General features: G+C 40.2%; 1 protein-coding gene across 1 annotated transcript; it reads left to right on the forward strand.

Annotated features, from left to right (window-relative positions):
• The first annotated feature begins 8,647 nt into the window (after nt 1–8,647).
• On the forward strand, nt 8,648–54,375 carry UFL1 (UFM1 specific ligase 1). The gene is made up of 19 exons (XM_045010924.1): nt 8,648–8,742; nt 9,711–9,856; nt 17,897–17,925; nt 18,697–18,794; nt 19,333–19,447; nt 20,809–20,939; nt 21,657–21,715; nt 29,143–29,289; nt 32,108–32,283; nt 32,959–33,138; nt 36,948–37,068; nt 40,061–40,183; nt 42,770–42,890; nt 43,607–43,773; nt 44,918–45,048; nt 45,216–45,296; nt 48,949–49,034; nt 49,514–49,694; nt 51,069–54,375. Exons 1-19 carry the CDS (start codon nt 8,666–8,668, stop codon nt 51,282–51,284), a joined length of 2,385 nt encoding a protein of 794 aa, XP_044866859.1. The 5' UTR covers nt 8,648–8,665; the 3' UTR covers nt 51,285–54,375.
• Nucleotides 54,376–56,522: the final 2,147 nt, after the last annotated feature.

A 56,522-nucleotide genomic window follows, 5' to 3' on the forward strand; every position in this document is an offset into this window, starting at 1 on the left:
CTGAAGCCTTCTACTGCACCCCAAACTCCTCATCTCCAGCCCCATCCCCAGAGCCTGCACCCCCAGCCGGAGCCCTCACCCCCTCTCACACCCCAACCCGCACCCCAGCCCAGAGCACCATCCTGCACACCAAACCCGTCATCCCTGGCCCCACCCCAGAGCCGCATCTCCAGCTGGAACCCTCACCCGCTCCCGCACCCCAACCTCCTGCCCCACCCCAGAGACTGCAGCCAGAGCCCTCACCCCCCTCTCAAACCCTGCTGCAGCCTGGTGAAAATGAGCAAGTGAGCAAGGGTGGGGGAGAGCAAGCAATGGAGGGAGGGGGGATGGAGTGAGTGTGGGCATGCCTTCAGAAAAGGGGCAGGCAGGGGGCAGGGCAAGGGTGTTCAGTTTTCTGCAAATAGAAACTGCAGCAGTTCCTTGGCTGTTGTAAAATGATGTAGCCCTACTGAAGTTAATAAAGCTACATGCGTTTATATAAGCCAAAGTTTGACCCAGGTTTCTTACATTGTCTTGTTTTAGATGCCTGAATAATCCACAATATATGAATAATTGTTACATTTCATTTAGTATTTTCTTCTGGTGCAGAGTTTTGGCCAACAAATGGACTTGGATATTTCAGTTCTGAAAATTACACTGTACTAGTTATGAAGCAACAGATAGATGTATTACTAGGCTTACAACACAATAAATGGAAAAAAATCCTAAAACTGTCTATTGTGAAGGAAGAGTGAGAGACATATTTGGAGAGAAATTAGGGTTCCTCTGTTGAAACTGGTGACTTGACCGTAGCATGTGTTCTAACATCACTGGTTTTAAATATTAGATTGGTATATAATATTGCATGGCTTGTCTTACTGCATATAAATGAAACCAAAACACATGCACGGGGGGATGTCATATACTAAACACAAATACTGGATTTAGTTGGATGAAAAAACACAAAATATTGGAAGGCCATAAGCTATTTCATCTACTGCTTCATACTAGAGAAAGCAAAAAATGAACCACTGGCACCAGAAGTAATTCTTCTTGGAATTACACTACCGGATTGCGCTAGCTCTTCTCAGGTTTTGTTAATACTTACTGGGGGATCGACGAGCAGCAATCAATGCATCAACTGCAGATTTCTCTCCCATCGACTCCTGTACTCCACCGGATTGAGAAGAGTAGGGGGAGTCGATGGGAGAGGGTCTCCCATCGACATCGCCTAGTGTGGCCCTGCAGCAAGTAGATCTAAGCTATGTCGAATTGAGTTATGCTATTAACGTAATTCAGATTGCATAGCTTAGATCGAATTTCCCCTGTAGTGTAGACAAGACCTTAGTTGACAAATCTGATCTACTTTCTAATCCCTTTTCCAGAGACTGGCATTACAACGCTATGGAAATCCCCAGACCACTGCTGGTCTAAGACTATAAATGACATTTCAACTGCAACACAAATTTAAAATCAAAACCAATGAACTGAAACATCATTTAAAAACTACTGGGGAAAAATATTCTTAGAACAGAAATGTCTGGATTACATTGTGTGTGTGTAACTCAACTTAAAATTATATAAAAAAGAGAACCACACTTTTGTGTCATCTTTACGAGCTGCATGTATTTCTATTTTTTTAATTGCTACCCTAGTCCTTTCTTGATGTTGGATTTTGTGACTTTTACTTCTGAATATACCATTTAAAATAGTTGAGCTATTCCCTTCCATAGAACAAATGTATGTTCATTTCAGCAATAGCATATATATATTGTTTGTAATATTATATGAATGCTTGTGTTTTGTGTGAATAAAGCCTTTATAAATTTTTCAATGCTCTGTTTCATTGCAGCTAGTATCTAAGGGTAAGAAATATTTGATGTTTGCTGTAATGTAGTCAAAGTTGTATCTCACCATGATAGACTGGCCTTGTTTCTTACATAAGTCAAATATTCAGTTGCATGGCACAAGGTGGGTAGTGTTGTATTAGTTTTGATGGAACAGAGGGCCCAAAGAATTAAAGGTGTTAACATGACCTAGTCACTGTCCAACATTAGACAGAGTTAAACAAGGCTTGGGGTTCAATGTACAAAGAACACAGCCTGCTCAGTACCACGGCAAACACACCATTAAAAATCTTTTAAACCTTTTAGTAAAGATACAGAAAAGAAGGAAAAAACAGTAAAAGGATTTGAAATATAAAATGTTAAGTAAGACTTTCATTTTAACAACATCCCTTGTTCCTGCTAGCTTAGGGAGTCTTTAAAAGAAAAAAATTCTACTGTTTGGCAGCCTTTTAGATGATAATATCTGTCCCTTTTGGAAAGACAGAAAAAGTTAGTTAAGAGAGGCTGAAGCTGCTTTTGTTGCTGTTCTTATTAAAGTCCAATCCTGTTTCCTAGACGCCCAAACTAGAAAAACATGCACAAATGCAACTTCTGTCTCTTGTGTTGACTTTCACTTGCAGCCTCACAGATGAGAAAAAATAATCTGAGGCCTGGCAAACTTGTACCAGTGTTGGGCTGTTTAGGGCATTGCTTCTAACTGCTTCTCTGGTCACAGATTGTGTTGCCAACTTTCTAATTGCACTAAACCTTGCCCCACCCCTTCTCTGAGGCCCTGCTCCCCACTCCCTCCAGATCCTCTCCCTCCATTGCTCGCTCTCCCCACCCTCACTTTCACTGGGCTGGGGCAGCGGATTGGGATGCAGGAGAGGGTGCAGGCTCTGGGATGGGTGTGGACCAGTGTTTAGATGTTGCTAGTAATTATTAAAACTGGGAGCACTGCCTGTTGGGAGTCTGAAAGGACAGGAAACAGGAAGGAGGGGGAGGAGCTGAGGAGGCAGAGTGAGAGTTACAGAAGGTGCAGCAGCAGCTTGGTAAAGAGGTTTCCAATTTAAAAATAAAGTCCTGTTGAAGTTTGTTAGTACCTTGCCTGGTTGATACAACATTGGGGCCAGAAATGAGGGGTTCGGGGTAAATAAGGGGGCTCCAGGCTGGGGCAGGGGGTTAGGGTATGGGATGGGGTGTGGAGTGAAGGCTCCGGGAGGGAGTTTGGGTGCGGAAAGGAGTTCCAACCTGGGTTAGGAGGTTGGGCTGCAGGTGGGGGTGTGGGTTCTGGGAGGAAGTTAGAGTGCAGGAGCGGGTTCTGACCTGGGACAGGGGGTTTGGGGTGCAGGCTCTGGCTGGGCAGTGCTTACCTCAGGCAGCTCCTGATTGGCAGTGCAGCAGGGCTAAGGTAGGCTCCTGCCTGCCCTGGCTCCGCACTGCTCCTGGAAGCGGCTGGTATGTCTGGCTCCAGGCAGAGGCACCATCAGGTAGCTCTGCGTGGTGCACACGACACTACCCATGCCTACAGGCACCACCCCCGCAGCTCCCATTGTCGATGGTTCCCACCCAAGGCGAGCTGAGGAGGCGGCGCTCGGGGTTGGGGCAGTGCGCAGAGCTTCCCTGATTGCCCCTGCCCCTAGGGGCCACAAGGACATGCTGGCTGCTTCCGGGAGCTGTGCAGAACCAGGGCAGGTAGGAAGTCTGCCTTAGCCCCCCTGCACCGCCAACCAAACTTTTAACGGCCCGATCAGTGGTGCTGACTGGAGCCGCTACGGTCCCTTTTTAACCAGGCATTCTGGTCAAAAACCAGATGCCTGGCAACCCTAGTCACAGGCTTACAGCAGTGTTGCAAAATATACAGCATTGGCCAGCTAAGCAAGACTCTTATTAGACAGAAGGCAAAAGGAGAGAGATAGGAAAGAGAAGAAAGTGGGGAAAAGATTCTTTGGCAGGTGGGAGATGGGGTTTGACACAGTCTCACATCCCGGATAGGGCTGGGATTTAGCCGGAGCCAGTGTAGGTGGAGGTAGTGATATCATCTAGGTTCCTCTCTCTCTGGCTGCTGTGGTCAGGACATCTCTCAGGATCAGAATAATGAAGGCTTAACTTGGTTACAGTAGATCCCAGGGTCCCAGGAAATGGTGAAGGTGATAGCCATGATGGTAAAGCTTGTTGCAGCAGTTGTTGGCAAACAGCTGTTGCTTCTTCTTGATTTTCCCCCAATGTCTTTTCTTTTAAGACCCCAAAAGAGAGTGATGGTGGAATAGCCCATCCCCTCATTATTTTATCAGTTAGGTCTAATTTTCAACACACCAGTTTGGGTTCATTGATTTCTGGTATCACACTTCTCTTGCTTATGAGGCAAGATCTTAGCACAGTCTTTGAGTTACATCAGTTGACCTTTTGGGGGGACTAATTCAATTTTTGTCTCCCTTTTGCACTTCTTCCCTTCAACATTTGTTGTAAGTTATTGTAACATTTTATGAACTTTCCCTCACTTTTTACAGTTGCACTCACAATTAGAGTAAATTTATAGGCCCAATTATCAGAACAGTAGCTAATCTTTAATTCTCTTCAATTTGTCGTACTAATATGTCAGTAAATTTGACATAAAACTGAGTAAGAGGCTGAAAATGTTCAAAAATATGTCTCTCCTCCCCTTACATATTTTGCATGCTATTCGAAGATAAACAAATGATTATAGTAAACCGCAGGTAGTATATTTCACAGTCTTCCTGGAGGAAGATCAAAGAGGCATAATTCAACATACAGTGTGGGAGTTTACCCATCAAAATGCTTCAATATATTCATTTTTCCAATTCAAATGGAGAAAAACATCATTTGCAAACAGGATAGAATTTGGACTTAAATATTTTGAGATAGAAAGAATAAATAATCCATATTAAATGTAGCTACAAAAATAAGTTAATTGTTTAAAATAATAATAATGATATAAATAGGGTTATACTTTCAATTATAAGTGTCTAAATTGCATGCATAAAACATGTATTTGTGCACAAATCAGATAACTGCACATGGAATTAGCATTTTACCAGGTACAACATACAAATACAATTTCACATTTGTATGTGCTGTTGCAGGGATTGTACAATCATTAAAGCTTTGACCTAGAAAGGTATCATTATTAGAAAAGCCACATTCCCTGCTAAGGAAGGACTGAATCTGTTTTTTTCTATCCACAGGTAGGTAGGTAATCTGCCTAATTAATTGCAGGTTTGCTGTTTAGTAACCAAAGAAGTTATGTAGAAAGGGCTGCCTGAGGTTGAACTAAGTGCTGTCTCATTAGCATTCAGCACAGCTGCTAGCTCATGAACAAAAGAGAAAAGACAGGACATAAGATGAGAAAAGTACAGTGAAAAGAAAAACATATTATTTATAATCGTGCCTTGATGAAGGATAGTGACAAAGAAAGGGACGGCATCCATTCATGACACACTCAGCCAGTGTAGTATGGCTGCATTAGATGGAGGTATTGTGCTCTTAATGCATGTTCCATATCCCAATTAATATTTTTAAAAGCCTACTCAGAGAACACGTAAACACCATTTGTAGCATGCACAGTCAGTACTGCCATCCTTTACATACTACATTGACATTACTGATAAAATGTTTCCTTATCATCCTATGGACTTTTTCTTGCTAATGAATTCATCATCCATTTTACAATGTACTGTGGATACGTCAAGTCACACACAAACATTTCAGCTTATATTTCCTAGCTGTTCAACAGCCAAAAATATTACACACTAGTATTAATAACCCTTGTTCGTAACAGGTTCAATGCTTGGGGCAAGCTATTTTCTTACACTCCATATAACCATAAGCAACTATTGTTACTTCTCATTTCTTGACAAATGAATGGCAGGATGGGTTGAAATTCGTTGAACATAAGTGGTTTTGTGTTTGTTAGCTTTTTTGCATAAATTATTATTTTAGTAGCACCCACATTTTGCTAGACACTGTCCATACACACACAGTCTGTCCTGAACCTCACACTCTTGGTCTGGTTTTCTAACAGTTTGCTCAGTGGAGAATGGGAAACTGGGACATTCTTGTTGGATCATAAATTATCTCAAATAGCCCCTTTGGTTTGTTTGCATCACTATACTGAATTGTTTAAATTATTTTTATGAAGCCCTTTTCAATAAGAATATGAAAAAAAGGGAATTACACTGAGGAATATAAAAACACAGCTAAAGTGTGTGTATGCAGCAAACAGAAGGGAATGTGGAAGAATGCAAACACGTCTGATTTTGGATAGCTTCTGCATGGGTGTGGAAGGCAGAAGTAGCTTCCTCCTATGTAAGGTTGGCCAGAATTATAGTGAATGTTCCCCCGTAAATCCAAGAACTCCTAGTTGTCAAAGAATGGAAAATATGGGGCCATGATCCTGCCTCTTTTTCTATTCAACCAACCATGAAAAGATGTGTACACTGCATCCCTTTAAGGAACACCACAATGGACAATTTTGGATGGAGCATTAGACTATCCCTGATTCCTTCTGTATTGTAACTAGTGCAGCAAGTGTTTTAGCTCTTTACAAGATGTGATTTGTTCAATAGACTGTTATTATTGGCCATTAATTGTATACCTTCTTTTTCAGGTTGGCAGCCAGCAGTTACACTGCACAGTTCTTCAGGGATTGTTCCTATGATAAATAATGCCTCAATACCTCAGAGCAGCAGCAGCAAAATTGATAACATGTTCCTTTAACTCATGCTTGGTTGATGAACTAGAAGAACTTTCAACTCCTATAAGAATAGAATTTAGAGTAGTCACTGTGAACTTTTCTGGGTATTCTAATATGAAACTTTTTAATGTATTTCATGTCACACATACAGTATTGATTCATTTTGACAGCACTAATATCCCCCATCATTTTCTTTCATTGTTCATAATAAAGATGGGGATTTGATGCTCCCAAAGTGAATCAATAGGATACTGTATGTGGATCATATAACACATTACAAACTTGCATTCATCATGAAATATGACTATCAATCCATATTACAATATTAATATATAGAATTTTGAATCAATTACCTCCATTAAACCTGTATAAATCTTCATTTTGAGTGTACATTTTGCCTGAAACAATTGAATAAGGCAAATTTTGTGATATTCATGATTCTGGAATCAGTAAAGCTCAGAATACCAGAGAGAAATGAAATGTGTACCCATTAAACATTATTTATATCCTATGTACCTACTGTATATGTCTCAGTTCCCAAGCAGCCTCTAATAATAGAGTTCAATTCACTGTGGTTCTACTGTGTATATATGAGATAATTAAAGAAATTGTTTACTACTTTTTTTTAACCACAAATGGCTTTATTTGATTTGAATAACACCATGACTTGTACATCAGAAATACCTATGTTTATATGAATAATATTTAGATTTAGAAATTGCCAGGGGACAAACTGTGTATACACAGACTTGTTGTAGCCATGTTGGTCCAGGATATTAGAAAGACAAAGTAGGTGACATAATATCTTTTATTGGACCAATTTCTGTTGGTGAGACAGAGACGCTTTCAAGCTTCACAGAGTTCTTCTTCAGGTCTGGGAAACCTACTGAGAATGTCAGCTACATAAAAGGTGTGCACACACATATACACAAAGAGAAAGACATTTCTTGTTTAAAAAAATTGATCTTTGAGTGCTGACTCAACAGTACAACATGGTATTTAGGCATTTTATTTTTAAAGAAGTACTTAGAAAGCTCCATTTTGTAAGTTTATTTGCTTGCCCTTCCCCTTCCCTTATTTCCTCATTGCTTGGCATTTCTTCTTCTGCCTTTAAAGACAGGGCTTGTTTGTACAGGGAAATTGACCAGCAGAGCTATAGGGACACAAGCTATACTGAAGCAAGTCACTTTCCCATACCTGAAGAAGAGTTCTGTGTAGGTTCAAAAGCTTGCCTCTCTCACCAACAGACGTTTGGTCCAATAAATGATATTACTTCACCCACCTTGTCTCGCTAATATCCTGGACCAACATGGCTACAAGAAGTCTGTGTCACAGCACCAATGCATACTTTTATTCCAGATACAAGGGCAGTTCTGCTGGTCAATTTCTAAATGCAAACACACAGCCCAGTCCCCCATCACCATGCTCTGAAGGGAGAGTACTCTTCCGACTGAGCCCAGACTGCTGCTCTCTCCGCTCAAGCCAAACAAGCGAGCAAATCCCAATCACTCAACCTGAGCCAAGGCTTTTTCTAGACTAGGGGAAAAAGTGGTTTGTTTAAATGGGCTAGGTAAGGCTTGTCTACACCTGAAAGGTAATTCGGATTAAGGTGGGGTGTGAATCTAGCTATTCCTGTATCACTCCAGTTTATTCCATCCTGCACCTGAGAAACCTTCCCCATCACGTGGCGTTTCCTTGCCACTGTCACGTTCCTGTGACAAGTGTCACCCATGGCGGATGGGCGCCAGCCTGCAGGTACCGGGCGGCGTCCGTGGCAGGTCTGCGGCTGGCAGCCGGGCGGAGGCTCCCACCTGCTGCCATGACTTGCCCCAGGCAGGCTGGAAAGGAGCCGGCCCTGGGCTGAGGGCTGGAGGGTTTAGTGGGGTCAGGTCTTTAACAAGGCTCCTGTCCCCTTTCAGGCTCCACGCGCGATCGAAGCCCCGCAAGCCCCGGGCTGGGCGGGCGGAGGGGAGCCCGTCTCCCACTCGGGGGCGGGGGGAGCCGCTGTCCCGGCGCTACTGCTTCCCCTCTCTAGGGGGCGCTGTGGGGAGGCGAACGCGATCTTTGACGCGCCGCAGCGGCATGTCCCTGCGCGCGGCCCGTAGCCCGGCGGCTAGGCTGACGTGTGGCTGCGGCGCGGGCAGCGATGGCGGCCGCTTGGGAGGAGATCCGGAGACTGGCTGCCGACTTCCAGCGGGCGCAGTTCGCCGAGGCGGCGCAGAGGTGAGGGGACTGGGGCACCCCCGCCCCGCCGAGTCCTGGCGACCGAGAGGAGGAGCCCGGGTGCGCGCCCGCCCCCTCCCCCTCCCCCGGGACTCGGCCCGCGGAACCCCCGAGCCCAAGCGCTGGGGGGCTGGACAGCGCCGAGCACCGCCTGTTTGACGGTTGTGGGGAGGTCCGGTGCCCAGGTTATGTGGAGGGGAAGGAGGAGCCCTCCGCCCGGTGCGGGGTGGGGCGGGCAGTGCACACCGCGGCCCGGATCATAACAAGGCTACTGTGGCTGAAATTGCTCTGTGCCCAGTGCGTCCTGGGCCGTCACTGCAGAGTCAGTCAGTGTTTGTTTGGGTCTGGCACCGCACGGGAGAAAACCCATTTTTGAAATAGGAAAGCGGTGATGGTAAAACTACAGAAATGAGCAAGTGAAACTAACTCACATTTTAAAGTTGATGGGGTTTCAAACTGACAGCGCCTCTCTCAGTTCCAGCCTCCTATTTATCCACATCAGCTAAATATTTAATCTTTGTCTTTATCTGTCTTGACAAATAATTGTAATTTGTATAAGTGAGGGCAGTCATTTGCTTAATTGTTTTAATTAATTTCAAAATCAAACTCCAGAGTAACAAATTAAAATCATGGGGCCTCATCCTGCAAAGCTGACAAAGAGCTTAACTTTGCTGATCTGAGTGGTCTCATTGAAATATTGACTATTCATGAGAGCAAGGAAATTGACTTCAATGATACTACTCACATGAATAAAGTTAATCTTTTGTAGGAATGTTTGCAGGTACTAAAACCATATTTTTTAAATGAAAAGATAATTAGGATTTTGTATGAAATTGCCATACTGAAAGTTGTGTGCAGAGAACGGCAAAATAATCTTTCTTTTTAAAATTTGAAAAGCTTCAGTTATTTATCCCAAAATTAGAAGTTCTCATTTAAAATGACTTGATTACTCGTTATAACATCCACAGGCTGTCTGAACGTAACTGCATAGAGATTGTTGCTAAACTGATTGCTGAAAAGCAGCTGGATGTAGTGCATACGCTTGATGGAAAGGAGTATATCACTCCAGCACAGATTAGCAGAGAAATTCAGGATGAGCTTCATGTTTGTGGTGGTAAGAGTTACATTTGTTTTTCTTCACTTCAGTTAAATTAATAGCAAGATCATAGAAAATAATTTGGGGATTCAAAGATTGCCTTTGTCCTTCAATAAACTTATTATGACTTAAATTTGCATTTCCTTGTTGCTTCATTTCCCTGTTGGAATTCTTCTACTCGTGTCTCCCTTCCAAACTCCGGCCACTGGCTTGGTTGTGTACCAGAATTGTCAATGTTACCTTATTTTGTAGTATCAAGACTATAGGACAAGAATGTTACAACGTGCAAAAAGAAATCTTTTAGTCCCCTTAATATTTTGCTAATATTATTGTGTGTGTGTCTATATATAATATATATAATATAAAAGCTAAAATATGTGCTTTGATATTTTTGGGCATTAATATTGTTCATAACTTTTATGTATAGTAAATCAAAATAGATTTTTATAAAGTCAGTAAATGTAGCGCTCTGTGTAATGATTGTTAATGACTCCATCACTATCAGATTAAAAGTGTGAGTAAGACTGAAAAAATTCATTGTACTTTTATAGACACGTACGGCCTGATCTTGTAGTACAAAATAAGCATTTGCATGTGTATGTGGGTGGTTTGGTTTTGTACTAAACATTATTACTTTACGGTCAGAAATTATCTAAACATGACTGGTATATTTAGACAGTTTTCAAAGACAAGTTAAAGAAGGTTGTTGAATCAAGCAAATCACTCAACTAACCAACCATTTTCCTCTGTGGAGGAATAAATGTATGTACAGTTATAATCAGAAAAGTGAATCTAAAACATTCCATGATGAGGTTTGACTTCTCAAATACTCACTTCACAAGTAGATTATTTTTGAAAGGTGTGTATCTGTTAGAAAACTTACAACAATATAAATAACAATTTAAAACCAATATAATTACACAGTGAAAACCTCTAATATAGATGCATTACAACCATGGTAATTGTAATTTAAACCAATTTAAGAACATCTGTATTGGAAGTTTGCACTGGTATAACTAGATTTGATGTTAAATTGACTTAGTTTCATCTGTGCAAATTTTCTAAAATAGATGAGGCCTGAGAACGAGGCCTGCGACCTTAACTCAGAATCTGAATATCATATTTGTTTCTGCCTCTTACAACATCACTAGCAATAAAAATGTCTCAATCAGTTTTGTTGATGTAGAAAGTAGAATAATATCCAGCCTGTTCTTCCATATCTGTATGATATCACAGAGTGAACAGTAAAAGCTTTGCTGTATTAGTATGGTTTAGATGCACAAGGAGCATATACGGCTTAAATTACCCATTTGTCTATAGCAAATGGGTAGTTTAGCCTACAGATTTCTACCAACATAACTCTGTCAGTCAGAGGTGTGAAGAGGCATGATCCCTGCCCAACAGCTGTGTCAACATAAGCCCCTAATGCAGACACAGTTATTCCAGTAAAACTACACTTTTAAACGGTACAGCTTGTTTTTACCTGTGTGGAGTGGTTTTACTATTCTAATACAAAGCTCTGCTTTCCCAGTATAGCTGTGTCCACCCTAGGTGCTCTTTGCTGATATAGTATACTGTATTGGATAAACATTCCTACTATAGACATGGCCTAAATTAGAATATGGAGAAAGCATATGGAACCTCTAATTAATCTAAAGTCTTTCCATTCTGTGTGAAGTTCATATCATCATATGGTTTGGAAAATAAGTTAACACACCTGCCACATTCATGCACCGTAGTTGATTTTTCCTAAGATTACCTTAATGTGTGCTGCATCAGTGTGTTAGCTTGGCAAAAGTTCAAAGTTGTTACCACTTGATAGCAGTTTTCTGGCACATGTGGAAAGGATTGGTGGTTTCAGTTCCATCTCTAGTAGACTGGTGTTCCTCTTCTAGTAGTGTCCCTATGGGTGCTCCACTCTAGGTGCACTTGCATCCCCTGCGCCTTTGACTAGAGATTTCTTCAGCAGTCTCCGTTTGGCCTGTGCATACATGTTGTTCAGCCTTGTGCTCCATCCTCTTGCTATATGGCACTGTGCGGGCTAACCATTCTCAGTCCGTTCTCAAGTTTCATGGCTTTCGACAAAGCCTTAGCTAGTTGTTCATGTTGAGTTTTGGCCATAGGTGCTGGAACTAGGGGTGCTGGGAGTGCTGCCGCACCCCCTGGCTTGAAGTGGTTTCCACTATATACAGGGTTTACAGTTTGATTCTGACATTTGAAGAGGTGGGTATTTTACCCATGAAAGCTTATGCCCAAATAAATCTCTTAGTCTTTAAGGTGCCACTGGGCTCCTTGTTGTTTTTGTGGCTACAGACTAACACGGCTACCCCCTGATAGTTTGATTCAATGGCTCTCAGCACCCTTATACAAATTGTTCCAGCATCTCAGGTTTTGGCTCAGCTGTGTTCTCTTAGCTTTTGTACTTAGTGTGTTAAAGTAATTAGTTAGTTGTATTTTAAAAAAAGGTTTATATATACAAAAAAATTATATAATATATAGCTTTTAGATCATTCCCCCACCCCGAGGATGTTTTGCCCTTTCCAAGGGTATGCTTGGTTCTCCTGGATTCAGGCGTTGCCTGTCATGCTGGGAGGAAATTCCAGTGAGTGATGGACACTCCCGCTGCATCCATTGCCTTAGGGAATCTCATATTTCCCAAAAGTGCAACTTCTGTATGGCATTAAAATCTAGAGCCAGAAAGAACAGGGAGATAAACTTTGACTCCTTAAGATGGAGAACTTGCTGCATCTGGGCTCTGATCCAGATCAGGAGCTCTTCGCCCTTCTCCCCCTTGCATACACCAGTCTCCGAGTAAGTCAGCTGCCTCTTCTGTCTCTGAACCGCACTCCTCAAGGGCATCTAAGAGGAAGACCCAAGATTCCTCTCAAGTCTTCCAGTGACCATGCTTCAAGTTCTCCAGGTAGGAAACCTACATCAAAGAAATCAAATACCTCAGCTCCCTCGGATCCCATCGGTCTCAGACATGATATCCCTGAGGCTGCTGATTTCTCAAGTACCGAGAGCTCCGCTAAGTGAAGAATCCCTAAAATATCGGGCTCTGAGAGACCTTTGATACTAACAGGAGACTGCAGCGACAAGAAGAGCTCTACCATGGTGCTGGAAAAGATTGGTTGGGCTCTGTCTGGATTCCACCCAGAGCGTTTGATACTCACATTACCATCGCTACTGTTACTTCAGCTCAAGCACTGGACATGATACCAACAATGCTGTCAGTACTGTAAGATATCTGGTTTCTCCAAGACCTCAGAGCGCTCGAGACTCCTGATTCACCATTGCTCAACGCCTATGTCTTTTTGGCACCAAGAACTTCCAGATCTCCAGACACCTGCCCGTACTGATGGTGGTACCTCAAGCTCCTTCTGCTCTCTCATCATTACCAAGTGACTTAGAGGAGAAGGATTCTGAGGAAGATTTTTGCCTCAACCTCCCAAATATCTGTTCAAGGCTCTCCACTCCACCCCTATGGGAGCTTTTTCCTAAGGAGCCTGACAAATGTCCACAGCTACCATCCCACCTATGGATTCCACCACTCATGAATATGTACCATCCTCTTGGCCATACTGTAACCCCTGGGTGGCTTATTGCCACCAATTGTCTGGGGCCTAAAGTTCAGCCCTTCATAGAGAGAGACAACCCTCCTTATCCTCCTTTTCCAGGAGACCGGAGACTCAGGAAGAGACCTTTGAGGAACAGGAGACCAGGGCTGATCATGAGGTTTCTCCAACTGCGAACATCTTTCTTCATCCCAGGATGAAGCTGTCATGCCACCTCCACCATCCCTGGCTGGCGATTTTAAGCAGTTTCAGGATGTCATCAAGGGCACTGTGGATTCTTTACAAATACCTCTTGAGGAGATTGAAGCAGTAGTTCTCAACCAGTGATACGTGTACCCCTGGGGGTACACAGAGGTCTTCCAGGGGGTACTCTACTCATTTAGAGATTTGCCTAGTTTTACAAGAGGCTGCATAAAAAGCACTAGCAAAATCAGTGCAAACTAAAATTTCATACAGAGAATGACTTGTTTATTCTACTCTGTATACTGTACGCTGAAATGTAAGTACAATATTTATATTCCAATTGATTTATAATTATATGGTAAAAATGAGAAAGTAAGCAATTTTCCAGTAATTGTGTGCTGTGATACTTTTTGTATTTTTGTCTGGATTTGTGAGCAATTATTTTTTAAGTGAGGTGAAACTTGGGGGCACACAAGACAAATCAGACTCCTCAAATTAGTCTGGAAAGGTTGAGAGTCACTGCATTGAAGAACCACATCAGAAGCTGCTTGACCTCCTCCATATAGCCTTTTCTGCCCGCATTGCCCTGCCAGTCAACAAGGCACTCCTGGATCCTGCAAAGGTCACCTGGCAATCTCTGGCCTCAATTTCTCACATGTGCAAAAGGACAGCCAAAAAATATTTCCCTCTAAGGCAGGGATCGGCGCCCTTTGGCACACGGCCCGCCAGGATAAGCACCCCGGTGGGCCGGGCTGGTTTATTTATCTGCTGCGTCTGCAGGTTCAGCTGATCGTGGCTCCTACAAGCCACATTTCGCCGCTCCAGGCCAATGAGGGCTGCAGGAAGTGGCGGCCAGCACATCCCTCAGCCCGCACTGCTTCCCGCAGCCCCCATTGGCCTGGAGCGGCGAACCGCAGCCAGTGGGAGCTGCGATCGGCCAAACCTGCGGACGCAGCAGGTAAACAAACCGGCTCAACCCACCAGGGTGCTTACCCTGGCAGGCCATGTGCCAAAGGTTGCCGATCCCTGCTCTAAGGAGTCATAATTTTTATTTTCTCACCCCTCTCTTAATTCCTTGGTGGTATGCAGAACTACACTAAATCTACACTCTATGATAAAAATCATAAGCATCAAAATCTGATTCTTCAACTATTTTACAGTTTAGAATCGCCAGCTCCCTGGCCTTACTGGCGAAGTACAACTACACAAATTATACCAAGCTAAACTCCTTTATTGACCATCTGCTGACAGAACACAGAGAGCAGTTCCAGTCAATTATTGCAGAAAGCCAACTCCTCACAGGATATCTCTGCAGGCTTCTCTCAACGCTGCCAGTACTGCTACTTATTCTATTTCTACAGCAATAGTTATGAAGAGGGCCTCCTGGCTTCCCAAAGCAGGTCCAGAATATGATGGAAGACCTTCCTTTTGATGGCACTAAGTTGTTTGCTGGCAATACAGATGAATCCCTGCATATGTTAAAAGTATGCAGAGCCACTTTACAATCTCTGGGGAGCTACACACATGCTCTGAAGAGAAAATTTAGTAGGTCCCCGAAAGCACAGAGATTCCCATCCTGTGCAGTTTCTGAGTTAGCAGAGGCCATACAAACCTCACCACAAGAGGCAGAGGTTTCAGAGGAAACTACCCATCTCCCAGCCTTCAATTTCACAGCCTTCCTCTTCAAAGGATCAATTTTGATGGGATGGTTGAGGTCCTGAGCTGCCATCCTCTTTCTTACCAGCTGTAATGCTTCACATGCCTGCCTCCATTCGGTAACTGCCTTCACCATAACTACGGGCAAGTGGGTTTTAGAGATCATTTACACGGGGTACTCTATCCACTTCGATTCTCTTCTGCTCACCAACCCTCCTTCCCTCTTCAGGGACTCCTCCCACAAGAACCTGCTATGGCAGGAAATAGACTCTCTTCTACACCTGTGTACTATAGAATCAGGTTCCACACAGCTCAGAGGGAAGGGGTTTTATTCCAGGTATTTTCGGGTGTCCGATTAAAAAAAAAAAAGATGGTTGTGTCCGAAACCGATTGCGGTTCGATCAGCTTTGGTATTGGGAGAGGAAAAACCAAGCTGGACCAGAATTAAGTTTAAAGCCAAGTGGCTGCGTTTATTGGGGGGATAGTTACAACGTTGGCCGAGGAGGGGACAATTCTTAGCTGGGATGTTATTAAACAATACAGACACACCCAAAAATCATTAACAATACAAATCTATACTGCTCACTGCCTCACACTGAGTAGGCAGACACACCAATTACACAAGATGGAAATCGGGTTCGTCAGAGCGGTGCCCGGTGCAACACAGAAAAGAGACCCACAGGCCACTGCCTCAACCGCCCTTGCTTTCACACTAAGGGATTTACCCAGAGTGTGGTGCGGCTGCAATTGTGCAGGTTCCACTCACACAGACCACGGGGACAGAAACCCCTTGGTCAGCTAATCCTCAGGTGGAGACAGCACCTAGCACCAAACACTCCAGACAAAGACAGAGCAGTAACTTACACAACTTAAAACAGTCTACAATTAACTATCTACTAAAACCCAGAACAACTATACAAACTAGACAACTGTGCAATTATGAGCTCAATAATTCAACTCTCATATACTGTATACACACTTGGTACCGAGTTAGGAAGGGGGAAGAAGAGAGAGGAAGCTAGGTAAGTAAACTGTCAGAAATTAGAAAGCAAATATCGCACTCCAGGCGCAGCTGACCAGCAGAACAGACACCAGAAGCATGACGAGCTGATAGAATGGATCCAAAACGACACGACACGAGCTAGCTATACCGGGAGGAGACCCTGGCTGAAAGGTTGATCAGGTCCTTCAGCTGACACGCGGATACTCCACACTACGAGCTATACCGGGAGGAGACCCTGGCCAAAAGGTTGATCAGGCCCTTCAGCTGACATGCAGACACTCCACAAAGATTTTGGGGGGAAACCTAGTTTTATTCGAAGGGTCTCACTCACTCGTGTCAGCATCTGATTGGTCCCTGGCTCCTACACCCTCCAGGCTCTGAACTGTTGCCCCCCACGCCAACAGGATCTGCACACGGCACACTGGCATCTCTGCACAAGGCACTAGCCTGACCCCTAGAGGACCAGGCCAAAAAGAGCGGGAAAATGCACACAGCACTAAAATGTTGCACACTGCACCTCAGGGTTGCACACGACACCACTGTGTTGCTGGGCAGAATTAGGTCTCTGCCCTCTCCTGTGGAACAAGAACCTGGTCCAAGATGGAGGCTGCCTTGTCCTTTTAGCAGAACAAGATGGCCGTGGACCGACAATTGGCCATACAGAACCATAACTATGTATAGGGTTACAACAGGTTGGAGACCAATCCTAGATTTAAGACTACTCAACACATTTGTGAAGGCACAAAAATTGAGAATGGTGACACTTGCAGTTATGATGCTATCACTCCTATCATTGTAGTATGTAAAGGCACAACTTGGACTTCTAGCCATACATTTGTTGTAATAATTCACGACACTGCTTCTGATACCATGTTTGGCTCAGCTGTACTTTCTTCTATACTGAACCTGGACTCTGAAGTTCCCTCCTCCTTAAAAGGGAACTGCTTGGTAGTCAGCTAGAGTGGAGCGTTCATGGGGACACTACTCGAAGAAGAAGAAGAAGAAATGGCCATTCACCCTGTGCAGTAACTGGTTCTTTGAGGTGTGTGTTCCCATGTGTTCTCCACTACCCGCTCTCCTTCCCTTCTGTCATGGGGCTTCGGGGAGGTTAGCCTGTGCAATGCTATATAGCAACAGCGTGGGGCACGAGGCTGAGTAACACACAAGTGCAGGCCGAATGGACATTGCTATGAGCAATCTCCTATCAAAAGCGCAGGGAGTGCAAGTGCACCTAGAGTGGAGCACTCATAGGGGGACAGGACACATCTTGAAGAACCACAGTTACTGCACAGGGTGAGTAACAATTTCTTCTTGTTTTGTTGGCATCGTAACTTGACAGTTTCAGCACAGAGGTAAAGGGGAAAGTCTCAACAATTCTTCTACCTTAGAGAGACTGTGTTAACGTTGTCTTTAGGCACAGAGGGTAGGGTGTCATGGGGAATCTTGCACTGTGGCTGCCATTGTGTGGATTTTTTCCTCTGATTAAACAGATTTCAGCTTAAAATACTGTCAATTACACTCCTTGTGATCATTTACAAAAATAAAATAAAGTTCATAGTTGATGGGCTGTGCTGCACTATAAACCTGTTCAAAGCTATTTTATGTACTAAATACTTAAATTATATTTGTATTTTTTCAAAGGTCGAATAAACATTGTTGACTTACAACAGGTAATTTTTTGTTATAAAAAATGCATATACTTTTTGTTTCTATGTTTCTCCATTTATACTGCATCAGTCAGTTTCCAAGTAAGTTACTGTGCTGATATTGAAGTGCTGTATAGCAGCAGTTGCAAAATTGGTGGCACTTCTCACGAACTTTGATTACTTTGTCCATTTGTGTACCACTTCACAAATGTTGTATTCATGCTTACTCTGATTTTGAGATAAATATTACTATAGTCTGTAGTACTGTGACACTCTTTAAAATTGCCCCTAAGAAAAGAAGCAGGGCTTTCTTGATGATTTGAATATCTCTGCTTTCTTAAATTGAGAAGTACAGGTGGATAAGAAGTGTCTGCCTTTGCTAAAATTTAGAGCTATCAGGTCATACAGTGAAATATAATAAATTTTGCATGCCCCTCTGGGTCTTCTCTTCCTTCATTAAGCTCTTGTTTCCACTAACCTCTATCCCCCAGTAATCTTCTGTGACTAATTTTTCCTTCTGTCTCGAGCAAAATTGCTTGAAATCAGAAAACTTTCAGTAAGACAATGAGTGTTTCTGTTCAGAGCTTTACAAAAATCTTAATTTTCTTGGACCCTTTAACGTAGTCGTAATTGCAAGAGATTTTTTTAAAAGCACAAACGCTTCTGTTCCAAGCCCCAGACTTACTTGCATATAAATATGATAGAGCAAATAAAAAGCAGATATCCTTTTCAAAGTGTCTTAATGTCTGAAAATTAATTTGAATTTAAGGGACTGATGGATTTGTTTTTTTCCAGATAATAAATGTAGACCTGGTCCATATTGAAAGCCGAGCTAATGACATTTTTAAATCAGACAGAACTATTCAGCTGGTGCTGGGACAGTTTATAAATGAGTGAGTATCTTCAGGAGAAATGTATACAGTGGTCCAGAGATATGACTTTAGATGTTATAGGAGCAGTATAACTATAGTCTTTTATTATTCATTATGCTTCAGAGCTTATTCTTGGGGCAGAGAATAGACTTTTGTGGACCAGAACCAGTGACGTGCTGAGCACCCTCATCTCCCATAAAAATCCACATTCAGGTCCCTTTGAGAGGAAAAAATGTGTGTGTTTTTATGAGAGGGTTGTGAAGTTAATTCTTACTGTTTCATGTAAGAAAATAAAGGAACAGGTTGCAGACTAGTGGGTTGGTTAGCAGACTTTTAAAAATACAACCTTTTCCCTGTAATAGTTGTATTGAGCAAGATGAATTCCCACAACCCATCTATTTCTATTTTACAGTAAGTTCCAGTGTATTTATGCATACGCTGGAAAAATGTTTACCCTGAACAAATAAATTAATAATGAGGCAGGATAACTATATGTAAAAAGATGCAAGTTGAATTGGGAATGTCACACTAATGTCTTTTCTTCTTGGTTTTACATAAGGAGTTACCTAGACCAATTAGCAGAAGAAATAAACGATAAACTACAGGAAACTGGTCAGGTGACAATATCTGAACTCTGCAAGGCATACGACCTTCCAGGAGACTTCTTGATACAGGTTATTGCATGTTATCTACCCTTTCGTATAGAAACATTGAATTCTGATTTGAAGAAATATTTCCCTGTCTTTATTATCCAGGCAACAAAGATGATAGTTATATGAAGTCTTGGGTAGTGTCTTAAGCAGGTCCGTATTAAATCTGTCAGGTTGGCATTTTAGCAGCTGTGAACTGATTTTAGGTTAAAATTTGCCAGTACAGAATTCCAGTATCTGAACTGAGCTAGGTTTTCTCTCAGCCATTGTGATCCTTTAGGAAAGAGGAATGAACATACTTTAAGAGTGTGATCAAAGGATTTGAAAAACTGCCTTTGGGTGAAAGACTTAAGGGGCTCAGTCTAGTTATCTTATCAAAGAGAAGGTTCAGGGCTGAACTTGATCACAATCTATAAGTACCTACCTGGGGAACAGAAATTTGATAATAGGAGTGCTCTTCAATCTAGAGGAGACAAGTACAACAATATCCATTGGCCGGAAGTTGAAACTAGACAAATTTAGACTATATATTAAGATCCACATTTTTAACTGTAAGAGTAATTCAGCATTGGAACAACTTACCAAGGGTTGTGCAGTAGATCCTCTATCACTGGAAATTTTTAAATTAAGAATGAATCTTTTTCCAACACAGGCCATAGGACTTCCCTTTCAATGAGAAAAGCTCTTTTTCAAAGTCCTCATTGAAAGGGAAGTCCTCTGGCCTGCGTTATGCAGGTAGTCAAACTAGATGATCACAATGGTCGCTTCTGGCTTTACTCATCTTCTAAACATATTGTCCAGAATATATACACATACAGTTTATTTTTTTTTGTCCCAGATAATCTGAATGTTTTAAGTTACTAATTTGAACACCAATTCCAATCTCTTTTTTTCTTTTGTCTGGGGTTTTTTTTTATTTTATTTTTAATTTCTTGCTGTTAACTTCTACTCTGACATCTCGGAAGAGTGGGTCAGGGACTTCCTTTGTCACAGACACAAAGGATTTAACATGAATGTGCAGCCCCAGAAATCCAAAACCAGATGTGTTCGTTCTTCATTCACCTGTAAAGATTGTAATATATGTGGGAGAGTGAATAGTCATTAAATAATTCTGGTCATTGTATGTATTGTTAAGAATGCTACTTTAACCTGGCGATTGCAGTTGGGTCAAAATAACACGACCTCACACACACAATCTCTGTGTCTTTTATAGTACCGTCTCAATATTCTTCAGTAATAATTACCATTTAAAATGCATTCTTATTTCTCAGTACATTGATTATTTAGACAAATTAACTTTCTAATCTACAGTTTAAATAGATTTTCTTCTTTGCTGTGTAACTGTAAACTGTCGTCCCAGCATTTATCATAACTTCTGTTCACAGGCATTGTCCCCCCGTCTGGGTAGGATTATCCGTGGCCAGATAGATCAGGACAACACAGGAGTGATTTTTACAGAGGCATTTGTAGCCCGGCATCAGGCACGCATTCGTGGTCTGTTCAGTGCCATTACTAGGTAAGCCCTAACACAAATATCTATACGTAGAAATGTGTTTTACAGCATTATTTATGCATCTGATTTATTTGTAATGAACAAAAAAGAAAATAAAGGCATATGTATGAGACCTTTTCAATTACAATTCATTTTACAGTGAGAGAGAATTTTGTGTACTTTTTTGGAGCAACATGTAATGTGAGCCCAGTCCTCTGCTGATGTACAAAAGTACTTGAGCAGGAGGAAAGGCTTATTCCTAGAAAAGGGAAAACTAGTTAGCTAAAATGAGCTAAATTACAATGGGAAAATATTTTGAAAAAACTGGCTAAAACTGGTCATGAATTCACTGTGAATTCTTAATTTTCTGGAAAGTGTCCCCCTCATTGACATAATTACAGATTGATACCCAGCAACCACACTTCATTTTTCAGAAATTTATTTATCAGTTCAATAGCCATCTTAATGTTCTGTCAGGAACTTAGTTAGCAGAAGTTTTTGTGTGTGTGTGTATATATATTTACGGTGGTAGTTCTAATACAGTTTTAAACCAGTATGAATTTATAAATTTCATAAATTAAACAACCTGGCAGTAACAGTCTGGCTAATACACTTGATCAGTTTTGCAGAAAATACCTTTCTTGAGGGAAAAGTCCAGAGGTACTTGTTTTGTTTGTAGCTTCTACTTCAATTTGAGAGTCTCCAGGCCTGTTTCATATTTATCCTTTTTATTCTTTATAGGCCTACTCCTGTAACTAACTTGATCACTCGGTATGGATTTCAGGAACAACTGCTTTACTGTGAGTTTCTTTCAAATTTTGTTTCATGTATTTAGATTCTTTATTGTTGGAATTAATCATTTCAAATAAACCTTTTAGTATTTAGTATTGTTTTTGCAATAAATAGCAATAGGTCTCCTTTCCAGTTTAATAAGTAATAGACTTCTTGTGCTGTCCACAGCTCAAAGAAATGTCTCTATATCGACAGCAATGAAAGCTCATTGATGGAATACCTCTAAGGGAGTGGAATGATGCAAGAAGTGCAATATTCATTTTTGTCTTCTATTTCATTATGTGCTCTCAGCTACATATCAATGGAGCACACAAAAGGGACAGATTTCACATAGCTGAATGACTTTAACGGCACAGGATTTTTATTTATTGACTTTATTTTGCGATAGCTGAGGCAGAGCTTTTGTTATGCTCACAACTAGAGGTCTTAATAAGCAGGGAGATAAATCGCACTTTTGTTTTTGTTTTTTCTTTTATTTAAAAAAGAGCCTCACAAAATTACAATCCAGGAAGATTTCCTTTTGTAGTCCTTGATTTGTTCTCACCTCAACTATTGCAACTCTTGGACTATGCAGCTCTCATGTCTCCTCTAATCTATACAAAATGCTCCCTCAAAGATCATCTGTCTTGTCTGTGGACTGACCACATCCTGCCCTCTTCATTTGCGGGCTTCTCATCTCTTCTTATATAAAAGTTAATCTCCTTTTCTTTGCCTTCAGGGCCTCACATGGCTTTGTTCTGTTAATGTTCCTGTCTTCCCTTTCTTCTTTCATTCTACATGGTTAACTGCCCCTTTAGGCTCTCCCACTGACATCTGAGCCTAATTCCCTTATGCCTGCAATCCTCTCGCTGACCCTGACCCCAGGATTCCTCCAACCTCTTTCCTTAAAACCAAACAAACCAAATAACATTAGCCCAGCCACAACAGAAAATGAGCAGCTCTAACTCTAGTGATATCTAGTGATAAACACTAAGGGTACGTCCATACTACCCGCCCGGGTCGGCGAGTAGCGATCGACTTCTCGGAATTCGATATATCGCGTCTCATCTAGACGCGATATATCGAACTCCGAACGCGCTCCTGTCGACTCCGGAACTCCTCCACCGCGAACAGCGGTGGCAGAGTCGACGGGAGAGCCGCAGACTTCAATCCCGCGCCGTCAGGACGGGTAAGTAGTTTGAACTAAGGTAGTTCGAGTTCAGCTACGCTATTCACTATTCGCGTAGCTGAACTTGCGTACCTTAGTTCGAACCCCCCCCCCAGTGTAGACCAGGCCTAAATATACTAAAAAAAAGTGTGTGTGGGGGGGTGTTTATAAATAGCATTAGAAAGGCATGAGCTTAACTTCATTTAGTTATTCTACTTATTCATTGTCTTCCATTTCCTTTTACTTTGAATGCTGTCTTTTTAGGCCCCAGTTCTGCACTGAGAACCTGTAGGCCCAGAGCTTGACCTGTGTAGTTCCCTTTGCAGGATTGAAGCAGGGACTTTCAGTTAGGAAAGGATATGTAGTGGTTAACTTTTCTGTCTCCAACAACATATACCTTTTAATTATTGAAATTGTCATTTTTTCTTATAAACTAATTAAGCTGCCCCTCTGCTCATCTTTAGTGACTGTCCAGATGGAAGTTAAAGTTCTAGTGCCAAAGTCTGCTCAAAATAACACCGGTGTAAATCCCAAATACCTCCATTGATTGTAATGACATTACTCCAGATTTATTACAGAGCAGAATTTGGCCCCCAATTGCCAGCCCTCAGAAAGACTAGGACATTAATATTCTCTCGCTCTCAATAAAATAGGTTTCAATATCTAAAGCTATGTCTGAGCTGTTGTGAAGCTCAAAATAACTGCCAAGTCTAGCTGCATAGTACAGTATTTAATACATTGGTTTGTTCAGTGCGTTGGGGAATCATAACTATGAAAAGCATCATGCAAAGCCATAATCTATTTCAATTCTCTCAGAATTGTCTTCTCTGCTGTAAAATCTTTTGTTGTAGACCAACTGGAACCCAAAAATATTTAGGGCCTCACTTCTAGAATTGGCTACCTAGACTGAATTTATAACATTTGTGGAACATTTCAGGCAGTTTATACATTTTCTCCCCAAGCATCTAACTACATCCTACAAGATAACCATCCAAGATAATTCAGGATTAAATTTCTGTGAATTTCAAGTGTCTTTAAACATTAGTTGATTGCATTTCCCATATGATGTGCAAACCATTATAGATGTCCTAAAAGACCTTCTCCAGTTCACTTCAAGTCAATCTATTTGGCATATTGTCTAGTTCCACAAGTACCGTACACCAAACCCCATGGAGATTTGCACTGCATAGCAGATGGCCCCAAGGACAAATTCTTAAAACAGCTTGTTCTCCTCTAATTCTTAGCATACAGTGTTCCTTTTCCACACTCATCTACATTGGCACTTGACATTGGGGGGTGGGATAGCTCAGTGGTTTGAGCATTGGCCTGCTAAACCCAGGGTTGTGAATTCAATCCTGGAAGGGGGGGGCACTTAGGGATCTGTGGTAAAAATCTGTCTGGGGATTGATCCTGCTTTGAGCAAGGGGGTTGGACTAGATGACCTCCCAAGGTCCCTTCCCACCCTGATATTCTATGAAATCTATATATGATGTCCAGGAATGCATTGTCCAGCTATGCAGAGTTAAACAGGAAAATCTGTTAAACCTTATGTTGCAATAATATTTGTGTCCAATGCAATTTCATTATGTAGTTAAAATTGATTTCAGCAATTGCTCATGTAATGCTTAGCCATTATTATGCAAGACTTTTTAGCCACTGAAGTTTGAATTTTGGTTGTGACAGCCTCCTGCAGATCAACACTGGGGCTAACCAAGTTTGTTGATGCTTCTCTCTTTGTTCAGTGAACAGCTTTTGTTCTTCATGTCGTTCCAATGTTCCTTTCTATACTCTGTTTCTCGGCTTATTTTCATGAATTTCAAAGAGTTTTATTCACTTTGATAATTTCTTATACATTTTAAAAGTAAAAGCTTTTTCTTTAATTTTGTCCATTTTCTGAATATAATTTCAGTTTCACAAATGTTTGAGTACTTGAAAACATTTTCCAAATTAGTATAACTGTAGGCCGTATCAAAGTCTCTTAGATATATAATATATATAATATGATTGGGCTATCGATTAATCTCTTAACTCATGCGATTACCCCCCAAAAATTAATCACCGTTTTAATTGCACTGTTAAACAATAGACTACCAATTGAAATTTATTAAATATTTTGGGTGTTTTTCTACTTTTTCATATATATCTTGTATTTTGTGTTGTAATTGAAATCAAAGTGTGTATTTTGATTACAAATATTTGCACTGTAAAAATAATAAACAAAAGAAATAGTATTTTTCAGTTCACCTCATGCAAGTGCTGTAGTGGAATCTCTATCATGAAAGTGCAATTTACAAATGTAGGGTTTTTTGTTACATAACTGCACTCAAAAATAAAACAATGTAAAACTTCAGAGCTTACAAGTCCACTCAGTCCTGCTTCTTGTTCAGCCAATCACTAAAACAAACAATTTTGTTTACATTTACAGGAGATACTGCTGCTCTCTTCTCACTTTCTGGTGACATAAATAAGAACAGGCATTTGCCTGGTACTTTTGTAGCCAGCATTGCAAGGTATTTACTTGCCAGATATGCAAAACATTCATATGCCCCTTTATGCTTCGGCCACCATTCCAGAGGACATGCTTCCATTAAAAAAATTATGTATTAATTACATTTGGGACTGAACTCCTTGGGGGAGAATTGTATGTTTCCTGTTCTGTTTTACCTGCATTCTGCCATATATTTCATGTTATAGCAGTCTCAGATGATGACCCAGCACATGTTGTTCATTTTAAGAACACTTTCACTGCAGATATGACAAAACGTAAAAAAGGTACCTATGTGAGATTTCTAAAGATAGCTACAGCACTCAGCCCTAGGTTTAAGAATCTGAAGGGCCTTCCAAAATCTCAGAGGGATGAGATAGGGAGCATGCTTTCAGAAGTCTTAAAAGAGCAACACTCCGATGCGGAAACTACATAACCCAAACCACCAAAAAAGAAAATCAACCTTCTGCTGAGGGCATCCGATTCAGATGATGAAAATGAACATGCATTGGTCCTCACTGCTTTGGATGGTGATCAAGCAGAACCCGTCGCCAGCATGGACGCATGTCCTGTGGAATGGAAGTTGAAGCATGAAGGGACATATAAACCTTTAGTGCATCGGGTATGTAAATTACTTGTGGCGCCGGCTACAACAATGCCATGAGAAAGCCTGTTCTCACTTTCAGGTGACATTGTAAACAAGAATAGGGCAGCATTATCTCCTGAAAATGTAAACAAACTTCTTTGAGTGATTGGCTGAACAAGAAGTAGGACTGAGTGGACTTGCAAGCTCTAAAATTTAACATTGTTTTATTTTTGAATGCATTTTTTTTTGTACATAATTGTATATTTGTAAATTTTGCTTTCATGATAAAGAGATTGCACTACAGTACTTGTATTAGATGAATTGAAAAATACTATTTATTTTGTTTTTTACAGCACTGTACGCTTTGTATTCTGTGCTGTAACTGAAATTAATATATTTTAAAATGTAGAAAACATCAAAAAAATTAAATAAATGGTATTCTATTAATGTTTAACATTGTGATTAATCGAGAATTTTTTGTGTTGTTAATCGCAATTATTTTGTTAATAGCTTGACAGCCCTAAATGACTATATATCATAATTAATTATACTTAATTTTATCTATTTTAATAATGTATGGATAATTTGTTTAATTTTATTTACGGTATATAGAGTACCTGTAGTAATATAAACTTTAAAAGCTTGATGTTTTTAAATGTCTTGGCTTCTTTCATTAAAAATCCTTTAGAAATTTCTTTCATGTTTCTAAGTCTGGTGAATAAGTTGTATAAACAAGCTATTAACTAATTCCCCATTTAATAATAATTCCAGCAGATACTGAAATTTTAAATCAAGAAAATAACTATCTTTGATCCTATAATATTGCCATGCCGTTGTTCACCTGAAGATGACATCAGGCTATTTATAATAAGGAATGCTTATATTTTTAAATGTAATATAGTTTCAGTTAAGGAAGTAATAAATTTACAAAGCTTAATAAAAAGCATCAGGTTCTCTCACTTCTGAGCACTATAGCCTAATCGAAAGCCCATTTCAGTCAATGGAAAAACTCCCATTAACATCAGTGGTCTTTGGATAAGACCTTATGGGACATAAACTGGGGGGAGGGATAGCTCAGTGGTTTGAGCATTGGCCTGCTAAACCCAGGGTTGTGAGTTTGTCCCTGCACAGTATGGAAAACAGTTAGTTTTGGCCAGTCTATTTAACAATCTTTGTTTTTTTCTTACTAAAATTTTCCAGTGTTGCTACTAGTTGCTTAGCTTTATTCGTCACAGTCTAGCTGGTTGTGTATATTGTCTTGTCTACACGGAGAAGTTATTTTGGAATATGGTAGGGTGTGAATTTAAAGTGCAGTAGCTACTTCAGAATAATATCCCGCGTGGACACTCGTATTCCAGAATAAGGGTGTCCACATAGGGAGTTATTCCTGAATAGCTATTGCAGGCTAGTTTATGCCGCAATAGCTATTCCAGTCAATTTTGCCAGGTACACAAGCCCTAAATCTCAAGATGCTGTAGTTCCCACTTTGGCAGTGTTTATCACTGCCGTAGAATATTTTATTGTCCCATCCTGACAGATTCAGTTAGCATCACCACACACATCTAGCTTATACTGTTGAGATGGGTTCCAAGCATAGTGGGAGTAGTTGCATGACGACGACTTTCTCAGATGGCAGTTTCTTTAGTGCATCCCTCAACCCTTTTTTCTTTTTCCGTCCTGGGGATGATACACATCCAGGGTTGTGAGTTTGTCCCTGCACAGTATGGAAAACAGTTAGTTTTGGCCAGTCTATTTAACAATCTTTGTTTATCCTTTTTGTGAGGGAAGGGGAAAAGCAATTTATCACCTGTTTGCTCTCCTGTCCATTTCTGTGTTGTAGAACTCCTGTCACAAATTCCCTAGTCATGACAGATTCAGTGGGTTTTTGCCATAGGGAAGGGTCTCTCTATGTTTCTTTCCAGTTGTGTTCCCCTTGCTTTCTGGTCCATTCTTGTTAAACAGTTAATGAAGTAGGAGCTGTATATGTTTTACTCCAGGTATAAACCCATGGCTACTCTGCCCTTTCTTTAAAGAAGAAGAATTCAATACATCCTATAAAACAAAACCTAGGATAAAAAATTCCAGTAGAACAGTGGTTCTCACACTGTGGGTCGGGACCCCAAAGTGGGTCGCAACCTCATTTTAACGGGGTCGCCAGGGCTGGCGTTAGACTTGCCGGGGGCTGAAGCCAAAGCCCAAACTCCACTGCCTGGGGCCAAAGCCAAATCCTGAGGGCTTCAGCCCTGGGTGGCAGGGCTCAGGTTACAGGTCCCCCACCTGGGGCTGAAGCTCTTGAGCTTCAGTTTTGACCCCCCCCAACCCTGGGCTGCGGCAGTGGGGTTTGGGCAGGTTCAGGCTTTACCTACCCCACTTCCTCCCCTCTCCCCCCGCCTCCTTCTGGGTCATGTAGTAATTTTTTTTGTAGGAAGGAATGAACTTTGAGAACCCCTACAGTAGAACCATCAAAAGTAGCAGACCTTGGTTCCTCCTTCATTTATAGATTTTTATATAAGCAATGGCTTGTAAGGGAGCAGTGACAGAACGCAGAAGGATTATGGGACCTGAACTTTCCATGCAGCTTGAATAAATTGAAAATAATGTTTTGTGTTAAGCTGGCCTTAATAATTTAGTACTAGTGGTTGCCAATGTGTCCTTTGCCAGCAGTGTATATTCATATTAGTGGGCTGCTGATTCTCGGGGTCCAGGGGTTAATTGGAACTTTTGAAGATCAGCTGTAGTCACCAACAGGGGTACAGGATTCCATATCTGACTTGTTATAGGTATCCATTCTTGCCATGATTTTAAAATGTTAAGATCACAGTATTGGTTCTGAAAAGTTAACACCCATCCAGTGTGAACGTTAATAAAATCATCATGAATTTTGTTTGCTGGCTAGAGAAGAGCAGCATTATGACCAACTTTCTAGGTATGTTTTTAATAAAAAAAAGTAGTCTGATACTGTTATAGGAGCTTTCTCCCTTGGAACTGTACATTTGGCAGGAAATTATCAGAATTAAAAATTGTGGGAGCTTAGAATTGCTTCACTAAAACAACTACTGGTAGTTTTGTGATTGCTTTCTTTCAGTTAGCAACTGGTAGTAAAAAGAGGGGGGGATACAAGAAGAAAGAATGAAAAAAGGAGGAAAAATAATCCCAAATGTTTGATGATGTATGTATCTTACTGAAACTGTTGCTTCATTTATTTTTATTCTTTCAGCTGTGTTAGAAGAACTTGTTAACACTGGACGTCTAAAAGGCACAGTGGTTGGTGGGAGACAGGATAAGGCTGTGTTTGTTCCAGACATCTATGCCAGAACACAGAGCAACTGGGTGGACTCCTTTTTCAAGCAAAATGGTTACCTAGGTAACTGATCTTTATTCTTTATGAATAAAAGGTCTTTTTGGAAATTGATCTAGGTAACTAAAAGAGACAAGTGAATCCAGTATGTGTGACTGAGGCTTATAAGAATAATTGAAGTGCTACTACTGTAGTTGGTATTTCTTTGGTAAAGGCTTGTTACTGCCTTCCAAAATACATGCATACAGTATATAGCTGCATAATTGCAGTGCCTAAATTTGCAAGCTGTTCTGTGTTTGTGCTTGCCCACATAGAAAGCACAGTTGAGCTAAATAAAGTCCTACATATTACTTTAATGATGAGAGAACAGTTTGAATGTTTGAAATGCCAACGGATACATTTACAGGGTATCTTTATTTATCAGGAGGATAGTTTGACACTTATTCTGTTACTTTATATGTATCATGCTGAAAACATGTGTAGCACAGTGTGCTGGGCCCTTTAAGAGCAGATGTCATAAGCCCAGGGGTGGCTCAGTGTTTTTTGCCACCCCAAGCACGGCAGTCAGGCAGCCTTCGGCGGCATTTCTGTGGGAGGTCCGCCCCGGTCACGTGGATTCGGCGGTGGTTCTGCAGGAGAACCTGCTGCCAAATTACTGCCAAAACCGACCTCCCGCAGAAACGCCGCCGAAGGCTGCCTGACTGCCGCCCTCACAGCTTGCCATCCCAGGCATGCGCTTGCTGTGCTGGTGCTTGGAGCTGCCCCTGCATAAGCCTGACTGATGATGGGGATTTGGAGCTAGACCAACAAAGGTAATTAGGCGCCTAGCTGCTTCTTTATGTGCCTATGTCCAACATTTAGGCACGACTGCTCAGCTGAGGCCTAACTTTGTGTGGTGCCTAAGTTTACATCAGCATGTGCAGAGAGACCTAAGCACTGATGTTGCTCCATAGCTAATGAGCTGCTCAGAGCCCCAGCTTACCCACCCCCCCTCACTTTCACCACCTCATCTGCAGAGCCCTCTCTGGTAGGCACTCTCAGCATGGCTACTTGTTCCAATGCTGCACAAAAGACATGCCCACTATTCCCATGCTTAGAGCACTCACCTGGGATGTGGGGGACCCAAGTTTGAATCTCTACCTGATTTGGAGCAGAGACTTGAATTCATGTTTCCCACCTCCCAAGGGAGTGTCCTAACCTTTGGTCTCTTGGCTGTAATGAGGTGGATACATTCTGAATTTCAGTGCTGGCTAGCTTAGGTGGCTTCCTGCTCAGCTTGCTGTCTTCTGAGGATGCCTTTCATAGGTGCCTAGCTCTCTCTGTTCATTGTACAGGTGGGTGCCAAACTTGGGCTGGCAGGACTTAGGAGTTCTTAAAGATGTGCTCTAGGAATTATTTTGGGAATTGTGTTGTACAGGAGGTCAGACTAGATTATCACAATGGTCCCTTCTGTCCTTGGAATCTGAATATCTTCCTAGTTCCTATGTCTTATCTGAATTCCTAATCCTCTGTGACATCACAATGGATTGCTATGGAGATGCATATAATTTCACAGAGGATTATGATTTCTAGTAAGGGATAAACTGGAAATGTGAATGAACTTTTAAAAAAGAAACACACTCTTTTAATGCAAGTATCAGCGTTCGAAAAATCCATTCAGTTCATTGCCTATGCAGGGGTGGGCAAACTTTTTGGCCCAAGGGCCACATCTGAGTGTGGAAATTGCATGCAGGGCCATGAATGTAGGGCTGGGGCAGGTGGTTGGGTTGCGGGAGGGAGTACAAGGGGGCTCAGGCTAAGGGATTGGAATGCAGGGAGGGGTGCGGAGTATGGGAGGGGGCTCAGGGCAGGGGATTGGGGTGCAGGAGGGGTTTGGGGCATGGGCTCCGGCCTGACACCGCTTACCTTGAGTAGCTCCGGGGTGGCAGTGGTGCAGCAGGGCTAAGACAGGGTCCCTGCCTGCCCTGGCCCCACACCACACCTGAAAACAGCTGGCACCATGTCCCTGTGGCCCCGCGGGGCGGGGGGGGGGGAAAGAGGGCTCCATGCACTGTCCTCACCTGCAGGCACTGCCCCCCGCAGTTCCCGTTGTCCGGGAACAGGGAACCACAGACAATGGGAACTTCAGGGCAGGTACCCGTAGGCAAAGGCAGAGCACAGAACCCTCTTCCACACCCACCCAGGAGCCGCAGAGACGTGGTGCCGGCCACTTCCGGGAGTGGCGCGGGGTCTGGGCATACAGGGAGCCTGCCTTAGCCCTGCGGCACCAGGGGGGTGACAATCCCACAGGCTGGATCCAAAGCCCTGTCGACTGAATCCGGCCCGCAGGCCGTAGTTTTCCCCACTCCGGCCTATGGTGAATAAACAGGAAGCTTTGCTATGTGAGTTCTATAACTTTTTCAGAATCTACGCTTACATTAAAAAAAACCTCTATATGACCTTCCAAATGTGGATCAAGTGTTAACCAATGCATCTAGGTCTGCAGAAGGATCACCCCAATGCCTCTGGTGCAGCTTGAAAAAGAAGCTGCAGAATGAAAACTGACCAGCTTTTATTCCTTTAAATTGAATGAGTTTCAATGTGGCAGCATGGGTATTTTTCACCCTGGCAGAGTAGACTTAGCCTATGTGCTACTTATGTTTAGGTTAAATTTCTCAGATCCTCTCCTTACATGTAAAAAGTAAGGTTTGAAATTGTATTAGTGGGGTTCATGGATATGCAATCAGTGGGATGGTTTCTAAATACAATGTTTTTTTCATGATGCACCGTTGTTTCTTCAAGAGTTTTAGTATCTTCTCTGTGTGTGTATTTGTTCTTGGAAATGTTGATTTCTTGAAGGCCCAATGAATGGGTAAAACTTAACAAACTTTTTACAATTTTACAGAATTTGATGCATTGTCCAGACTTGGCATCCCAGACCCTGTGAACTACATAAAGAAAAGATACAAGTCCACAAACCTCTTATTTCTGAAAGCAGCCTGTATTGGTCAGGAAATTGTTGATCAGGTGGAGGCTTCAGTAGATGAAGCCATCAGCTCTGGAATGTGGGTGGATATAGCGGTATGCTCTTTTTTTCAGTGGGATGTATTTCTCCCCCTTTTTATTAGATGTCATCCAATAATGTTACTTTAAAGCAGAATTTTCAGTTGACTTAGGTCTAATAACCAGTGAAACAAACGACTTCTGCTTCACCAGCTTAAACTTGCCTGAAGCTCAGTCAGGCTTTGTCGGTAGACTTCTGCGACAAACTCATTCTTCTGAATCAGTACAGAATCATTGCTCCAGTATTGTGTTAGGGAACACTTGACTTCTGGAAGTGCCATTTGTCAGATGAGATTTTTAAAACAGACTGTCTGTTATACTTTTCACCAAAATAGGGGGAATGTTAGAATTTAGCTAGAACACAAGGTCTAATTTTAGCAATAATATGCTGCTATATTTTCTATCCTAGTCTAGTGGGATGCACTTTTAAGTTTGTCTTCCATTACAGAGGCAGCTGTATATCATTGCTGGGTGAAATTAATTAGTATTCCTAAACCACTTTGGGATCTTTCATGATTAAAGATCCATTTAAAATATAAGGACACATCTAGCTCAGATGTAGCACAGTATATTTTAAACAGTTAATATATATTGTAGGTCCTCTTAATACATGTAAAAAGTGGCCTTTTCTGTTCTTTATAATGTAATATTATGTGCAGTGTATATATAAGTGATTTTGTTTTTTAATCTTAGACTCTTCTGCCCAGTTCATTATCCATAGAAGATTCTGGAATTTTGCTTCAGCAAGTGATGAGATCTTTCAACAAACATTTGCCAACTATAATCTTCAGTGATACTATTGTAGTCAGTGAGAAATTTATAAACAGTTGTACTGATCTGTTCAGGGAGTTGATGCACCACAAAGCCGAAAAGGTATGATGTCTTGTATATCTGGATGTGTGTATATGGGCTTCTGTTTTTAACCATATTTGAATTTAATAGTCTGCAATTTTTTATCCTTTATATTTCTTATGATTTAGGTCTGAAAACGTATTCATGTAAAAATGGCATCATCTGATTCCATGTGTGTGTCATTCTTTCAAAGCATATCTTGTTTAAAGTAAAAATGTTTTCTCCAATGCTATCTCGCAAGCTTCAGATCTGAAAGTGTAAAGAATTTAATTAAGTTCTGTTGATGTTGTCAGTAAATCATCTGAAGTAATGACACGAGGAAAATTATTTTAGGACCACGTTCTGTTATTGGATGCATTTGTGCAGCTCTCCCTGAAGTCCTAAGTGGTAAATTAAGGGGATATGATTAAGAATACATGCTGGAGGAAATCTCAGCAACTGAAGGTGCCATTTTTACATAGCCAGTTTTCTGATCTTGACCACATAATGTTCGTAAAGCATTAGATAATTTTATATTTATCATTCATTATTGAACATTTCATATGGGTGAGTTGAAAGATCTGTTACTCGACCTGATTTAAAGGTTCAGATCAATCCATAGACATCAAAGTTGCACAGCTGCACTGTACATCTCAGCATGTTTTACAGCCTCAGTCTTATTCTGATACCACCTACATCCAAAGTAAATGAGAACTTTATTGAAATTGCTGGCATAAAAGTGGTATGTGTGCGATCAGGCCCTATTTTAGTTATTGTTGAAATTTATGTGATTTATAAATAAAGAAAAATGACCACTTCCTATGTTTAGAAATTCAAGTGTGTCCTTATTAATAAGTTGAAATACAAAAAGAACCTGAAAACTGCTTATATTTTCACAATGTTTCAGGGTCAGTAATTGACTTGTTTCTACTACAACAAAGTTGAGAAATACTTCCATGCACACTTAACAGATCAGATAATACACTAGCAGAACTAGGAATCTAGGTAAGATCAGGCAAATGAAAAAGTGTTGACCAAGGCTGCTTTAGTGAATGATTTGTCTGGGAGATTTCTAAGTATCTCATGCAATATAAAGAGATAATTTTAAATAGGGCTATCAAGCAATTACAAAAATTAATTGTGCGATTAATTGTGCAATTAAATAATAGAATACCATTTAAATATTTCTGGATGTTTTCTACATTTTCACATATATTGATTTCAATTACAACACAGAATACAAAGTGTACAGTGCTTACTTTATTTTTATCTTTTATTACAAATATTTGCATTGTAAAAAACAAAGTAAATATTTTTTCAGTTCACCTAATAGAAGTACTGTAGTGCAATCTCTTTATCATGAAAGTTGAACTTACAAAATGTACATGAATTATGTACAAAAAAACCTGTTTTTAAAAATAAAACGGTGTAAAACTTTAGAGCCTACGAGTCTAATCAGGCCTACTTCTTGTTCAGCCAATCGCTCAGACAAACAAGTTTGTTTATGTTTGCAGAAGATAATGCTGCCCTCTTCTTGTTTACAGTGTCACCTGAAAGTGAGAACAGGTGTTTGCATGGCACTGTTGTAGCCAGCATCGCAAAATATTTACATGCCAGATGTGCTAAAGATTCATATGTCCCTTGATGCTTCAACCACCATTCCAGGGGACAGGCGTCCATGCTGGTGACAGGTTCTGCTCAATAACGATCCAAAGCAGTGCAGACCAGCGCATGTTCATTTTCATCATCTGAGCCAGATTCTTAAATCTTGGGTTGAATGCTGTAGCTATCTTTAGAAATTTCACATTGGTATTTTCTTTGCATTTTGTCAAATTTCAAGCGAAAGTGTTCTTAAAACAAACAACATGTGCTGGGTTGTCATCTGAGCCTGCTATAACATGAAATATTTGGCAGAATGTGGTGAAACAGAGCAGGAGACGTACAGTTTTCCCCCAAGGAGTTCAGTCTCAAATTTAATTAACACATTTTTTTAACGAGCATCATCAGCATGGACTCGTCCTTTGGAACGATGGCCGAAGAATGAAGAGGCATGAAAATCTTTAGCACATCTGTCACATAAATATCTTGTAACACCAGCTACAAAAGTGCCATGCAAATGCCTGTTCTCACTTTCAGGTGACATTGTAATTAAGAAGTGGGCAGCATTATCTCTCGTAAATGTAAACAAACATGTTTCTCTTACCAATTGGCTGCACAAGAAGTAGGACTAAGTGGAATTGTAGGCTCTAAAGTTTTACATTGTTTTGTTTTTGAGTGCAGTTATGTAACAAAAAATACTATATTTGTAAGTTACACTTTCAAGAAAAGAAATTGCACTACAGTACTTGTGTGAGGTGAATTGAAAAATACTATTTCTTTTGTTTATCATTTTACAGTGCAAATATTTGTAGTAAAAAAATATAAAGTGAACACTGTACTCTTGGTATTCTGTGTTGTAATTAAAATCAATATATTTGAAAATGTCTAAAAACATCCATATTAATTAATAAATTTCAATTGGTATTATGTTGTTTAACAGTGTGATTAATTGTGATTAATTTTTTAAATTGCGATTCATTTTTTAGATAATTGCGTGAGTTAACTGAAACTAATCGACAGCCCTAATTTTAAGTGACTATTTGCCATGTTGTTTCAGCACTCCAGTTTGTTTAATACAAGTTTTTCATAAAGTGAAACTTTTTATTTGCCCGTGCTATTTATTGGCTGATTTTTAAAAAGTATGTTTATTCTCAGTTTTGCCTGTGTAAGCTCTTATTTTTCCATAAGTAATTTTAACCACACAGAGAAAAGCAAGAGTAAATTAAAACCCTTCCAGCCATCCTGATTTGTCCAGGACTATCCCAATATTCTTAAATCAGTCTGAGTAAAAGAGTCCCAAACAGTGTCCCAGCTCCTCTGTTGGATCAATATATACTTCCTCCCTCCACTCTCCCCCCCCCCCCCCGCCTCTAGTCTCCTACTTCTGGGGGTCCTCCCTCCCAGCTGCTGGGCTGGATGGCTGCTTGTTCCCTCCACCTGCTCTCAGTGCCGTGGACTGCTGTCTGCTTTCACTAGTGTCTCTTTTAGCAAAGCTTAGAGCAGCTGGTGCCAAGCAGTATCAGATCCCCATCTTAACGCAGTGGAAAGCAGGATAGCTGAACAGAGAGGGTTTAGGAGGCCAGTTTTCCCCACCACAAAAAGAGAGAAATTAGGGAGGCAGAGAAATGTTGTGTGTTTTTTTTTCCATGGTGTGAAGATGTGATGAGGAACCGGCCTCGCCTGTTAGGTAGATATAAAAAGCTCAGGAACAGCCTAAACTTATTCATATTTGAGGCGTTGTTTATCTAAGATATTCATGTCCACTATTACCTTAAATTCAGTAAAATGCGCACACACAAACCTCTGGCACCCTGTGAACCCTAGATTCTTTGGAGAATTATGTTTTGGAAGATAATGTTGGTAATAGAATTAGGTTACAAAGTTCAGTGCTGTAATTCTACCCAATCTATTTAAATAATGAAGCACCGTTTAGACTTCAGGATTTATTAAAAGATTTGAGACACACATTGTCTTTAAGTTTCTTGACTGAATACATTACTGTAAAATCCAATAAAAAACTACATTAATTTATTTTACAGTTCTATTATTCATCGACTACCTTAGTCATATTAAGCTTGCAGGACAGGTTGTTGGGTGTGGAGGAGGAAAATAAGTATCTTTTTCATGTGCTGCATGTAGAACACATTCTGTGTTTAAGACAATATGTTTTACAATGTCTAGACTGCATGAATGGTGCTTTATTAGTCACATTCTGCATTTATATTTTGATAAATGAATTATCTTCATTCCAGGAAATGAAAAATAACCCTGTTAATTTAGTCACCGAAGAGGACCTGAAAGAGGCTTCTATTTTAGAAAATTCATCTGCTAACAAAAAAGACAGAAAGGATGAAAGAAGGAAAAAAGCAACAGGTAAGGTATTCAGAATTATTTTTATTTATATAAAGGAGTACCTCTCTGCCCTTGGCCATACTTATTTATAAAAGTACTCCCATTTACAACTCCACCGGTTTCACCTAACCCCCCAGCTGATGATAGTTAGGCAAAAAGTAAGCAATGAAAAATCCACCTCCTCCCCCCCCCAAACTCACCATCCTCCTCCTTCATCCTACTTTCTATATGGCAGGGGAAATTGATGGGCTTTGCAGGGTACTCCAAAACTCATCAAATCCAGACCCTTTCAGATGAAGTGGGAGTGAGTTTTAAAGTCAGAGCACAACTTGGTAGCCTCCTCTCTGTTATGCTGCAAGATCATAATTATTTGAAGGTTCACAAGGTTGTTGTTTTTTTTAATATGTTCTGGGCTAAATTCATACTGGGTCTAAGTATGCATAGCTCCATTTAGCAAAAAAAATTCTTACAATAGATCTCAATTTGCTCCAGAATGTAAATATATATAAAATCTTTCTGAACCTTTACAGTTTTCAGTAATCACTGAAGAACTTAAATCAGGCTAAACATAATGTAGTAAGTCTTAAAGACTTTAATAGGGTGATTCAGAAATTTGTTTTAGTTCCTCAGTGTTGTGTCCTATTACAAGCTACAGAATCAAAACACTGATATATCTAGCTTAATTGGATATACAGTATAACCATATATTTAAATAGAACATTAGTTTCTACTCTCAAGAGATCAGGACTGAGCTGGCCTGGAAACCAAACTTATTCTCACCACAAGAGACAGCAGATTTTTCTAGGGCATAGTTGTTAAAGAGGAGTTTGAACTGTAATAGAACTGTCATAAATAGAATGACTTCCAGCCTTGCTTGTGTCTTACTCTTCATAAGCATAAACCAGGGGTAGGCAACCTATGGCACAAGTGCCAAAGGTGGCACGCGAGCTGATTTTCAATGGCACTCACACTGCCTGGGTCCTGGCCACTGGCCTCTGCATTTTAATTTAATTTTAAATGAAGCGTCTTAAACATTTTAGAAACTTTATTTACTTTACATACAACAATAGTTTAGTTATATATTATAGACTTATAGAAAGAGACCTTCTAAAAACGTTAAAATGTATTACCGGCACGCAAAACCTTAAATTAGAGTGACTAAATGAAGACTCGGCACACCACTTCTGAAAGGTTGCCGACCCCTGGCATAAACTATGTGTGTGTATAAATATAGTCACATGCATGCATACATACATACATATTATATCTTGCACCCTGGCAAATCTGCTTTAATGATGTGGTGTTTTCTTTTTGGCCATTATGTAGAATGCATCAAGATGACCCACATCACCACGGTTTAAGGTTCTAGATACCATTATTACATATACTGGAAATAATGACAGATATCACTTATCACCTGTTTAGATACTCTTAATGATGGACAGTTTTATATGTATGAAAGTCTAAAATATATCCATGGTGTGTCTTTGCATTGAAATTGAAAACAGACAATAAAATAGCATTAATGGTGGTGGTTTTTGTTTTGTTTGGCTTAAAAAAAAAAGGGAGGGGGGGCTGAAAATCCTGCAGTGTTATAGTTCCTCTAACCAGGCTGTCATTGGATTTACAACCCATTCACTCTGTTGTCTGAAAATTACAGCCTGTATGCTGTCTTGTTCGTGCTCTTCACAGATCAGATCTTGGTTGCACACGTCGACAATATAAGCAACTTCTTTTGTGTGCTGACCCACAGTGTGAAAGATAGGATGCAAATCATTAAAGAGCTTCTTTTAAAATAGCTTTTTATCGTTTCTGCTTATTATACTGTTAACTAAACAACCGATTCCTGCTCAGTTTAATTCAGTCACAGTTCAAATAAACCTACAAAAAGCCTGTTCTTTTCCTAAGAAGTTACAAGGTGCCAGGGTTTACCCAAATATAAGTTGTTCCTAACTTACAGCTTAACTATCACAGCTATCGCTATAGGGTCCCAGGACATGACTGAGCTCCAGGGCTTGGGAATTCATATTAAATACATAGCCAGCAAATTGTACGGTACAAGCATTTGAATACTGCCTTTGTATGTTTTTCTTAAGCATTAATCCATTGTTTAGCCACTTGAGAATGTAATTATTTTTACATTAAAATATGAGGCCTAAAACTTCAAAGTTATTTCTTGTATGGAATGCAATTATTACAGAGTGTAAAATTTTGCAAATGAAAGAAGCAGAAACAAGGGCAGAAGAATTTACATGGTGAAAAAGGAACATACTGAAAATTGAGATGCAATCAGCAATTCGATAAATGCTTATATTGCAGGATTTTATCCTGTAATGTGGAGTATTCATAAAATCATAGAAGATTAGGGTTGGAAGGGACCTCAGAAGGTCATCTAGTCCAACCCCCTGCTCAAAGCAGGACCAATCCCCAGACAGATTTTTACCCCAGTTCCCTAAATGGCCCCTTCAAGGATTGAACTTGCAACCCTGGGTTTAGCAGGCCAATGCTCAAACCACTGAGCTATCCCTCCCCGCCTCATCACATGTTAAATACAACTGCAAAAATTTTGTTCAGTAGTTCAGTTGTTCATCAGGCTGACCTGCGTTAATAAAAATCTTATTTTCAGCCATCACGTTGCTTTTCTTGTGTTTTGAGCAATGGTATCTGGTTTTGTTGTCTGTCGGGAGCAGTTATTTTACTAATGTTGTTTACATGATATATATAATTTGATATAAGGCGTAGTCACATTTTTAGAAAGTTCAGTTTATTTTAGTAATGAAGTGACAACTAATAAAAGTTATTAATCAGTATGTTTTTGTTTTCATGTTCTTTAAATATCAAACTGTCACTAATCTGCAATATATAATGTAGGTTCCATTCATGAAAGGTTGATCAGATTATTTCACTAGTATCTTTAACAGATAGTTCAGCCTCATTTGTTACCATAACTATGAAAAACATCACCTTAAGGGATAATGCTTCTCTGTGTACTAAACACATAATTTGCCACCAGAGGGCAGTGGAAGTGTGAGAGGAGGAGGTGGTGGAAATGCCAGAGAGATCAGGATTAAGAAAACCAAGAAGAAAGGAAGAAAGGATGCGGAGAGTGATGAGGAATCACACGCAAGTAGCACAAGTTTGTAATTTTGTTTTAGCCAGTATCTACTTACACTGACATGCTTTATCTTCTGCTTTTGTAAGTCTTTGTGTTTCTCCCCATTATAGCTATCTGCCCAGATAAAATATCAAAAGATACTAGTGTGTTGAGCAGGTTAAATTGTATAAATGAAAATGTATCTCAATATAAATTGTGGTATTGTAATATGCATTCATAGTGAGCATTGTAAGCAATTCTTAAAAAAATCAAAGTAAAGGGAATTAGAGCAAAATTGTTACTAAATTCCAAAAATATAGAAAATAAACAACCTTGATTTCAAGATGCAGATCATACTTAGTCTTTAAATATCTGCTGAATAATGTATGATTAAACCCAGCAACTCTTATCTAGTTCCAAAGTTTAACTAGCTTAAATTAGGAAATCCTAGTGATGACTAGAAATAACTGATCTTTTTTCCCTTGAAAAGGAAAACCTCCAGCCAAAAGTTTTACCTATAGTGGTTGCTATTGAAAAATGAGCACAGTTACAACACTTCTGTTCTTTTCTAAATGAAGGGGGAAACTTGCTGTGCTATAAATGTTGGTAAATTCTAGCTTTTTAAAGGTGACTGTTATAATTGAAATAAGAGTGAAAACGTTCTCAGAAGTTTTATGGTTTACCCTGGTAATTCCGGTTATATAAGTCTCTTGAATCCCTAACAGTAACTAAAAGCTCTTTCAATAGATTTGAGTAGTTCATATAAGGTATGGTTATACTATAGCTGCTAGAATGCTTCTGTATCTGAGCCGCTACAGCACCATAGTGTAGACACCTCTTCATCAGCAAAAGGGGTTTTTCTATCACAGGGATCGGCAACCTTTGGCACGTGGGCCAGTTTGTTTACCTGTCGTGTCCGCAGGTTCGGGCGATCGCGGCTCCCACTGGCGGCAGTTCGCCGCTCCAGGCCTAAGGGGACTGCGGGAAGCGGCACGGGCCAAGGAATGTGCTGGCCGCCGCTTCCTTGTTCTATCAGTATAGTTAATCCACCTCTCCAAGAGACAATAGCTCGGTTAATGGAAGAATTTTTCCCTCAACTTAGCTGCGTCTACACAGGGGGTTAGATCAATGTAAATACGGCACTCAGGGTGTGAAATTTTCATAGTCCTGAGTGACATAGCTAGATCATTTTTAAATGTGGACCAGGCCATAGTGCAGAGGTGGCCAAACTGTGGCTCACGAGCCACATGTGGCTCTTTCACCATTAAAGTGTGGCTCGCAAGCCTACCCTGCGCGTTCCCCTCCCCCCCATTCTCCACCTACTAGATTGGGGGAGAGGGGGCGGCGTGAGAAGCTCGGGACCTCTGCCTTGCAGTGGGGTGGTGAGGTAAGGAACTTCTGTCAAGCGGGGAGGAGGGTCTCGGGGCTTCAGCCCTGCAGGCCGCACCCGCCAGGGCTCGGGGCTTCAGCAGGAGTGGGGCGGAAGCCCCAAGCCCCAACTCCTGGCAGGTGTGCTCCAGCTCTCAAACTTCTGAAGATTGTCATATGCGGCTCGGAGGGCCAGTAAGTTTGGCCACCCCTGTCATAGTGCGATAATTCTTCAGACTGTTCATCTAGGTGAAATACTAGCAAGATGGGTTTTTTAAGTATAAGCCTCCATAGTTTAGTTTAAAATCAATCATTGCAAATGATAATATGTTGTAATAAATGTGCTGAGTTTAATAGCATTTGGTGAGTGCTGTTTGGCAACATTTTATCTATTGATCTCTCTTTCTGATACTCAACTAGCTTGACTAACACTATAAATTCAAATTTAACCATTTCCTCACTTCCAAGTCCTTAAATAAATAGCTCCACCTCTTCCTGTTCATTCAACCTTGTCTTTTATTGTTTCATCACCTCTATGCCACTACTCTGTCAGTGTTGCCATTCTTGATGCCTCATTTATCTGTTTCTTCTTCAAGCAGGTCTGCATCTCTTTTCATGTGTAAAGTGTAGCATAATCCCTTTCCTACTCTGCTTCTCCATGTCATTATCTTGCACTCTTTTTAATCCCCTGAAAACTCATTTCTTCTGCAGTATCCACAATAAATGTCATGCTAAGTTTAAAAAAAAAAAGAAAGAAAGAAAGAAAAGAAAAATACAAAACCACCAAAATATTTTTAAGCTTAAGTTAAGTATCCATGTGATTGTATTGCTATAAACCCCCGTTCCCTCCCTAATGCTTCTTGTACTCATTCATTGTGTTTTGAAATGTAGGTGATAACCTGGCACAAAGGGTGCTCTGTCATTTTATGTCTTGCTTTTGAGTGCCATACAAAAATATCTTGGCACCAAATAACAAATGTGAGAAAAATCTAGAACTGACATTTTTACCTTTTGTGGATAATTCATTAAATATATAGTAGAAGTTTTCAAGTCATCTGAACAGAAATATCAGTCTTTTTATTTGTGAGAGAGTTGTAACTGCATCAGTGGCAAAAGTCATATGGCTTAACATTCACTGCTAATCCATTTCATGTTAGGGGTCAGAGCTACCTGACATTGCAATGTCCTGTGCCACATAGGTAGCTTTAACTAAAATCATTTCAATGTTCTCCATTAAAATGTTGCTCATGGTCATTACAGGTAGGAATAAGCATCTGGAGATTCCTTTCATGTCACGGGAAGAGATTCAAGATGTTTTAAGGAACCATATACAGGACTGCCCCGAAGAGCTTATTACAGAACTTGCTGAACTTTTAATACGGTAAGTGCACTAATTCATCTTGGTAAAATTAGATGTTTAATGATTCATTCTAAATGAATCTCCTGCTTGCTTTGACTAGAAGAATAGTACTTTTTTTTCTGAGAGAGAGAGAGAGAAGTCAGAATTGTAGTGCTTGCTACTTGGTGTGGCTCAGTCTATTATTGCAAACCTCCTGGCATATCAGAAATCTGTGCTGATACAACATTCTAGGAAATGCTGCTTCTGTATGGTGGCAGTTTGTATTACGTTATCTGCCAGCCAGCATATTCTGTACTGTGAGAGTGACCTTAGAAAAACCCACATCATTTTAAGTGCATCTTAACTGTCTGATCTGACATCAGTTCAGTGACCATTTGGAACAGTATATAAATAGCATCCTCACTAGACATCTTATACGCTCTTTTTCCCCTCTTGTTTTGATTTAGGGACAAGTTTTATTTATTTATTTATTGTGAAATTGAAAACATTGACAAGGACTTAACTAGATCATAACAAATTTTGCTGCCAAAAGTACCAGAAATACATAATATGCGTACATTTTAATAATCTGTCATCACTTATGCACTATTACTTTTAGATACACTTTTTTCGCATTCTGGAATGTACATCTGGAACAGGAGTGTAACAACCTTCTCATTAATAATGAATGTATTTGGATAAACCCTACTTTTTTTTTTAATAGTTTTAAGATCTTCCTTTTTTTTCCCTGTTCTGAGGTCCCTAACAAAGAGCTACCAGGAAGTGGTACGTTCAGTATTCGTGTCTTCAACCTCTTCTTTATCTGGAGCTAGCAGGAGGCGGACCATCAAGGATTTGCAGGAAGAGGTTTCAAACTTGTACAATAATATCCGATTATTTGAAAAGGGAACAAAGCATTTTACAGGTACAACAAATACTTCCTTAAAAAAAAAATGAACACCTCAATACTAGAAAGGTGATGACATTTGAATATATTAATAAAAGAGTGACAAATTATTAAGGATGCAAACTCTGCTGTCATTGAGTAGAGTCTGTTTTAGCAAAATCTAGTTTTATTTAAATGATTTCAATTCCAAGGAGGGAGAGGAATTTCAGTGGTGCTGTAAGGGTGTAAAATGTATCTATGGGAAGTTTAGGATGAAACTAAACAGGGAAAGTATGCTGAATATGAGGAAAAGTATCCTGATGACATTTGTTTGATTATGGAATAGTCTCCTAAGTGAAGTAGTAGAACCCTCATCACTTGAGTCACTTAAAACATGGATGGACAAATCACTAGGCAATATACTATAGTCAAGGCTTCTCAAATTTCTTCACATTATGGACAACATCTTAATTTAGAGGTTCTCCCCTGCCATTCACACTTGCATAGCATCACTGTGGCAACTACAGTTCGTGCTTACATGTAAAAAGTAGCATTAGAGGAAAAATTAACTATTTCTAACTGTCTCTAAAGCAGTAAGTTGTCTGCCTTTTTGACATATATTAATCATACTGTCTCTTTTTGCCTTTCATTACATTTAGCCCTAGAATCTGTTCCTCTTCATCCTGCATGTGTTTCTGTGCAACTCCTTCCTGCACTGTCTGTTTAGTTCCCTGAAGGTGCTGCCTCTTTGCCTAGTTCCTGGAACCCTGCTGCTTTAGTCCCTTTTCTCCTGCTCTCCAGGATATTTCTGTCTTACGGTGGCTGGCAGCTCCAGTCTTATTTGTGGTTCAGGAGCTGTCCTCTGGCACCAGTTTCTTCTCCTCTTTATGTAGCTGCATTCCCTAGTAATATCAGCTGCTCTGACTCCTCCGTTCCAGTTGCATTTTCAGGCCTCCAGGCTCTTGCTTGCAGTGAGGAACTTTGGACCCCTGTAGAAGCAGCTGGAAACAAGAAGAGCTTGCACCACATGTCCAGCTACCTTTCTGTGGACCACCAGTAGTCCGTAGCCCACCGCATGGGAGCCACTGCTGTAGGAAAATCTGAACTGTCATGTGGGTGGATTAGACAACATAATAAGTTACTTTCTTACTCTGCTTTTACTTACAGAAATTATATCTTACAGATGAGACACAAACTAGTCTTGCCAAACACATGCTGAAGACAGTTTGTACAGACATCACAAATCTTATTTTCAACTTCCTTGCTACCGATTTAATGATGGCATCAGAAGATTGTACTGCCATTACAAGTGAGGTATGTAGATACCACTTTCATTCCTCTTTAAGACAGTTTCATTTTAATAATCGCAATATTAATGTTCTTTCCTAACTATTCACAACAGCTTTTCAGTTATAAAGTACTGACATGAAGATAAGCCTAACATTTATTTGTAAAACAATATTATGTTTTTTTCCCAACAGGTCAGGAAAAAGATTTTAGGTAAATTACCCGAAGAGACCAGAGGTCCTTTAACTAAGCTACATACTTCTCTGAATGGCAAGGTAAATTGCTCCAAAAACTTCCAGAGTTCAGATTATCCATTCTACTAATGTAATGCTAATAGCCACCTGAGTTAAAGATTCGAATAGGTGATTACTGTTGCTGTGAAGGCTGCATACAAATATCCTCAATCCAAATTCTTGTAAATCAGTAAGAATAAGTCAATCTTCATCCCATAAACATTTTTAAGGGGCTTGGGGTTAGTCTCAATTTATGATGTTAGCAGTAGAGATTAAAATGCAGTTTCTTAAATTTTATTTAGAACACTTGATATTTCATGTATCCTCCCCCTAAAATTCTTGAGCCCTCACCTCTATAGGTATTTAGGCATCATAATCATTAAATTGTGGGCTATAACAGCTGTAGAACAAAACTGGAAAGAACGAGTTAGTGCCTAATGTACAAAAAAGGCTTATCATATATTTTTCTTAAGAAAAGTAGATACCGTGTATACTCATTCATAAGCCAAATATTTTTGGTAAAAAAGGTGACGCATCAAAGAGCGTCATGAAAACTACTTTGACTGTAATACCTGGAGGCTTAACTTCAGTTCTACAACCGCTTGATGTCTGCCTGAACAAACCCTTTAAAGACAGGCTACGCAAAATGTGGTCTGAATGGATGTGCTCAGGCATGGCGAAGTTGACAAAAGGCAGGAATCTTATGAAGCCTGAAATCAATCTGGTCGCCCAATGGATCAAGGACATGTAGGCGTCCATTCCCTCGGAAATGATAGAAAAATCATTTGGCTTATAAACAGGTCTACACCAAAATTTGATGATTTTAAACTCTATGGAATCATTGAATTGAATATATAACACATTGTCATTTTGTTTACCTGGAGCTTCTGCAGGCATGGAGCCCCTCAGCTCCCTGTGGCCATGGTTCGCCGTCCCACAGCTCCCATTGGCTGGGAATGGCGAACCACGGCCACAGGGAGCTGAGGGGCTCCATGCCTGCAGACGCTCCAGGTAAACAAAACGTCCCGACCTGCCAGCAGCTTACACTGATGTCCGGGAGCCAAAGTTTGCCAACCCATTTATTGATGTCAATACTGCAGCCTTTTAAAGTTGCAAAGGCCTTGTTTAGTGGACTAGATTGGCTTGAAGGGAATACGAAAAGAGCAGTGCTGCAGATCTGCATGGCATTTGACCCATGCATTTCACAAAATGCTATGCCTTATAAGCCAATCAGAAAAATGCAATGAATGATAGTACTACAGCACTGGTGTCAGTCCGCTACTGTGTAATTTGATCTCTTCATGCATTTCTACCATTGGACCTCATAACTCTCGAGCCAATATGAAAATGTAATGTGTAGAATCGATGGAATCTCTAATAAAATTGAAATAGCGTGTTATCCCCACAGACATGCCAGTCTACAGGGCTGCTTTGAAATAAACGAAGAACAATAATAATTTGACAGTGATAAAGCAGGTGACATTCCTATATAAAGTCCTACAAAATCTATAACTACAGTACAATAATAATAATCTGTTTTCATACTAGTATTTAAAATGAACAATGGTGAAATCAAAAGAAAAAGGTCTGCTTATCATGCAGCGTTCAGACTTAAAGTTGTTGAATATGCAGAAGCAAACAATAATTGTGCCGCTGCTCATGAATTACTTGTGAAACAAGTACGAGAATGGCGAGAAAATAAAACACTAAAAGACCTGCCAAGAAGCAAGAAAATATGTCAAACGAGCTGCACTTCATTTCCTGAGCTGGAGAAAAGATCTCAATAATTGGGTTGTTGAATGTCAACAAAATGGGTACATTGTCACTAGAACTGGAATTTGTCTGCATGCTCTGTTGAAAGACGAGAAATACAAGTCAGTAAAGCTATCAAAGTTTGTTGCATCAGCGTGTTGGTGTACTTGATTCGAACAAAGATAGTGCAAAAGCTGCCTAGAGATCTGGAAGAAAAAATCGAATCTTTCCAAAGGTTTATAATAAAATATTGAAAGCATTTGAACTGTCACAAATAGGAAATATGGACAAAACACCGATGACATTCATCTCCCGAGTAGCAGAATGGTAACCGGTGTTGGTGAAAAAACAGTTTTAATTAAAACCACTGGCTATGAAAAAATCCATTTTACAGTGGTTTTATCGTGTTTGGCAAATGGATCAAAGCTCCCTCCTGTTGTTGTTTTTAAAAGAAAAACCTTGCCTAAAAACATGAAATTTCCTGTTGGTGTCATCGTACGTATACACGAAAAGGGATGGATGGATGGATGAAAGTAGAACTATTGAATGGCTGGAAAAAGTGTGGAATAAGAGACCAAGAGCACTTTTCAAGAAACCTGCTATTTTCGTTTGGGACATGTTCAGGGCACACAAGACGGATGAGGTGAAAAATGTGGCCAAAAATATGAAAACTACTTTGACTGTAATACCTGGAGGCTTAACTTCCGTTCTACAACCGCTTGATGTCTGCCTGAACAAACCCTTTAAAGACAGGCTACGCAAAATGTGGTCTGAATGGATGTGCTCCGGCATGGCGAAGTTTACAAAATACAGGAATCTTATGAAGCCTGAAATCAATCTGGTCGCCCAGTGGATCAAGGACGTGTGGGTGTCCATTCCCTCAGAAATGATAGAAAAATCATTTGGGAAATGCTGTATCAGCAATGCACTCGACGGGTCAGAAGATGATGCCATATTTGATGAGGACACAACAGAGGCTGATGTTGAGAAGGAATCTGAGTCTGAAGACGACACTGCCACCATCTACGATGACCCAGTGCAGGTGCAGCTGTGACTGAAGCCGAGTTTAATGGACTGTTTGGTGAATCAGAGACTGATTCAGACTTTGAAGGATTTTAAGACTTTTAAAAGTCTCATATTGTTCTAAGTTACTTGTTTTAAATATCCATTTACTGATTTTAAATATTGACTGTAATTTTGAAGGTGAATACATATTTGTTCAATTATTAAAACAACAACAGGTTTTTTGTTAGGTTACATTAAAATAATTCTAGCAAAATTTTCTTTTAAAAAAGCAGTAGCAGTGGTTGGCAAACTTTGGCTCCCAGCCCATCAGGGTAAGCCGCTGGCAGGTCAGGAAGTTTTGTTTACCTGGAGCGTTCACGGGCACGGGAAGTGGCCCCGCAGTGTCCACTGGCTGGGAATGGCAAACTGTAGACACTGGAAGCTGAGGGGCTCTGTGCCTGTGAACGCCCCAAGTAAACAAAACGTCCAGGCCCACTAGAGGCTTACCCTAACAGGCCAGGAGCCAAAGTTTGCCAACCCCTGAAACATAGGGTCAGCTTATGAAAGGGTCATACAGTTTTTGCTATTTTTACCTAACCATCTTGGGGGGGTAAGCTTATAAACGAACAGGCTAATGAGCGAGTATATACGGTAATATTGCAATACCTTCTAGAAGATGATATATTGTATATTTTTTTTCACATTCAGTTACTTAATTTTATACCCTTTACTATTTAAATATATAAACTTTTAAAGGTTTAGTGATGTTTTATTTTAAATGGAATCCTTTCCCCCATCTTACATTGGTAATTATTTTACATCTCTATGATCTGAATGCCATCATTTTGAGCAGGGAAAAATGATGTGCTTGTAAACTAGATTTTTTTAGCCACTAGCACAAATTAAGTGTCTATACCTGGGTCTAATTTTTTTATAGAGTTTAGAAGACTTTCTTTTGTGCCTTGATTCTTCAGCAGATGCTTGTGATATTATGGTGAAAAAAGGGGACAAAAAGAAGGAAAGGTAACTTTTTAAAATTGTATTTATTACCTTAAAGAATTGTGCAAAGTGGGAAATATAGCACTATTTCTGCACACATTTTAGATAATTAACTTGGTAGCAGTGGAATATGTAGGTAGATAAAGGGTGGAGGGGGAGATAAATTCAAGGGTCTTCTTTTTAGACAAAATTTAGGCATCTTTCCAAACATCAGATATTTAATTTGCAGATAGCGTACCAAGTTTGAAACTAATTTTTCTGATAGTGGAGATGGCTGCTTTATATAATTTTTTACGGAGATGTCATTTTAAAAGCTCAGGATGGCATTTTTCAAAAGCTCAGGATGGCACTTTTGAAAATGCCACCCATTAATTTAAGAATCAGTCTGTTGGGAGGAAAAAAGTTAATATCCATCAAATCTAAATACATATTGTAAATTCCAACCTGATAAAGAACAAAATAGAAAAAAATATGTTTTCTCTATGCACTTTTTGTTTTCTTAGGCAAATTCTGTTTCAGCATAGACAGGCTCTGATTGAACAACTGAAAGTCACAGAAGATCCAGCTCTTGTTTTACACCTGACATCGATCCTGTTGTTTCAGTTTTCAACCCAGTGCATGCTTCATGCACCAGGAAGATGCGTACCACAAATCATATCTTTCCTAACTACTAAGATCCCAGAGGTATTCTGCTTATGAAATAGCACTCTGTAGTGTCTGACTGTTTTAAGGAAAATATGGGACTGTCCAGCACTGAATAGTTCTAGGTATAGAATATCAAGGTATAGAATCTATAGGTATAGAATATAAAACATATAAATATATAGATATAAAATTTCTATAGGTATAGAATATAAAAGGTCTTTCTATTTTATCTGACTCAGTCTGTTTGTTGGCATTAGCACTCTAGCACTTCCATGCAGCTTCATCTGTCACATGTCATCTGTAAACCAATGATCTGTGAGAATGATTCAGAGCTATGAGTTGTCTCGATTTCCAACCCTTGATTGTAGTTTAAAGGTTGTCATTTCACTGAGCCGTTGATGGAGTGGTTCCATGGGATCAAAAACATAAATGTTCACTAGAGTCTACAGGGGTGGGCAGACTTTTTGGCACAAGGGCCACATCTGGGTATGGAAATTGTATGGTGGGCCATGAATGCTCATGAAACTGGGGGTTGGATGTGGGAGGGGGTGAGGGCTTTGGCAGGGGGGTGCAGGCTCTGGGATGCTGGAGGGTGGGAGGGGGTCAGGGCTGGGGCAGGGTTGGGGTGCAGGAGGGGGTCTGAGTGCAGGCTCCAGGCGGTGCTTACCTCAAGCAGCTCCCAGAAGCAGCAGCATGTCCCCCCGCTCTGGCCCCTATGCAGAGGCACGGCCAGGCAGCTCTGCGCACTGCCCCATCTGCAGGCACCGCCCCTGCAGCTCCTATTTGCTCCGCTGGCTGGGCAGTGAGAGCTGCAGGGGAGGTGCTTGGGGCGGGGGCAGTGTGTGGAGCCCCAGGCAGCCCCTACACGTAGGAACTAGAGGTGGGGTTTGCTACTATTTCTGGGAGCTTCCTGGAGCAAGCCCCCAACCGTGCAGGAGCTTGAGGGCCAGATGAAAACATCGGAAGGGCTGGATGTGGCCCCTGGGCCATAGTTTGCCCACCCCTGGTCTACAGGTATCTGCAACTTTATTGGATTCACCTTCCAAGGGTGGACCATTGAACAGGTCCTCATTCTCTAACCATTACCTCTCCCCAGTGAAGTGAGAATAAATCCTGGCTTATTTCAATTCAATTTTAAAGAAAATCCAAGGTGCACTCAAAAATGTGCTTCAAACTGCTGTTAATCAGGGCATAGCACTCCCTCTTCCAGTGGCTAAGCATGCTGTTTCTGTAGTGTAGATGCCTGTTCATTACTACAGACATTTTATTTTTGATATGCCTTAAAATATTCATGTGACAATTTAGATTGTAAAATGTCTTGATGGAAAAATATTTGCTAATTTTAATCTCACAAAGTCATCCGTGCTCCTTTAAATAACCTTAACGCATTTCTTTAATTTTTCCCCCCCTCAGGATCAACATTCTCTTCTGGTCAAATATCAGGGATTAGTAGTGAAACAGTTGATCAGTCAGAATTATAAGATTGGACAAGGGGATGATGACACAGTGGATGATAACCTAGGGGAGAGAGAATGTCCAGATGCTGTTCGAAAAGAACTCCAAGAAATCACCGCCTCTCTCAAAGATCTTGTTCTCAGATCCCGAAAATCTTCTGTAACAGAGGAGTGAAGGTCTAATTAAATTTAATACAGCGAACAGTCAGAATATTTTTTTCTGAAAGGAGAAAGAGAAGTTCACTGTGTTGGGGTAGTGAAGAATGGTTGAGATAGTCTTGGCTTCCGAAATTTTGCATATAGAATTGAAGCCTGAAGGATAACAGGCAGTGGTGGAACTGAATTTTGATTTTCATTCTTTATATATTACCACATTGCATGCATTGTTACATAAAACATTAATAGGAACACTTAAATTGGCTATGTAATTAAAATTCTAAGATGGAGCCTTTCTGTAGTATTTCAGGAAATATTTACTCTTTCAAATGGTTGAGAATTCTTATACATATATCCATAAGTTTATAATTTTCTTTTCAGATGTGAATTCCCCCTCCCCCCTTTTTTTTACCTGTATAGTAATTATCAAAATGTAAACATTTGTCTGGATTCCACAGCTACATTTTAAAATTAAGGTTATAGGTATGTAATAGCGTGGAATGAGAGGTCATCTTTACTTTTTTTTGATCTCATGAATTTGAACTTTTTCAGGAGTGCATATTAAGCAGTGCAGAGGTTAATAATGAAGTGGTCAGGCACACCTGCACAAAATAGTAAAAATATCTGATCAGTTCAAATAAGGTTATTAACCAAAGAGGTTGTGGTGCCGAATTAAGGATGCATTCTAGATTTTTTTTCAATGAATTCCAGTGAATTTTGCACACACTGTTATTTTTCATGTCCCTTACCTAATGATTTGTCATAAAACTGCAAGTGACTTGTATTGGGTTTTTGTTTGGGTTTTTTTTTTTGAGGGAGTGAGGTGAGCAACTTCTGTAATTAGCATACAAGTTAGCTTGTTCATTTAACTGAAGGGATTCCTAGAGAGGTTTCTTAAGGGGCAAACACCCGTAATATATGCCATTTTTATTTGAGAGAGTTTGGTTCAGAATTTTGTTCACTTTACAGTATGTTTCTTAAAAGAAATTCTGAAAATGTTAACCATTTTGGATATCTGCTACAGTGTTTTTCCTAGTGTTAAGCTATTCCCAGAGGTATTTGATATTATTTAGCAATATTTTTGTCATGTCCATTGTAATTTACATCCTCATTTGTACATGGGGTGTATTCTATGTGGTAGAGAAAAATATGTGTAAAGTATACCAACTAGAATCCTTCCAATATTAGTTAATTACATACATTTTGTATGTCAGTTGTATATTTTTTATTTGTTTTGGAGATCCTTCAATTTTTATTTATCAAGTCAGTTTCAGCTTGTTATTATTGAAGTATACAATGATTATATATACTTGTAATGTTACCTAGTTGCTTGCATAAAATCAAGTCTGAATAGTAAGGTAATAGACATTGCTGTCCAGTGAAAATAATAGTTGTTTTAAGTATTCTCACTCTTGCCAAAACTCTTTTTTGGCACTGAGAAAAACCTACTGTAGGGATGTTACCAAGTGGCATTGTCTGTTAAATTCCTGCAGGTCATGTGCAGTGGTGTGCACTGGGTAGAAGTCAACCAAAAATGTCCCCAAAACTGTGATTGCAACAAAAGAAAGGTGACATGAGATTTGAACTTTTGTCTTACTGCATTTCGGCTTGTTTTTAGAATGGAGTTTAAAAAACAGAATCACTTATATAAAATTACTAAATTACTGTACTAAATTCAATAATATTTTTACAAAACAGCAGTGATCCTGTACAAAAGAGCAGCTCTGCTCTCTGCCCTCCAGACTTAGAGGCAGAGACAGTTGTGTCCATCATCCTAACTGGAAGCCCCCATACAACCATGTCACCTGAAAAGAAGGGTCAGAGAAAAGCAAAAGGGGAAAATATTCTGACTGCTTTAACTTTGTTTAAAAAATGGTTTGCATACAATAAACATACTTAGCCTCTTGTTATTGAATCAAAATAGTTCTAATTTTCCTGTATTAAATGTACACACTTCTAAATGGCATTGTTGATTTTGTAAATAATACTGTACAATCTGATATCTTTGCAAATATAATTATTTTAATAAAGTTAATGGTTAAGTGGATAAAATAGTTTCTGCTGTTGATTTAACTGCGGATATATTGATTGGATTTGCACTTGTTGCTTAAACTGCAGTTGTTAATGTGCTCCATTTGATTTGTTATACTTGCAATTTTGAGTGCTTCTCTTTTGCTTAATACTGTTGTAAGACATAATAATAACGAACTTGTTATAAGTCTCCTACATAATGCAACAGATTTTTTAAATTATAGGCCACATGATGAGAGTAATAAAACATTCTTTAAAAAGGATAGGAAAGAAGTACTAACATCCCAGTAGTGGTCTCTTCCTGGAATTTTCAGTGGTTAATTTCAGTATGAGAAACCTTCACCAGTATTCCTATGCCAGAAAAAATAAGTATTGGCTGTCTGTCTATCAAGTGCATTACTAGTTAAAAGCGTCTTAATTGTGAGAGAGGGAGAGAGAGAAAAATGGAATATTGTTTCCTCATACACTTTTCTAATGATTTTTTCCCCTATATATAATGGACTTAGGGTTGGGAAAAAGGAAAAGATTCCTATTATTCTTAGGATTCTTATCCTAATGATCAGATCTCCAGTTCACAAAAAAAGGCTGCCTGTTTCTTTTTCAGATAAATGTACATTGTTGCTTCATTTAAATGACTGTAGAAAAGGGCTGGGAAGCAGCATTGCTATGGCCAACTTGCCCCCTCATTCCACTCATTAACCATACATGCTCCATAAAATTTCTTGTATATAGTCTCTTCCAAAGTGACTTTAAAAAAAAGAAAGTGTGCGATTACTCATGGAAACTCTTGAGGTTAGCCTTTGAGAAGTGGTGGCATTTGAAAACTATTGTAATCACAACTTAAATGACTTGCACGAGTGCAGTCTAAGATTCGTGGTATAATCTAACAAAGGTTGTCCTGAGTTTCTGATAGCTATTTAGAACTTCTGTTATAGCTCTCTGTATACCTTTTGGTTAATGTTTTAAATGGCTTCATGTTTTTGACCTTAACATTTTTTTTACAGTAAGGGTCTGTGAGAGCAGTAGCCTTTTTGAAGGAAGTTTACTCCTGTCATGAAAAGCACGGTTGTAACTGAAACATAAAAATAATGGTCATCTGAAGGTTTTGGATTATTAAAATGCTTTATTGTGAGAGCAGAAATCTTTCTCTCTGATATTTTAAATAACTACTCGTCTTTTTTAAGTGTAATTTGAAGAATATATTAAAAAAGGCCAAAGATCAATATAGTAGTGAAATGGGATTTTAAATTATTTTTATGAACTGTCAGGGATTTAAAGCTTGGTTAAATAGAGAAATTTGAGTGAACTAACCTGAGCAAAATGAAAGGGGAAAGATAGCTCTTCAAGAGACTCCTGTTAATGACAAATACCATGCTGATATTCGTGAGGGTGGAAGTAGAAGTTTAGGTCAAATCAGGTTGGTCTTGTTACACCCGAGAAATAGGTTGCTATGAAGGGCTATGTGTGGCAATAGCTTGTTTTGGGTTCTGAGGAAAGGGCAACTGACTTTTAATCTCCATATTATCCTCTAATTAACCCCACTTCATACTCCTTATTAGTGAAGGTTTTCACTTTGCTTTCAATGCTTAAGGCAGATCTGGCAGGTTATACAGACATAGTATCCATTCTGCAAGTTCCTTCCAAGAATCAGGGAAGAACACTTGGAGTTGAAGTTTGGAGAAGGTAACGTGCAGGGGAAAGTGAACATATATTTCATACCTTCCCTGAAAAGAACATACTGCTTGTGTGATGTGATGTGCTCACCACACAGAAGAAAGCAAGTCCAGGTGGTATGGGCTTTAACCAGGCCACAACTTTGATACAAAGTACATCCAAGCTTCCTGTCAGGGGACAACATAGTGCAGTCACTTGCACTCCAGGGGTCCTTTGCCAATTATTGGGGTGTTTGCACCACAGGGGAGCCAATCTGCAGTTTTCTGGGCACCTCCACCCCACCACTAGCATCCATCCCCCTTTTGTGAGTTGAGGCGAGAGAGGACCTTGACCCCCCACCAGCACCACAATAGTGGGGCACTCCCCCCAGCATAGTGTCCCAGCCCCTGAGTCGCATTTGACCCCCAGAATTTTAGACACATCTTGTAAAGAGATGCCTGCGGGATGCCCACTGTTTTACCTTTTGGGATCTGGAGCCTAAATCAGCTAGTTCCTTTACTGGGCACTTGCTACAAGGAGAGGGCAGCATGAGATTGGCTACCTCCACTCCATCCCCATACGGGCTACCTAGGAGTTCATCCAGCCCAACACCGAGATTATCCAGAAACAAGTTGGCGCCTATATGAGTATTTGTGACACCTTCATCTGTAAAGCCACCATTTGAAGAACTGGTGGCTGAAAGGCCAGCAGCTGGAGGAGCCCGGGCATTGGGTGCCTTCCCATCCCATACCTGCAGACACCCAGCACGTTCTGTGATCCCACATTCATGTCCTCAGTGTGCTTCTCCTCAGGCCTGGAGCCCCTACCATTGCTCCCATCAGAACTGTCCACCTGAGATCATGTGGCCAGACTAGGGGGAGTCTGCTGAACCCCAAACACATGCAGAGGGGGTTAGAACACTGGAGTTCTCCCAGTGGGCCCTAACTATTCATGACTTCACCCTGTTGTGCCTGACCATTGTTTTACAGTACTCCAAGCTGACCTAAAATGGTCTGCATCAGCACAAGAGGACAAGCTAAATAAAGCTAATGACTCAGATAACTAATAGGAGAGAACTTAATTTCACCAGAGTGATGAGACACTAAGTGTTTTCACAGATTTAATAAAGCAGTCTGTCACAGGGCAAATGGACCTGATAAAAATCCTGACAGTAATGATCAAGAGAATGATTAAAGAGTTTAACTGATTGAAATTAATTAGGCATAGATAATCTAGAGAATTTATTGCCTGGCATTGGAAAATTTTGCCAAAGTCTTCCAACTGCCTAGTACAAATAGCCAATGTAATATTTATCTAAACAGTAACAGAATTCTTTCTTTTGGCAATGACATAAATAGGGCTTCCGTCTACTTGACATGCAAGGCTTGATTCAGCCCTGACATGTTGGTTCCTGGTGGTGTAATCCAGGGAATATAATGGTGGAAAGTCAGCCTTGCGTTGGGTCTGCAGTGGCTCAAGCCACAACCAGCCATTGTGGTTTTAAGATGCTTAATTTCAGCCTATGGTTTCACTGATGTAATAATTCACTGAAGGCCTGCACGAGGCCCTGTGC

This window comes from Mauremys mutica, chromosome 3 (genome assembly GCF_020497125.1).
Source record: "Mauremys mutica isolate MM-2020 ecotype Southern chromosome 3, ASM2049712v1, whole genome shotgun sequence".
In the NCBI taxonomy this organism is placed as follows: domain Eukaryota; kingdom Metazoa; phylum Chordata; order Testudines; family Geoemydidae; genus Mauremys; species Mauremys mutica.

Excerpts from the sequence above, each read along its gene's own strand:
- UFL1 (XM_045010924.1), top strand. The coding sequence starts at position 8,666 with ATGGCGGCCGCTTGGGAGGAGATCCGGAGACTGGCTGCCGACTTCCAG. Across the intron at positions 37,069-40,060 it reads AAGAAGGAAAAAAGCAACAG|AGGGCAGTGGAAGTGTGAGA; the intron begins GTAAGGTATTCA and ends ATTTGCCACCAG. Across the intron at positions 45,297-48,948 it reads ATACTTCTCTGAATGGCAAG|AGTTTAGAAGACTTTCTTTT; the intron begins GTAAATTGCTCC and ends ATTTTTTTATAG.